Genomic DNA, 60948 nt, shown 5'->3' on the forward strand with positions numbered 1-60948 from the left:
GAGAGAGAGAGAGACAGACAGAGAGAGACAGAGAGAGAGGAAAGAGGGGAACAAGTCACAGAAATGTATTACCATCTGTATATTTCAGCAACCAAAATGTGATTTCTTTTGTGTGTGTGTGTGTGTGTGTGTGTGTGTGTGTGCATTTTTGTGTGTTTGTGTGTTCACTCTGCTGTATTTTTCTCCCACTCCTGCCTCCAGGCTCCTGTGGATACGCTTTCTTTTCAGCCATCCATTAGTGTTGTATAGACACTCATACACACGCACACACACGCACACACACACAGGAGGGGCAATTGAGGAGGATATCAAGGAAAATGGTGACCCATTTTTAGCACATTTTAATGGAAAATGCAAGGGTAAAAAGAAATGTTGACCTCTTGACCATTAGGTTAAACACACATGCTCATACATACACATGCACAGAAAGCCTACACAGACAAATATCACCACTCAAATGTGCTGTATGTAAATACACCATGACCACACACATACACTCACACACACACACACTCACACACACATCTTGCAGTGCATTTGAGGTGGAATGTGAGTGGCTCTGTCCATTGCCTTGGAAACGGCAGGCTGGCCAGTGGAGGTAGCAGCCCTGCAGAGTAATGATGTTATCACTGGACTGGGGTCAGTTCAGGACAGACCCCCACAGACCTACTGTACACACACACACACACACACACACACACATCGGTTCACATTAGCCAGTAATTGGCGTTTTTTTGGACGGCAAAAAGGATTTAAGTCAGAAAATGTAAATCCTCCCAGATAGAATGTCTGACAGAGGGCTGCAGCCTGAATTCCTCAGCATGCTGTAACTGATGGGATGTAGATTTAAGCAAGTCTGGTAATCTCCCTAATCTCATACCTATCTAAAGGCATATTTATAGACCTCCTGCGCATCACCAATTAGCAATTAGTCTGAAAAGTCTACACACACACGCACAGATTCAAACACAGAAATGTCTTCAGGCGTAGCGAGCAAATCCTCACATAGCTGCCCCAAAAATACATACTATAGTTGAGGTTGACATTCTCTATCACACTCAAAATAACAATGACACAAAAACGCACACACGCCCACACACCTTCACACACACACACACACTCACCCTACACATTCGTTTCACAACCCAGGTAAGAAAAAAACATTGTTTGTTTCACATCTTGGGCCGACTTTCTGTTTTTTCCAACCTGTCAACCTGAGTCTGTCGAAGTGGAGAGAGCGCGTCTATTTTCCGTCACCCCTATTATTACCCATGGTACATCTCCACCTCCACATTGTCTGCCATCAGTCTCTCGCCCACCCAGCACCCAACAACCCCCCCCACCCCCCACCCCCCACCTCACCCACCCAGTCCTCCAGTCCTCATATCTCATTTGCCCACAGGGGAGAAAACACATTGGTGCTTGTTGGGGCTGCGGTCGATTCACATTCGATTCACTCAATCCGGAATGTAAACTGAAACTGCTGTTTATTTGTCACTGATAGGGCATTCGCTTCCAATTACACTGCAACAAGCTGGATATGTGGCAAAGTTGTTGTTTTTTTTCCAGTGTGTGAATTTTTGAAGACGTCCACTGCTGAAAATGAATTGACCCCATCTCTTTCCTTTCTGCTCCTCCTTGACCCCTCTCTCCCCCCTTTCCTCCAACTCTACATCCTTCTACTCCTTTAACTGTATTTTTCTCCATCCCTTCAGTCACAGTGGTTGAGTCACACTAACCATAGCAGGCTCTGCTTAACCCAGCCACCCCTCTCTCCCTCTCTCTCCCTCCCTCCCTCCCTCCCTCCCTCTTCATGCTCCTTCCCTCTGGTAATGACCTTGGCCTCATTGTGGTGCAGTAGAATGGGAAGCGTGGAGGAAGTGTATATAAGAGAGTCCGGCCCTTTTACAAGGCAGCTAAGCGGACGGTTAATGGTCAGAGAATGGCCTCTCTCCCTTGTGTCATGATGAATTTTCATGAATGGCAATGTTCATACATGAGTACACAGTTACTTGGATACAGTGTAGAGCATAGAAAAGCACTCACACACACACACATGTGTCAACAAGCTATGCTGCCTTCCCTTCCCATGTTTTCATAAGGACATGAATCAATAAAGAAATTGTCGCCAGTTCGGCCCATGTGGCTTCCATTTGTTTTAAACTTTTATTCATACAAACATTCATCAGAGCGGGACATGGCTTGTAGGCAAAGGCAAATCATCGGCTGTTGCAGAAATCCTCCTCACATTTGATGATATGCAAAGTGAAATCATGCTAACTGGGAACACTGAGGGAAAAAAAAAAAAAACAGTTTGCAAATGTGTTCACAAGCTGGAGCTTTTCGCTTCGATGTCACTCAAAGGTTTATTTGAACACATTTTCAAAACTGCATGTTTTTTACCCATCCAGAGTCTCCCACTGAAATGCTTGTTCAACTTTAATCATATTAATGTAGGTATCCAGGGCACCAGAATAAAAAGGTATGACAACTGTGTAGATGGTGTGTGCATGCATATATAGTATGTGTGTGTTTTATGGCAGGAGAGGAACTGTTGCTGCAGTATATCACATGTTTATTTCAGGAGACTCACTAAGGAAAGGGATCTGTGTCCCAGCATAGCACACACACACACACGCAGAGGTTGTGAGTATTCTGAGTCCACCAGGTTGTGCTTACGGTAACTGCTCCTGCTTATTCCACATGTTGACAGTTATTAATATCTTGAAGGATGATGTCCTCGGTGTGTGTGTGTGTGTGTGTGTGTGTGTGTGTGTTGGAATGATAATGTTAATGAGCCCCGGGCATGTGTCTCTTAGTTATTTATAAAGTGTTTTGTGCTCAAGGGTACTTCCAACTCCCCCCTATCCTGTTACATTCTTGTCCCGACGAGGACACTGCAAACACTCCTGGTGCTTTCCAGGGTTGGCCTGTCTGTCGGGAGACCAGCAGCAGGCCAAACACACATCCAGACCATCATGATGAAGGCTTGTGTGACCCTCATTGTTTGCCTCAGTAAATGGACATTACATCAGCATTTGCATCAGTCTTTGTTACTGTAATCTTCAGTTTAGGTTCATTCATGTGTGTGAGCTAGAGAGTTGTGAATGAGCGATGCCACTACTGATTCTATCTCAGGGGTCACATCCTCTCTGCAGGCCCTCTGCTTCCTGTTGTGTTGCCATAGCGATGCTGCATACAATAAAAGGAGCTACTCTCCTCCAGAAAACCATAAACTGTGTATGTCTTATACGTCATTGTATGGAAACACGCACGCACACACACACAGAAACAGAGAAAGAGAGAACATACACGCATTTGCACTGCCTCTTTTCAGTTATAAATACTCGCGTACCAAAACAGCAGCACAAATTACATTATTACAACACAAGAGAGCATCCAGTTATGGGTTTATAGGATCAGTTAAGCCATGCTGGCACGCCAGCCGTGTTAACTTGCTAGAAAATAGGTCACTATATTGAGATATTCACCAATCACATCACCGTGGATTACCAGATGCAGCCACAGCCCATCAGGACATTAGATATTGAAAATTAACCAGAGGATTTGGTAACAATAAAAAATGGTCCTCATGATGTGTCTAATGTAACCGGATCAGAACAGCAGTGCTCCGTGCGTCAGTGTATAACGGTGTTCAGCAGCAAAATGTTGCCGTGATTTCAGTCTTTGTGAAGACAAAAAAGTTGTGACATTCGAGCGCTAGAATTCGCAAGCAATCTATCTGCCTCATTTATCAAGACTTTCAGTCTCGTAGTGTAAGTGTAAGATTGTACTGACAAGATAAAGCATCTCACTACAGAACAATGAATTCATTATGGTTCAGCAAATTTTTTTCAGTCATCCCAGCATGGCAGCGTACACAGAGGGCCAGTTAAAGGGCCTTGAAAGCTTCAATTATGATGATGTTTTTATTTGCCGCATTCACATAATCGCTCCAGCGGTGCTTATCAGTGGCCAGTGGTGTAAAACTGAGGTTGTAAAGGATGATTCATGCCAAAGCCAGACAGTTATCATTCATCGACAATCATTTCAGTAATATGACAAATCAAGCTCTACTAATATTTTTCTCATATTTTAAGTATTTATAATGTATTCAATCACTATTGTGTACAGTCTATGTGTATGGGGGAGGGTGGACTTTTGACTGGCTGTGCTGTGCTGTGATGGGTGTGCAGTTAAGCTGTCCCTTGTTACTGAAATGAAATGACCTGTAGGGGTAAGAAGCACTGGAGCTGTCTCTATGTGTGTGTGTGTGTGTTGTATTTTTAGTGCACATGTGACTTACTGAGTGGGTATACGCATGGATTCTGTATTAATATGCTCATTTACAACATGGGAATTGCTGTCATTTTCAATGCATAGAATCAGATGAAGATTTGGATCTAAACAAAATTGCCCCGTTCCCCTTTGCCCCCTCCTCTGCTGCCATGACGCTCCATTCATGTCTACCCATGATGCAGCGGCTGTTTAATCTAAGGAGGCATCAACCCAAGGGCGCCGCGGTGGACGATGCTGCCGATGATGATTCATCAATCACTGTCAGTAGTTAAACATCCAATCAGAGAGACCTTGCCAATGTCACGTCCAATCAGATTGATGGGTGAATTTTTCATCTTCCTGTTTCTTCAGATTGAGGACATCAAATATCTCTCCTTCCCAAATCTTTCATCTGTTCAGGATTTTTAGGATCCTGGGATTTTTACTCCCAGCATGAAAAAAGTCTAATTCTAAAAATGTGAGGATATTCCAAGCTTTGACGTTTTCTATTGTCATTATATCATCTACTTTTTCTTGAATAAATAGGCTCAGTCAGAACCAATGAACATCTCAGTGACGTATCCAAACAAGATGATTACTTTGTCCTACTTTATCCTACAAATGAACACAATAATTTAAAATGACCACTTAGATTAAATGTTTATGGAAAAAACACTGCATATTTGTGAACACTGTAGGCTTACTACTGATGATAGAGATTTTGCATATATTAATCTGCGAAGTAACCCACACTGTACAGCATGAAAAAGGAAATTAAAAATGACTAATCGCCTTAAAATGTCTGAGTCAACCCAACCGATGAATAAAATGTGGCTGCCCCAGTGGCTATAATTCAAATAAGCTTTCAAAATGACAAATGATTTCAGCAGACAGTAAACTTAATGCATTTGGGTATCTGCATAATTGTATTGTGTAACAGTGTTATGTTGTGGTTTTGTGATTCAGATGAACAGTATTCCTCCAGTGAGGCACTGTAGCTTTTTTGGCTCCTAATGTCTAGGCGGCTCATGATGGATGCAGCCACATTATGTGACATTCCAGACGTGGGAAATGGATTTCCAGAAATCATTTTCCTGACATGACACTGAATGTGCAATCTGAGGGTGTCAGTTGGAAGTGGGATTTTATGGCCAAGCGTTATCAGTGCAGCAGTAAAGATTGAATGGGACTGTTTATACTGTATAGGGAGGATGAAATCACAGATATACGCACTGACGCACAGGAGGCTGTGTACATTGGATTGCAAATACTGCATAACGTTGCCGCTAGTACTGTTTCATATTTATATTGTTTGTTGTGAGCTTCTTGAATATTCTTGGAGCGTGTCATGTGCACTAGAACCAGATTTGTTCATTAAGCACTTATGCATATTTCAAGAGAGAAAAGGGAGAAGCACTTTATCTATAATAAGCACGCTATATGAAGACTGCTATGAGCTGTGCATCTTCAAAGATCCTTTATGTTTTGAATGCAATTCTGCAAGAAGCCAACAGACAATAGAGATGTGGGAGTGGAAAAGCAGGGTGAGTTGTTTCCAGCTATGGTAGATAATGTTCTGGCTGCCAACTGCCAGGCTTGTATTTTGCCAAAATTACAACCCATGAACAAGATTCAGCATATACAACTAAACGCATGCAAACGTCATACATTTGCTTTGTCATGTTGGTGAACTACAATTTGAAGCTGTGAAGTCATTCTGGATGAGAGCATCAGCTAAGTGCCTGAAATGTATATACAGACACAATGTCATCGTCCTCCTCCACACCTTCCCCTGCTGAACATCAGAGGCTTTTTGTGAATGAGTATCCCATTGTTGCCGTTTGCTTTTTATCTACCGAGTCGTGAATGTACTGTATCTGTCTTGTTCTCTCTGTCTCTCCCTTATTCTCCCTCTCTCTCCTACTCACACTCACTCTGTACCGACACCTTCTTCCTCTCAGGCTGAGTCATGATTCGTATGCTCTATCATGCTGCCAGTTCATGATCGATTTGCTGGCAGCTTCGTGCCTACACACCCACAGCCCAAAGCGTTCCTCTATAATCACGCAAAGTATGTTGAAAAGCCCTTTTTACTTTTCACACCTAAAGGTTCTCCGGCTCCTGGCCCACTCGCCGGCCCCGATGACATCGCCTCCGCTTTCCGTGTCCCTGCAGCAATCGATGGACGGCCACTTAGAAGTGTGGGGGCTCTAATTAGATAAATGGAGCACAGCAGTTTCGGAGTTGCGGGAGAGAGGAGGAGAGGCTGATAAGAGAAGAGGAGTGAGAGGAGAAGAGTGCAGAGAGCAGTACAGTCTGTCTTTTTGGAATCCCACCCCCGGTGCGACCGTGAGTCAGTCAGACACACACACACACACACACACAACACCCTCTTCAACACCCTACCACTTGCCTGCATGCGGACACACACACACACACACACACACTCCATCAGGTGTGTGACTAAGCATGCCATTGCTAGTGTGACTGAGGATGAGCCTCACTAGCTCACTAGCCCCCTTACACACACACACACACACACACACACACATAGCCATCCCTGTTTCCCATCTGTCACCCTCCGCTCAGCAGACAGCAGTGTTGCCTGTCAAAAGTGCTGGTCATTGATTGCTACTGTAAGGTGGGCTGGGCCCCGCAGTGTTGAATTACGGATGACTGCAGCAGACTATGGAGCTGGTGTAGGCAGTGACAGCTGTTTGGGTACAGTGCTCCCTTTGTACGGGCCAGCTGACTCAAAGATCTCACCATGGACAGTTCATATTCAGCTGTAGGATCTGGGGCCGATTCATTCCACCCAATTCAAGCAATGAATAGTAAATTGGCTCAATTGAATGCTGCCTTTTATTTTATTCAATTTTTCCCTCAATTGGTTTTGTGGGCTAAATGAAATAAACCTCAGCAATGCCAGGCAGAATTTTAATTTAAAATGTCTCCCAAGTTGTATTATATTGCACTGGTAATAAATACGTAAGTATCAGATCATGAATTAATAAAGACAGTGGTACCAACATTAACTGTTTGAATGAAATATACTCATTAAGTCGTCATTAGCTCAACATTAGTCCAGTTAGGACAAGCCAGAACGTCGCCCTCTCCTTTCCTTATCACAGTGTTCCTCCATAAGTGTATCCCCAGCCAGCTTGTTTGTTTGCGCTCTAATATGGATTTATTTGAGTGCCCCCATGTTTGTTGTCGATGTGGCCGTGTCCGGGTGGGCATCATGTTCCGGTGTTTTCTGAGAAAGGCTTGTTGGCTGACGACAGGAGGAGGAGGAGGAAAAGGAGGCTAGGGCCGAAGCAAGTCTCCGTGTCCCACCGCATCCTCAGGTTACTCACCGACCTCATCCATTATTGCTGCCCCTCATCCATTATGAATGAGCAGGTACAATGCCACATGGCTCCGGAACCGACGCTCCCAACGCTCCCCCCCCCCCCCCCCCCCCCCCCGCCCCGCCCCGCTCCTCCACCTCCACCTCCACCGCCAGCACCACTGCCACCGCCGCCGCCCTGCCAGAAACCTCCACCGCCCCCAAGCTCCTTTATCTTCTCTCTGGGCTGTGACCTACATAAACACGGAGTAGAGACAAAGTCTCGGGGAGATAGAAGCGAGATGGGGTGATGAGACAGAAGACGAGAGGAAGGAGGAGGAAGACTGCAAGGACACAGCGGAGGGACAGACAGGGCGCAGTGATTCAACGGGGGAGGGGGGGGGGGGGGCGCAGCGGGACGTTGACGAGGAGGAAGAGTGTATGGTGATGATGAGGATGGCAAAAACATTCTAGAAAAAACACTTGAGACTTAAATACAAGACGTCGTGTTTATTTTAACGTTGGCTTAACGCTCCTATCCAATATCAACAGTAGACCGTCTCCATTTCACATCAGTGTACCACGGTTTATACCTTGAGCAAATTGTCTGTTTAATGATGGCACCTACTGAATTTGGCATTGTCAACTGCTTGCAGTATCATCCACCATTAAGCTCCAGATAATAACACTAATGATGACTCGCAGCCTCGAACCAGAGTCTCCTCCAAGACTCCTCACTGTCCTCTTTCCCTTTTATAGCAAGGAGTTCCTCGATGCTACCGCTCTGGGGAATATAGTTTAGTCACCGCTCGCCTGCGTTTGACAGTCAAGAGGCACTTGTTTGACATTGGGAAGTAAACTGGAAAGAACCAATGCTATGTTCCAGCCTGCAGCACATCAGAAGTCTTGCCTAATGTTTGTCAACCAGACCTCGGAAACAGCTCGGCTCGCCATTATGGAAAAGAACTTAATAATCCCATAAGAAATTTTGTAGGATACTATAAAAATATTATGGCAAAAGTTTGTCTAGGAATATTATAGTTGTACTGTAAAAGATAAATAAAAATACCATAAAGTATGATAAGGTCACCATAAATTCACCAGTGAGCACAACTGACACACTATAAGCCCTAGTAGGAATTTTACAGGATTTTTCTAGTGATTTTTTGATTTGGCCAAGCTATGGAAGGTTGGACTTAGAGGAAAAAGCCTATGACACATACTGTCATCTATTTTATTTTATAGTTATGAAAAAGATCCACTCAGCTGTTGAAAATTCTCACTATGCAGTGGAAGAGTGGGAAGAGAGACCATCCCGTCTGATCTCTTCAACAGCCATGAGTCCTGCCAAAGTGTCCTTGAGCAAAACACTGAGTCACTTACTGTAAGTCACTCCGGATAAGAGTGCCACCTAAATGGCAAAAAATGTAAATGTAATGCACCCCACCCCGGTCCTGGCTCCCTGTGACAACACTGCCCAGTCTTCCCTCATTATTTTCGGGCGAGGGTAGCTCCAGCGTTAGCTCAGAGTTGCCATTACTTATTTGGACTCTGTTCTCATGGAGAGACTGACTCTTCTGGGTCTTCCTGTAACTGGGCTATTGGAGCTGAAAGTAGGCTAGCCCTTAACTAGGCTATGTGCAGTCTGCTCCAACTAGGCTTCGTGTAGCCTGGCTGCTCTAATTAGGCTACGGTCTATTCCCCAAAAAGTGCATCTAACTGTCGGCGCGTCTAACTTGGTGACATGGAGACACTTCAGCTTCAGGTTAAATTTATCATCCGTTTCCATCAAGACAGCTGTGTTGTGAGTTGATGAAAGTGTATGATGAAAGTACCATCGACTTACTATGAATGTCTACTCTATCTACTCTGACAAACCACAAACAGGCTATCCATTTGGGTCGTAAATGATTAAGAATTGCAGGACAGGCCCCATACGGACAGAAACTGGTATTCACAACCTTACACCTCTCCTTCAACCCAAAGCATTACAATAAAATGTGATTCTGACTGGTACAAAGTGTCTGTTTCTGGTGCTGCCTGTTCAGAATGGGAAAAAGAGGGAGTTTATTTAAAAGAGGAGTTGATAAATTCTACCATGGAAAATCATCTTTGGACCTTTAAAATGTCACACCTTTTATTAATGTAAGTTTTCACCATTTTTTTTCTCCCTTTAACACCGAATGTGTGTGACGTGGACCAGGCATCTGCCGCAGCAGTATTTCTCAGTTCAGCTCACAGGACACTTTCCCCAGCTCAAGAAACAAAGGCCAGTCTGTTTCTATGGTTTCACACATACTGGAGATCTGAGTGGAATTTTACATAGACAAGGCTAATGGATAGACTGCACCAGTTGACATTTAACAAATACCAAAGAGAGGCACTATTATGGAGAGAGGAGCTTCGATGCTGTGGTACCAAATGTAAGCCAATCCGCAGATAACGTTTTTAGATATTACTTGTGCCATTGTATTGCTCATCAGTGAAATGAAGTGTAGTCATTACATCACAGGTGGCATGGTGGGGGAAAAAAAGCTTCCGAGAACACACGCCGGTGCCAGGCAGACCGCAAACACCTCCTCCCAAACAGAATACACACACACACACACACACACACACACACACACAAAAACCCCTGCCCTCCTGCAGGTCAAAACAGGAAACCCACCAAAAGAGGGTTGTCAAACACGCCCTCCTTTCTCTATGCATCGCACTAGAGACGGCTATTTCTCTGCGGGCGGAGGGTCGGAAAACTGCTGCCTTGCCCTTCATGTGACACAGGGAGGAAAGTTTCCATGAACCGGTGGAGAACCAACTGAAGATGGCAACTTCAGAAGGGAGGGAGGGCTGAAGGGCAAGAGAGAGGAGGAGATTTATAGAGTTTGCAAATTGTCATGCAAAGTGTTTTATTGATATTGCCGAGGGAAATTTAATAATGTGTGTGAAACAGACAGAGAGAGAAATAAAGAGAGAGAGAGAGAGAGAAAGAGAGACCTGTGCAATGTAACTGTATCTGAGAAGATGAAACACACACCAGTGACACGACGATGGTCTGAATTGCGAGGTGAAGTGAATGAAGCCAGAGCTCCGACTATCTCAAAGTAGCCAAAGGTAAACAAGCCTGGAGAGGATCAGTGAAAAAGACCTACCTCATGTCAACCAGATCGCCACACACGCTGTCGAAAAGGTCATCCGCATTGTCCAAATAAAACCTCACAGAGGTTGTAATTAAAGAACAGCAAATGGAAAATGGTAAAGGACAAAGTGTTTTCCTAAATAGCAATGATTGGTCATTATGTGTGTTATGAGTCAGAGGAATTGAACCTCAACAGGACACATGTTGTTCTTTTTAAACAAAAGTAAACCAAACTGCAGTGAGCCAGGTTAGCACCAGTGTATTCAGTTTACAACACAGCTGACCCTTTTGAATGACCAGAGGTATTTTCTTTTGCTGCTTTGTTTGGGCCTATCGAAATCCTCACCCAAGCCACAAAACTAAAACTCTCCAATTTCACGCAGTTGTGTCATTCAGCTGGCACTCGCACACAAAGCAACGTTGATGGACACAATTGGTTGTTGCAGGAATTAAACTTGAGATCCTCAGGTTACCGGACGGTCTCTCCAAACACTATAGGCCACCTTGTCCTTTTGGCAGCCAGAGTAGTAGGTCGTTCCTCATTTTAACCAAATGGTATAAACAATGTTTCGTTCTTTCTTTCTTTCACTGACAAAACTTCCCTCCCTCTCATCCCTCAAGCGGGAATGGAGAAATAAAGTTGTAACTGGCTCTGCCTGGATCCTGCCGTCCATACTGCTGCCTGTCATAGCAAAGTGACTGGGAGTTTTCCCCAGACGGAGTCAGGGTAATTGGAACAGTGGATTGAGGGGCGGACACACACACACACACACACACACACACACACACAGGTCATTACATTTACCACTAAGCATCTCAATAAGCCCGACCAGGCATATCTGACATATCCATCTGCTATGGTAGGATCATGCTGGATCTGCCTCTCTCTCTCTCTCTCTCTCTCTCCCTCTCTCTCTCTCTCTCTCTAAATCGGGGTAAGGGGTGTGCCAGTGGTAATGATGATGGGGACATGACATGTAATCATGGGGTTGGTCACAGCTTGGTAACCAAGCAGGGCTATGATTTACCCACATTTACATCTCGTCTGGAGCAGCATGTCATATCGGTCTGGTTTTGTGTGTCAAAATAAAAAGGACAGTTGAAATTCTTGAAATCCTTTAATCCTTTAAGGATGACTGGTATTTTATGGATTGTGTCTGCTGTTGCCCACACACTCCCTATCCCCCCTATCCTCCCTATCTTCTATGCCTCTCTGTCTCTGTTTACATCAGTTCAATTCCATTTCAATTCCAAAAGCTTCATAACGCTAATGCGCTCAGCAACAGCCACAACCACAATTACTAGAATAAAACACAAATAGCAACTGTCTGAAAATGAAACATAGATAAAACATAGAGGGATATTAGTCACGAGGCATCAGATGTGACCTATTCTAAGTGAGAGATGGTCGACTTTATCTCAGCCTCTGTCTCTGTCTCTCTCATGCTCACACACACACTGCCTCTCTCTCTCTGTAACACACATGCACACTCATTCTCTTTCCCCTCCTCTTTATTATACTGTATCCTATTTTCACGCCCGCTGTGTTTTCATATGTTCGGAGGGTCAAGGCCATTACCTGCTGGAGGGCAAGGGGTGTGTGTGTGTGTGTATGTGTGTGTGTGTGTGTGTGTGCGTGTATTCTCCAGGGTGCTTTTGCCCCAGGAAGCGGAGGGCCTTGTCTATTACCCTGCCTCTCTTCCCTCCTCATGCCTCCGTTCCCTCCCAGGGGAAAAGCCCCCATGCGAAAGGGAAGAAACGGGGTGTAAAGGGCACCTAGTTCCCACTGGATCCACTCCTCTGTGCCCCATCTGTGCCCAGTCTATGCCAGGCTGCGGCGGACATTGCAAAAGCCCTGCTCTGGCTCCAAGAAGAAGAAGAAGTCTCTTTTAATGTGCCCTGCTTTCCTGCTCTCTTGCTCCATGCTGTGGGTTAAGTAAACATCAGATTTTTGGCACTGTAATTAAGTTGCCGTTAATTATTTTTCATGGTCCCCGGTGGCACTCCTCAGAGTTTTAGGGGGGGTGGGGGGTGCAGTGTGAGGGAGTTGCAGGTTTATAGGGCCGAGGGGCTCCACGCCTAACTGAACAACTAAACACGGTGAAAACGATCTGTAATTACCGCCCGTTACCACTAATTTACCCAAAGTCACCTCTGCCAGCAAGCTAACCAGCCCTCGCTGTCTGGCTGCTCTTAAGCACACAAGCTCTTTCTCTTTGATGTTTCTCCCCATCTATCAATACATCACCTCAACCTGATGATACCTTTTCTTATTATTAACCTCATTTTCTAGCACACATACTCCTTGTGACTAAAACACACACATCCAAGGTTCGATTCTGCGATGTTTTTGTCTTGTCTATTTTGTTTTCCAGCTCCCTTCCCGCTGGATTCTAATGTTAGCGTTTTCCATGAGCGTCGCGCGCAGTCTAAATGTGGAATCTCAGGTGGTTTCTCTGCCTTGGCGGTAATTGAGTCAAGACTATTTATGTGCCCTACATTTTATGACATGTAAATGTTCACTGGCCTGAAAGAAATACACTTTCCAGCTCCACCGCTCGGAAGATATCGACGGAAAACAGACCATGGAAAACATGTCCTAGAGGGCAGCGGCAATACCCCCGACCCCACCAACACCCTGCTGCGGTTCCTCCACTTCTTCACACACACACACACACACACACATATGCACGAGTGTAGATGGTGTAGACATACTATACCCACACACAGTCTCTTTCTCTCACTCGCACACCCACACTTTGGGTTGGGTGGGTCGCCGAGAATGGGCACTTGAGGTGAATTATTGTTTGTGAGTGGAAACTTGGCCAGATAATCTCAGTGCTGCTGGCTCAGGGCTGAGTAAGACCACTGTCTCCCTCCCTGCACACACACACACACACACACACACCCAACACGCTCACACACAGCCTTTGTTTCGCCGTCTCTATTTCCAGTTCACACACTTTTGCTGACTCCTGGCCTTTTACAATAACTCCTTGTCTGTCTCCGCTCTCTCTCTCTCTCTCTCTCTCTCTCTCTTCACTACGACCTTTCCTTCTCTCCTCCCTCCCTCTATCTCTCTCTTTCTCTCTCTATTTCTATCACTCTCTTCCCAACAACTCTGGCCTTTATCCCGCAGGCCGTTCACCTCTCTGCGGCTGCCCTCGCCAGTGCCTGCAGTAAATTCCAGGGCTAGTTGGAAACACAAACATGCACAGGCCCAAGGCGGGCAGCCCAGTCATGACAGACCCCTCCCCACCTCCACCACTACATCTACCACCTCCTGCCTCTCTCTCTCTCTCTCTCTCTCTCTCTCTCTCTCTCTCTCTCTCTCTCTCTCTCTCTCTCTCTCTCTTTTACCTCTGTCCATTTTTTCCTCTGGCAGCTCTGCTTCACACAGCTCTGAGGGGTCTTTGTGTGATGTGTGATTGCCTCACAGGACAAGGTCCCTCTTGAGCATATGGGCTTGTGTGTGTGTGTGTGTGTGGTGTGCATGCCCTCATGTATGTACTGTACATGTGTATGTTTAACTCCTTGCATGTGGACATATAACTGCATCACAGGTGTCTTTCATGTCAGCAAAAACTAAAGTCTCCTCTCAGTGTCTCAGAGTGAGTCTTTATTTTTTTTTCTCAATTCTAGGAGTCCTGGATCTGTTAATATTACATATGTCCAATCTGTGAATAAAAGCAATTCAAAAGCCAGTTTACTCTTGAATCAGACAAAGAATATTATTTCTACCAGAAGAGTTCACATAGCCTCTGTATATGTGTCCATAAGTGTGTGTTGATAATACCTCCTTGTCTGTGTGTGTGTGTCTGTCTCTGGTTGTTTTGCCAGTCAGCAGTGTATGAATATGTGGATGTACAGTAATTGGGGAGTCATCCAGCACCCTAACCAATGTTTGCACTCTTGTGGATTTCAGGAAAAATGTGATTACAGTAATTGTGGCAGGCTAATGACATGTTAGATGGAATGAAGGTTTATCATTACAATCTGTGAGACCCATTGCTAATATAAACTTTGTCTGATTGATATAGCTACTGTCCGCCATGAATGATAGGTCTGAGCGGTCTCATGTTAATGCAGCCGTCTCACACTGAGGCCGGCATAATTAGATATCTCTCCAATATGAGAAATACGCTGGATCCAGGAATTGGTAGCCACCGGATTTTTGATGAATTTGTGATCTGAAATTTCTCACACATCATCAAGTAGGAACCACAACATCTGTGTCCTTCTCCAAAGTATGCAACACCATTTTTCCTCTTCCTCTTCAAAGGAGGAAGCCCCCCCCCCTCCACGTCCAACTCCCTGCCAATGTGCTGAGCCAGTGGAAAATCCGAAGTCCGTTGAAGAAACAAAGTGGCATAGAAAGATCGGTTGACCAGAGGAAGTAATATTAATACAGCGTGTCCTGGCTGATAGAGACCTGGCCCCTCTTGTGTAAGACGACTAATGAGCAATTTCCACGTTTGCACTTTCCACTTACTCACCGTGGCTGAAGGGTCACGTGACCTCCAAGTGTTCCATAGGCATTTGCACTGCAGTCATGTTTACTTAAGAAAAACAACCTTTGTATAGGAAATAATGTGATGATCTGTCTGTGGCTTGTGATTTGTTGTCATTTTTTCCACTCGCTCAGTTTTCCATTGTACATTGTTACTTGTGTAAATGGTCTAATCAGCTCGCAGCGCTGCGCTATCTCAAAACGTGATAAGATGTCAAGACTGCGGCTAAGTTCCTCTCTCGGTCGGAACAGCAGACACATTCACACATGCAGTGCCACTTGCTAGACACTCCTTGACTGAACCTGTAATTATTTGTCAAGCTATCTTGTTTCAGTGTGTCTAGAGATCTACCCCCGTAATTAAAGTTCTATGTTGGGATGAACATACACACACACACATACACACACACACACACACACACACACACACATACACACACATACACCAAACACACAGCCGCAGCTATCTTGTTTATTCTCATGTGACACTTAGCCCAACTTTTTGTTTTCTTTTGTGTTTTCTTTCAGATATTACTTTGTGAAACCATGTGCTGTCTTACAACTTCAATTAATGAAGTGATTCTGATTTGAGTGTGTTTTTAATGAAACACAGAAGTTACCCTGAAGGGAACTTCCCCTTTTGGTGGAGTTTTGGCGTGGCTCATCACTAATGCTTAGTCAGACAGCATAAACAACACATTAGCATGCACAAAGGCTAATGACACTTGACATTTACTGTAGTTCACAAGATGCTCCAGAGCATATGGCAAATTTCCACTGAGAAATTGAGTCAACAGCAAGACTCCGACAACAGCTGTGGGGAAAATGATTGGTTTCCCCAATTTAAAAACTCCCAACGAAACTGCTGGTTATGGCTCTCTGAATGTTAATACATATAATCTTGATTTTAGCAAAGACATAATTTCAAAATCTGTCAAAGTTTAATTTTAAATTAGGCCACAGGATGTCTTGAAATTCATTTTTCTGCAGTGATTCATTTACTGCTCTTTTCTCTCTTCAGTGCAGATATGTGTGGCTGTATCTGTATTTCAGAAAGAGGTAACACAAGAGACAAGCTTCACCAATACTCCCTTATCATAAAGTAAATAATTCATTGTCTCCATTAACAAGTCAAATGACCGGACAGCTTCCCGATTGTCATTGTGTGGATACAGCTAAAGGGCTCTTCTTCTTGTTCAATTTTGCATTCCCAAAGTATTTAACTGGATTGAACCGCAGATTAAGTAAGCTCAACTGAACAAACAGGCAATGGTAACACGAGGCAAAATTCCAATTTATCGTCTGTCATATTTAGATAAAGAACAGACACTACAAACATCGGTCTTTGTGCTTGTAATGGGAAGGGAAATCTTGTGATGGAAAGACACACAGAGCAGATGGATTCTGCATGATGAATTATGTTCTTATTTGATTTAGCCGACAACTTTTAATGAACTCCTCTAATGACTCTCACACAGTCCCAAGTGTGTTTCTGTGTGTGTGTGTGTGTATGTGTGTGCATGCTTTTGCTTTTTCTTTTTCTTTTTTTGACTTTTTTTATTATGTTGCTGTATATGTCATGTATCGTTGTCCACACATATAACACTTGTGAACAGTATGACTACACATAACACACACACACACACACACACACACACACAGCATATGGAAAATGTGTGCCTGTGTATGCAGGAAGAAATTCAAATAAAGTCTGCACTGGAGCATGAACATTTTTTGCATGTGTAGTAGTAGATTCATACATTTCCTGCTCTTCTAGTCTCTCTCCAGTGTCTTTACACATGAATCCTCCTACAACAGACTGGCTGAGGACAGAATGCCCAAAGAGGGCAAATGACTAGAGGGCTTATTGAGTATGAGTTCTATGAACCCACGGCCATCTAATTCATTTCTGAAAGGTAAATTTGATTCCAGATCAGCATTCCTGCTCTTGGATTATTGATAAGTGCAGCTCCTGGCCTCTGCAGTGGCTGAATGAGAAAGAGAGAGCGAGAGAGACACAAACTGATGGACAGACAGAGAGAGAGAGAGAGAGATGGAAGGCATCGGTGTCGTGATGGAGGGACATCTGCTCAGGGGTTGGCCAAACACGCCGCACTGCAGGCCTCCAATCAGAACGCCTCCAGAAGCACCGACACTGAACTGGAAAAATGGCACAAATAAAAATAGGATCTGGTCTCTCCTTCGGCACCGCGGGGTCTGAAGGCCCTCAGAGCAAAGCTTGTCTGCCAGCCCCAGTTCAGCTGAGGCCTACATGGAACTTTTAGATCTGCGAGAAAAACATCAGCGTTCAAGTGCTGCGGTGCCACGGCCCCGGTTTGAAGTTCAAGAGCGGCAGGTTGATTGGCGGCTTAAGATGTTTAGGAAGGGCGGGGGAGGATATCTGACACCCAGACCTGACCAATGGCATCACCTCACTGACGACTCTTTCCTGCAAACATCGACTTTCCAGATGCTTTCTTTGACAGCGTTGGATCGATAAACAGATTGGTAGAAATTCCACCAATGTTCTCACACTGTGCATACAATCTTATGTCTATCTATCTATCTATCTATCTATCTATCTATCTATTTATCTATCTATCTATCTATCTATCTGTCTGTCTGTCTATCTGTCTGCCTGCTTATGACCAAACTAACTCAGTCAAATCACAAACACAGACGTTAGACCAAATGATTGCACAAGTCAGCTTACATAAATCAAATTTTTTTCCCCTGCTCCTTCTCTTCCTCCTTCTTTCCATCTCTTTTTCTCCTTGACGTAGATCTGACTCAGAAGTTCTGAATCGACATTTTCCAACTTTTAAATTGCGCACAGGCACAAACATGTTGAACTTTTCCCCTGTTTACAAATCTCAAGAGGTAAATGCTCCTGTGCAGTTAGAGCTGTTGCGTTAATGATAAATCCCATTATGTCAAGACAGCAAGTGTATTACACTGCGGTTTAACCTCAAGTGGGGTTGTTTTCTGTTTATCATCTACTACCACTCATGTCTTTTTTTAACCTGGGGTCCACCATCTAGTCATAAAACTGAAGATAAAGTTGTCAAAAGACGATTTCTTTACCTGACTTGCTTGGTGCAAAGTCAAAATGCCTGATGCACTATTCACCTTGAATGGAAATCCTTTCACCACCATCATGCACATATTAAACATTTTATGCCACTTTATTTTTCTAATTTATTGCCTTGCTCAATTGCTGGAGCATTGCACCTCATACTGTTTATAGGTCTGTTAAAACCATAAAGGTGATAGTTCAGAGTTTATGTGCAAAATGTGCTCTTGTACACAGTAATTAATAGCTCAGGAACTGCTACTGTGTACTATGATGCCCTGTCCGTTAATGTTGTGCATATTTTCAGGAGGACCTGATATAGGTCTACAGTGAGCTATAGTACACAACACTGAACTTGTGTTCAGTCATACAGTGTATTTTATTTGTTTTATGTCAGAATCTACAATCTTCTTGGACTAGGTTGGACTTTCAGAGTAATCCCTCAATTCAGCAGGGAGAAGATTATTGCTGAAATTCTACTGTGCTATTTTTTATTGTTCAATCTTTATTGTGTAATTAGAAGGCCAAGAATAGAGGGAAGGAGAAAGGGAGAGACTATAAAGCGTTGCAATTCATTGCATCTGACAGACAGTGGAACACGGTAGTGGAGAGGCTGGTTGTTGAGTGTGTGAGTCCTTCTCAACAGGACTGCTGTAAGAATTACAAAGAATACAGGCATTGAGTGCAGAGAAGAAGAAAAAAACGCTACGTCATGGAAAGAATGACGTCAGGTTTGATTAGGCGCCGAGGGAAGAGCCTTATGTAGGTGGAGTTCAGACAACCAGACAGCAGAAGTGATGCAAAGGCACTGAGTTTTCGGAGCACACGCATTGCAGGCTGTATCATATGATGGGGAGAACTGATCTTTGAATAATCCCGTTATTATTAAGAGCGACAGGGGAGCAAAGAGGGAGTAGTAGGGGATCATGACGTAACCGTTTCCATAGGCGACTGATATGCTGGCTAAACCAATGGGGATCCACACCAACGGTCCATGCCCATCCTCCTCTTGACGTGCATCACATGTCCCCGGCGGTGTTGTGACAGAAAGTAACCAGGCGAAGCGAGAGGATGCACCTCCGCGTATTTCCGTCTTCGCTTAAATCAACGTTAGGCAAATTAGACCCCTTCTATTTGTGGCTGGGAGTCAATGAGAGTGTCTCACACGTGGTCCAATATCTGTTTATTTTGACAACAATTGTAATGCTTAGTCTTAGGGAGCTATTGACAACGTTGTGAGACACAGACATTTCTTTATATTAATAAAAACAAAAGTTTAGCAGGCACTCCTGTTTTGTACCTATAGTATGATGATATGTGATTTCAGTAATGGCTATCCATCAGTGTTCTTCCATAAATTAGCTGCTGTATGCATTAGCTAGCCACTCTGACTTTAATCATTACCGTTCTAATTTTAGACAGTAGTACGCATGTGCGATGCGATTTCCGGTCTAGCGGACAATGATTTCCATAGGCTCGAAAGGGATGGGAACTATCTTGCTAGTTAAGGCCAGTGACTTTGGTTGTGACAGCGCAGTGGGCGGGATTTTACCTCAGATCAGGGGAGCGAGTCTAGTCTTTGGTGAGACTGAGGGGGAGCGAAAGAGAGAAAGGGACCTGGGGTGTTCTTCAGAGAACGGAGTAAGTATTTTTTGGGTGTGTTTTCTGTGATAGCTGGATAAATTACCGCAAGCTAACGGTCGCTTCCAAGTGTTAGACATTGCACATAGAATCCTCAGGTTTTGGGTCCTCCTTTTTTGTGTGCAAGGATCAACGACGGCCAGACACTGGTGGGTTTTAGCTGCTTTGGGTGGTTAGCTCTATAGCAAGCTAACATCGTTAGCTAACGTTATATCTTGGATAGACTGACATTGGGCGTCTCGTTTTCCAACCAAGGTAATCAGTTGGGGTGCTGGCAGATGGTGTTGCTGTGGCTTAGTCAACTTACACATTTGCATTGCTCTTGGGCTAGCTAACGTTAAGTGTTTTGACTTGTCAATGTGTTGAAAGTGGCTTTTTGTATGTTATTTCCCCTCTTTACAAGCAGCATAGGCTAACGTCAGTAAGCTAGTTCGCTAACGTTCCAAGCTAGCCTGGGACATTATTTTGAACTGTCGGACCCCACGCGCTACCTTACAGTTGCTCGCGGACTGCAGCTGGAGATTGGACCTGGTAGAGGAAGCTTAACGTTATAGACTGGTTGTGAAAGCCACGTAAAGCCACAGACTGGGAAAAATAGCTGGAATTTTATATACGTTAAGTATCAGTAGGTAATTCTTACTGTAGCAAATGTCTGACCATATTTCAACGTTAGGCAAAGTTAACGTTTACTCCAAGACCAAATGCTGACAAATGTTAATCTTAAATATCCGTTGAGGGAATATCTTAAACAACTGCATCCTGGTGAGTAACGTTAACTTAGATAATGGTAACTTAAAGTAAACGTCAGTCAGTGTGCTCGTTCAGTAGCGTTAACGTTACCTGTGCAGAGACACTGCCAGGGCTCGTCGTGGACTTGACTAGCTTGTGTGTTAGCTTATGTCAACGCTAGCTTGCTTTTGGGTAAAGCCTTGCTGCAGGGCAATTAACTACTGATTTGTTCAGTCGTCGAGAAAACCAGTTGCGGTTCAGACAACAAACCCTGCTTTTTATCTCACTGTTACATCGTTGTCTACCTTATCAAATTGAACTCGCCGCAAAGCTTAGGCTATCTTTCATGCTAGGGAGCTGTCAGTTTCATCGGTGCAAGTTATAACGGTAATAAAAGGGAAACGTTAACTTGTGATTCTATGCTACAAGCTATGTCAATCACGGAAGCACACTATAGTTATCATTAGACATAATATATAATGTAGTTATAACTAAGCAGTTACTAGCCATGAGGTGTGATATAATATGAATGGCCAAGCAACTGCAACTGTAATTTGTCAGTAAACGTTAATGCACCGCACCGCTATACCATGGTCCATGCTGAGTAACGGTACGAATTATAACCTTAGCAATTTGTCCCACATACTTTATGCTTGAACATCCATTCAACTTTCATCTTGTAGTATATGCTGGGATCTGTGTTGCTTGTGTTCAAATTTTTGATATGACGTTTACTCTTTTAAATATTTAACCAGCTGTTTTCCAACAAACCCAACACACACTAATGGTGGTATGTTCAGAACAGAGCAGCTGATGTCATGTCACCAACTGACATGGAACTGTAGCGCAGGCAAGCTGCTCATACACACACACACACACACACACACACACACACACACACACACACACACACAGGCACACTGCTGCTACTACTGCTACTACTATTACTGCTGCTGCTACTACTGCTTCTTATCTTGTACCATACAGCTACCCCATACATTTTCTCCAGGAAATTTAGCCCTCTAGTTACCTGCAAAGCTTCCATGTTGGTGTGAGTGCAGTCACTGAGCACCTTTTGGTGTCTAGTAGAAGGGATCAGCCCTTATCCAATTAAATAGCGCCCGGCTTGTTGCAGTGCCAGCAACGTTTCCCTGTCTTTGTGTAATGACTTGTGATCTAGTGAATTAATACTGTCCTGTAATTTTATCAAAATACATTTAAAACAAAGAATTTTGGGGTGTGCTGCATTAAATATCAATTTGCATTTTTGTATACTCGATTTTCAATTGCACTGTGATTCTATGCTAAAAGCTATGTCAATCATGGAAGCACAGTATAGTTATCATTAGACATAATAGTTATAACTAAGCAGTTACTAGCCATGAGGAGTGATATAATATGAATGGCCAAGCATTATTGTAAAAATAGCATGCGGCTGAAATATGCCTGATGTAATAATAATTGTCATTATGAATGATTGTTGGAATTCAGTCTAGATTTTACTGTATTTGAATAACATTTTTGAGGTTTAGCAATTGTGGGTGATATTTCATTGAGACTATCTAGTTTGGCATATAGAGATTCAGACTTTAATGATTCACCTAAACCATCAGTAACACAATCTGTTTCTGTGTCTGAGGCCTTTGAACCCAAACTGTTGCTGTCACTCAAGAATGAATGAACCAAGTTAGTAGCTGACAGAAATATCCTTTCTTACACTTATGGTAAATGTTTGAGCTTTATGTCATGATAACTTGAGGACATCCATTAAATATTTTGCCAGTCTATGGAATGACTTTTTTTGTTGGCTGTTTTATTCTTTGTCAGTGTCCGTGTTTTCAGACTGTCTTACTAATGCTAGCCCTGACTAGTGAGGAATATGAGTCACTAGTAGTTATTCTTGTTTTGTAGTTTGTTTTGGAAAATGGTTACTTTTCAGAGGCAAGAATATTTGACCTACATGGTTGTGTGGTTCAGCTGGCTCGCATTTGTCCTAATTACATTTGTAGACCAACAACCCCCTCAAGAGCAGAGCTCTGGGCTTTCAGCCTTGGTGCAATGTATTTTAGGTTAATTAGACATGCTCAGAAGTGCCTCATTTCTATTAATCTGATATCATATCTTGCTCTTAACATCAGCACTTTGCTATTTGCCTCTCATGGCATGCCAACTTTTAGAAGTCACTGAACTGTAGTCAGTAAGAAGTAGGCTAATGCAGGTTCAGACCGTACTGAGTACAGTCTCTTCTAGGCAGTGAAGGCTCGTCAACTCCATCCTCGACTGGTCATGGATGAATCCCCTCACAGCTGCTTGATATGTCCACTCATTTCACTGTCATGCTCTGCTCTTCAATCAATTAAAGGAATAACCTAGTACCAGACATTTCCCATATCAAAATATTAAAAAATAATTAACATTTGTCCTCCAATCAGCCTATATATCCCTCAGTCAAAAATGTGTAATGGAGCTAGCTCCTTTGCATTGAAAGGATTGTTTATATAGAGAGCAAGCAATTGTGGGTCATTAATCTAAGGTGACATTGAGCTCCAAGTAAACTGTTGTGGAAAGCTAAATATAGTCTGCTGCTGTACTATTAAGTATATTGTAATGATGATGCTATTTACTCATGATCGAGTGTTGCTTATTTTTCTGTGTGGATTGTAAGGCCAAGGATATTCCAACCAAGGGTTTTAGAGCAAGTGGAGTCTCACTTATTCATTACTACTCATTTTGGCCCATCAAAGCAAAATTTGCCAACTAAGCTCAGAGTTGTGGCAAAGGTTAATTTGTCCTTTCAGAACATACTGGTTAATATTGCAGGTGCACACAAGAGCTAGGGGGCCATAATATAAAAAAAAGTTGACTTATGAATGCCCACTAAAATAATGCTAAGGCACTTGCAGCAGAATATCAAGAATAGTCATTAGGACAGCTAGCAAGTCTAACAGTGCTACCAGTCTTTATTAATGACAGTTTGCTGTCCCAAATCCCAAATGACTTAGCCTATTAGTCACATCTTGCGGTTATATGCTTTTTTAAGTTTTAATTATGTTGGTGTTGACATTTCTAAAAGACTGACAGGCACAAAAAGTAAAACACAAAATGCATGTTTTGGTCAGACATGCTACTGATCTAAAAATACGGTGGCTTCTATAAGCAGGGTACACATTTGGGCTTTCTCTCACTCAATGCGGCACTTATACGTATGTATCCATTATCTCCATAATAAATCTCTTTGTATCATTTTAAGAGTTAGCTGTCCACACTACTGTCTACAAAAACTTTTTTGAACCTCTAGATCAGTGGTTCTCAACCTTTTTGGTTCGTGACCCCCTAAAACGAAGTGATGCCCATTTGTGGCCCCCGTCACAGGCTGCATATGCGTGTTGAGCCAAAGAATTTCCCTTTTTCAGGTTGTTTGATTTGATTAATTATCAGAGGAGGCCTAGAGGCAGAAAACTATTCAGTATTTCATAGGGAAAAAGCAAAAATGAGAGAAAAATCAATAAAATAGACATGATAACAAATTTGTATAGTACAACTAGCCTATGTTTTTTTCCTATCCAATAAAACATCTCACAACACCCCCAAAATTATCTTGCGCCCCCCAGGGGGGTCCAGACCCCTGGGCTGAGAACCACTGCTCTAGATCGGTATGGTGTACATGCATGTTTGTCCTCGACTAAACCATGTTCCCTACCAGTGTAATAGGTCATGGTGAAGTGAGTTTAACGTTTGACGCTCAATACCAACGCGCCATGATGAAATTGGAATGGTGGGGACAGCAAGGTCATGCTGTGGCAGCAAATGGCAGGGCAGCAGGACCTCAGGCCACTGAGCCGCTCTGTAGAGTCACAGATAACAAAGAACACAGAGGGCTTCTCATCTTCAAAGTGGCTCGATCAAAGATGCGTCATTCTGGAATATTTTCCATAGTATGGACATGAAGGGCTCTGTAACCACTAAATAAAAGCATCCCTCCTAGTATTCTTGTCGCTTGAAAAAGGAAATAAATATCATTCCACAATTCATTTTTTCAGTCACTGCTTAGACACACAGTCACGTTGTTTAGACTCAACTAGGGATGCAATGGTATGAGATTTTGATTTAATTATAGTCTGAGGAAAAATCAGCTTCACGGCTGAAGATTATGTGGTAATTTATTTTAACAACACTAAGGACAGGACACATCAAATTAATATTTTATAATTAAATGTTTTATTGAATTTTTGTCCACAGTATGTATGCAGTTGCCTTTTTTAGAATTCACATTAGCTGCCTTTTGAAACAGAAATTGTAATACAGTAACTGCCCTTTGAAAACAAAAACTAATGTATTGGACCTAGTGTGATAGGGTAGTCTTACACCTAGCCTATACTTGCAAACCATTTAATCAATACAGATGGGAATGAGCAAACAGGAAGTAAATGATTGCACCAAACGACTTCTCACAACAGGCACAGACAGCTTCGCAACAATGACTAGATTACATGCCGATTTGGTGAGTTTTTTAAACTCAAAGTAATTGATGGATGTCCTCTCCTCTCTGTTAGCTAATGTAGCCCCCAACACACACAAACAAGGTGATTCACTCTTGTGAGAAGTTTTGACAGGCGCAATGTTGTGCGAACGCAAGGCTGCTTTCAAAGAGCATCGAACCGTAGACCAGGATACCATAGTTTCTACAATGTGTACAGCTAGAAAACTTAAAAATTTTAAAGTGTGATTAATAGTCCTGGTTAATTGCTGCATCCCTAGACACAGGTGAAACTCAAAAAGAATATTTATAGAATAAATATAGAATATATATAGAATAATATTGTTTATTTTCTTTATAGAGACCATTAGAGGTCCTTCCATAAATGAGATAAGAAGAGCTGGAGAGTGGAAGTGTGTTGAGGGTGACACCTCTGACAGTGTGTCCTTATGAATTGGCAGGGTGACAGTTTGAGAGCTATGTAGAGGTTCCCAGTCTCTGGTGTGAAGTAGCGCTCTCAGAGCTGCAAGCCATGCAGCACAAGGAGGGCAGGGTGTCTCTGCTTTGTACCCTCCACATTTACACGGCCTGACCCAGTTCAGCGACGGCCAGTGTTGGGGGGGAGGGGGCAGTCTGGGGGAAGCTAAAAATACCACCCCTCACATCAGGCAGCTCCATTGCAGAGGGATCCCTAGAATTGCTATCCTTGACTTCCATCGAGTTGTTGGCACGTAGAGGTGCACAAACTGCCAGAGGGTTTCCTTAGATTGGAAACAAAGACATAAGGATATTGCTAAGATGCCCACCACTGTTGTCCTTGTAACTTGTTTCTACTTGCCACAGCCTTCTGGGTGGAGGATTTCAGCTGTCTAACTCAAGTGTGGTAGCAGGCTTAAATAGCTTGGATAGAAAAGAAACTGGTGACTTACAAGTAGTCTGTGGTCCTTTGGTGAAACCCTCACATATTTGTCTTCTTACTGAGCTAGGGCGTTGCTGCTGTTGTGTGCAAAGGGTTAACCCTAGCCCCTGTCGTTCGACCATACCATGCCAGCTGTTGGCTTGGAGATCCAATCACAATGATTTTCCACTGTTGTGACATGTGACCTGCTCCGCAACCCGAAACTGTCGCAGCGCAGCAAATGTTGGCACTTCCTTCATCTTGGCGTTGTTGCCGCTCGCGGGGTGGAGGGGGCTCTCAGAGCATAAGATGTGAGGACAGAGAAATGGAGAAGGCACAGAATTGCTTTCATTACTTTAGGTTGAACATGTGCTTTGCCCGTGTAGTGCCCAGGGCAACTGAAATATGCCTACCATTTTTAGAGGAGCCATTCAGGAAAAACACATTTAAAAAGTCACACATCTCAGTGTGCAAGATGACATGGTAAGTCATCTGGACACATTGGAAATTCATTGTCTGAATTTGTTGGAAGTCGTGGAAACATGATGTTATTGTTAGGTGGAATCTAAGTCACAGAAGAGCCAGACGGTTTCAAACAGAACTGTGACCTGTCCCGACTTGTTTTGAGAAACTTAAAGTGGCACAAGTTTAATTTAGGTGTGAGTTTTTAGACATCTGATAACTATAAGAAAACACCAAGTGAAATGTCTTGGTGGAGACCTCAGCATGCATTAAAGACCTCACCCTAAACTTGTGGCCAGTACAAGAGGTACAAGAGTATTTCCTCTTCAAAATAGGGGTTTCTCCCACCTCTGCCACCTCAGAAATGCACCCAACCCTGCAATTATGCAGTGTAATGAATAATAAATCCTGTCCCTTTTTCCATGGCAGATGGCTCCAAATAGAATCTCAACATGTGACAGAATAGTTTCCAAGAATCTCAATGGAATAAGCTGCAAGCATTAATTTGTGTAGCTAGTGATAATAAAGGCTACTTTTCCCCTCATGCTGCATCTGTGTCCCAGTTAAAAGTTCTTTGACATATTTTGATTTTTGGGTGTTGTTTTGGAGGTGTGTGTTTGAAGTTGTGTTTGGTGTGGAAGACAGATGAATGGTGTTCTCTCGAGCATTTGTTTAGATCATTGTGTTCTAGCCAGACACATGCAGTGAGTAAAACTGACTCTCCAGCTGGTGGCCACAATGAGAGATAACCGCAGCATGTTTTTTTCTGGCAAGGAAATGCGCCCCTGCTTGTCTCCACTGGTGCCTTCCACTATGGATCTGATGGCTCAGTACAGGTTCCATTTTGCCCTTTACGCCAATGCAGATTATAATTTGACTTTGGCTTTTCAACGGAAAGTACAGTAATCTATGTGTTTTGTGTTCCACAAACTATTTTAGGCTGGAAATGAAACTCATCTCATCTTGTCGGATATCTGTCCAGTTTGATTGGCTCAATCCCCTGTTCTCCCATGCCGCAGTCCCTCATGATTCTAAGAAATTCATCAAATTAAATCCTCCTTAAAACAGGATGACAACTGCTGTGCTTTAGCCTGCACTTTTGAATGAATCAGTCTCATTGTGTTAGGCTGATTAAAGCTGAATGGACAGCAGTCTCTCATTAGAATGGACTCTCCCATGTAGAGCACTGTGGAGCTCCCTGATGCCACAGATAGTCTTAATTAGATTAAACAGAAGGCTTTTCCTGAGGTAATCAGTCAGTCGGCCCCGGCTCACCATGTATCACCACAAGTGAAACTGCAGGGAGGCTGGATATTTTTTTTTTTTTTTTTTTTTTTTTTTTTCTCTCTCAATGTCAGACCTGTGTTGTTTGCCATGCCAGAGTACTGTGATAACAGAGATTTGGAGACTGGATTTATGGGGATATGGAGCTCTTAAGATTAGATTGTACTGCTGCACTTAGCACCTGATCCTAATGTAAGAGGAAACTGCTGTACTTCATCTAGCAGGTTGGCCTAATACAGTATGATCTAGTCATAATGTTCCACTTGGTGTCTTATAGGTAAGATGTTTCAAAAGCAGTTCAGAACAGAAATAATGACATATGCACAACAATGGTTAATACATATAGTGCCAATGGTTATTATTAGAATTGTAGTTGTGTAATAGTTTGGTGCAAATACTAGGCTACATGCAGTGTTTTTAATTGCATTATGTTCTCGAGTCCTTTCCTATTTCTGGGAATGTGTAGGCCTATATTTCTGTTCCTTTGATCTGTAAGATGAAACAAGGGAATTTGCAGCAAGGTCATTCACACATTTTGTTTGGAGATTGGACCTGATGAGACATTGGTACAAGCTCATTTGGTTCCATCTGCCTGTTCCTGAGTTAAAGAATGGGCCATTTCCCAGACTACTGTTCAAATAAGGGGACACATTTTTGCCTGCAGTGACATAGCATATCATGTTGAGCCCTGGCCAGTGACCTGGGGTTCCTCTCTTCTGTTTTTAGAAAGGGATGCAACCTATAATCCATTAGTCCCTGCTTGTCCACCACTTCAAGATTATCACTGTGTTATGTTAACATTTAGTTTTGGACAGGGGGTGAGCTATATGCAAAATGTTCTTTATTCTTCTGTTCTATCAATTCAACTAATGATGGACCTGATGTTTTATGAAGTATTATCTTACTTACGACTCTTACCCTGCAAACTATAAGGTTAATTTGCTACTGCAACATTAGTTGACTATTATACTCCCATCTGATCATCACTAGTTTTGTGAAGCAACTATAACAAACAGCTAATTACAGCCATAGATTACCCCCTCAGCCTATTGTGTAGTCTACGTTTCAGACTTTTCCCAATTCAGTTAGTGTCAGCACTGCCAATGGCACTCGAGTGAGCACATACCAACATCATGTGCTGCATTAGGCGCAGTGAATTATGGTCGATGTAGTTTACTAACGTGCTTTCAGTGTTTGACAGCGTTAAGTCTTTATTTATTGAAAACTATGTTGACAAGAAATGCCAGGTTTGAACACCAGCTTAGTGCGTCACAGAACCTGAAATAAATGTAAAACAAACATTTTGTTGGTTGGGCTGCCAAATATACCTAATCAATCAATATCAATATAATACTAATCAATATATTGGAAACCTTGGTGTACATGAAATACCACTTTTTGGTGTCAGTATTTACAATTAAAAAAAAAAAAAAATGTTTCTGTTTCCCTTTCAGATCTGCATGTGTGGTGATCTCTGGCTCCGTGGATGATCCTCAGTCACCATGAAAGACTAGGAACTCAGCTCTCCGAGGGAAATGGCTTTTTTTGATCTATCCCTGTCCCACTACCTGGCATCTGACTCCAGCTGCCTCTGAAGGGCCTGTCAGCTGTTTATGGGAACTACCACTGTGTTCGCTCTCTTGAGGATTTAAGCTTTTCCAGGAGACCATTCCTTTCCCCCACCGTTAAGTCGAGGCAGCAACGCATCGCAGTAGAGGGGGAGGCGGTGAGACGATGGCGAACAACTCGTACAGTGGGGTGAAGAACTCCATGATGGAGGCAAACCACGATGGAGACTTTGGCTGCACACTCAAAGAGCTGCGCTCTCTCATGCAACTGCGGGGCGCAGAGGCACTAAGCACAATTGGGGAATCTTATGGGGATGTTCAAGGACTCTGCAACCGGTTGAAAACGTCACCTATAGATGGTAGAGTAAATCCTCCACAACATTCAACACGACGACTGTTTTTAATCGGATCAAATACAGGATGTTTTCCCAACACCTACAGTGCTGTAGGAATGCAAATGTGGTGCACACATAGTTTAGGAGGCGTGTCATTGGCCATGTCATCCACATTACCTTGACATCACTTCCTTGGAAAACTCATATGCCAGACAGGTGGCCAGGCAGGCTGGCACTGACCTGGGCCAGTCCTGCTCTATTTCTAGGCCTGTGGATATGTCCCTCACACCCCCCCTCTCTCCCTTTTCACCTCTGTGTCTCTGTGTGCGTGTCTCTGTATGTGTCTGTGTCTGTGAGTAGGCTTCAGACAGACCAGCTGTCTGCCTGGGCACAGGACCAGGCTGCAGGCAGGTCAATGTTCCACATGTGGCGGACAAAACGGGAGGGTGTAAGGCTGGCTAGTAACGACTTGAACATGGTTGGGAAGGAGTGAGCTCATCTTTTGAATAGTTCTTCTGTGTTATGCTTTCGCCACCAAAGCATACTTTGTTGCCCGTTGACTAAGCCCTGGAGACAAGGTTGAGAGCAGAGAACCTGTCGCCTGATGAACACTGCTGATGATCACACCTCCATTCTCCATATGGTGGTGCTGCTCCGTTTGGAATATTGAAAGCAACTATTACAAACTTGCATAACGTAGTGTGACAATGCTTGTTGACCATTGTAGATAAAACCACCTAATTTCCCTAGCTTCCCTTCCCTTTATACCTTTGCTGTGTATGTGTGGCGGCACTCTTCACCACTCAGATGTGACCAGGCCAAGAGTGAAAACTGAAGAGTTATACTAGGGCCTCATCTGGGCAGTGGTGCTTTACAGCACCTCTCTTTCTTCTTTCCTCTTTCTTTCTCCCACTCTCTCTCACAATCTCTGTCTCTGTCTCTCTATAGACAGTCTGCCTAATCGCCAGCGTGACCTTGATTGAACCCTTGGGGGAGGGGATTTTCAGTTTGATCCCAGATTAAAACGGCACCGCATATCCACTGTAGCAGCAACAGTCCTCTGTGTGCAGTGTCTCAGATCAAGTAAAATGCCTGGGCTCCGTCAAACTCAAAATGGAATGTGAAAAGAAAATCGTACAACAGCTCAAAGCATCTCTCATTCTAGCAAGAGTCATTAGCTCTCCATTTGATTCTTGACCTTTTGTTTATTGATGTATAGTAAGTGTACCAGGTACACAATTCAGTCTTTTTTGCTGCTTTCAGTATCTGAGTATAGGTCATTGTCTAAACTGTGTGGAGAAATTGTTGAATAAGACTTTGGCGGTTCACAGAGTGAATTGTCTAAACATGCATGTGTAAGTGTCTGTGTCGAGTGGGTGAAATTGCAGTCCTGTCATATTTGGAGCATGAATGACATTGGATGTTTGATATCTGTGAATGTACTTGTCCTCTCCTGCCCATTTTCCTAGCCTGTGCTGCAACAAAAGAATGTGGCTAGGCCAGGCCTGCTAGCTTGTCTGGATTATATCTCGTCAGTGATCCAGCATTAACATGGCTTTATTTTAGATATTTAATGAATATACAGACATTTGTTGTTATGAAGCACAAATAAGTCTTCAATTCATACAGCCCTTTATCAGCAGTCTGTATCAGTTGTTTTCATCCTGTGCATATCAAACACATCGGTGTTTTTCAAGACTCGTAGAGAATGCTGGATTTAAGATACCCAGAGGAAACGTTTCTTTTGATAAAATGACATGCCAAGTTGGAAGGAAAAGGCAGCTGCCTGAAACTTGCGTTTACCCAGTTTCAAGAAGTCATATTGCTTCCACTCCTGCAGTTATTAGCAAGCGCACTGTACAGATAAGCTCAAGTAGGTCCACATTTTGTTTCCCCCCTCAGCGGGTGCTGTTCCACTTGGTACGCGGCCACTGAGTTTTTGATACTTGCATTTTCAATCGGCTCATTCGTCATTGGCCTGGGAAATTAAGCCGTCATTTAAGATTACAGGAGCTTGACAATTGAAAAGGGATTTCTAATTAGTTGGTTGGTCATTTCTCTAACCTCTTAAGCCAATCCTTTGCTAATCCTCAACCACTTCCAAGTTTTTTTGTTTTTTTTTACTGCACTTTACTGGTGCAACTGTGCATCAACGTTGTACTGCTCTACTTTAAGTTGTTTTCTGAATCCATGACTCAAAACTATAGCTTGTTTGGATTAGACTAAATGTCACTCATATTGGCACTAACCTCAGTCATTTTCCATACAGCTACATTTCTTTTCCCCCCAAAAGCATCCTCTGTTTCCCCTGAATAATGAGGGACTTATAAAATGGGCAAGGCCACTTTGCATCAATATTATTGACAATCTTCTCCTATTTTCCCACTCACAGTTATTCCCTGTTGATTGCTGTTTTAGTGTAGTCAAATATTTGGGTTCTAGCCTATTGATCCAATCAATTGTGGGCTGAGAGGCTTCCGCAGTTGGACTGCAATTCACAAAGCTGACAGGCTCTCCGCATCCGTCATCCCAGCCGTCGCACCCCCTCATTCAATGGGAAGGTTCAGACTGTTAAATGATAGTTTTGTCCTTGTAATTCAGTGGGCTGGCTCAGCTTGTCTTCATGTCTGAATTCAAAATGATGAGGTTAGAAGGGCTTTTGCCAGTGAGTGGAGACAGCAGATGGCCAGGCCTTGCTTGTGTCAGGACTCTAGTGGAGCTGGTGCTGTATGTTGACTTACCTGTTATGATCTGTAGCTTTTAAGTCGTGATTTGGACTGTTGGTTTCTTGTATTTCCTTTTCCTTGAAACCAGACCCTCTTTCCAGACTAGTTGATTGGACTTTTTTCTTTGTTGCCCTCACTGTCTCTTGACATGCCATCTTTTGTTGTTTCATTAAGGCATAGTCTTCTCCACTTGACAGAGGAAAGACCTTTCAGACCTACTCCTGATACCACTGATACCTTGTATCAGTTGCTACCCAGTGGGTGCTTTTATATGCACTCTAATAATCTGATCTTTACCTGATAAAGGTAATACTCTGGCCTAGCAATAGTCATGTAAATCCCTTAATCTGATTATCTTAATCAGAGTAAGATGATAATTGGTGCAAGCATAGCCCTGTTAACACACCTAGATTTCTGCTCAAACTTACGATTTATTTGGCTGTGTAAACACCTTTTTCTGATTTCATTCAGTTTTTTAAATATGCGCATGTATCAAAAAGCTCACAGAGGAAGTTGACCCAGAAAGGCTGCGTGCTGCATGAGTCCATTACATCAGCATCTCCTGTTCTCAGCTGACACTCAGAATAATACCACTTCCATCAAGGTTTCTGTAAGTGCATCAGCATGAACAAATAATACAGAGAAAGTAAACTTACTTAACTCTCTGAGTAAACTAACCCGCTAATCAGATAAATCTACATAAACCAAGGTTCCGGTAGAAAATCACTTTACCTTGAATGATGTAAATGCTGGACTATTTATTTACAGTAATCAGGGTATTGAGTGCAGGGAAACGTCCCCTTTGTTTGGAAGTAAGGTTGTTGTGAAGTTGCTTGTCTAGTGAAGGGTTGCTTTCATTGTACCGGACAGTGTGTTGGCACTCTGGCCTCACAGAGTTGTGTGTAGGTAGTAAAAGGGTGTCTGTATATCATTTCACTGTGACCAGGTCTAGAGTGAAAGGCTTACCTTGACCCCCACTGGTGGTTGAAATGACAGTACTTTGAGGGGTCAGCTGGGGACAAGCATCCAAATTAAACGGTTAATGATTAGCTGCTTGACTTGAGACGGACTCATGGCGCTAAAATGATGTGAGGGGCCAGGGCCAACCTATTTTCTGTTTGCGTATCCAATGGCGGGAGGCCCGTGTTAATCGTCCTCTGTCACTTATATTTATTGCGCTAATGCAAAGGGAAAATGTGGTGGAAAATTGAATGGGGTATTAGCTGTCAGCATGTTTTCATTAGAGGCGTAGAGAATCAAAGCAGACGGTGAGAGACAGCCAGGGAGCAGCGAGAGGCAGCTACACAGGATAAACCCCATAGCCTTTTCATGGAGCTGTGCTGGTGAGTCATCATCACTCTGCTTACACCCCACCAGAAAAGTTTGTGTTAGTGCTGGCCCTTAATGCCACTTAACCGTGTACCACCTAGTGTTGGAGGAATTAGTTCTTTTTTATAAATTATTTTTATCTGCTTTATTATTACAGCGTGGAAAAGAGAAGTGACGTGTTGAATTGGATCTGAACCCATGGCGGTGCTAATAGTCTACGTAGTATACACCTTGATGTGCTTAATCACAATGATTCCTCATTTGAGGAATATGTTGAAGCAGTTTGTTCAAGGGTAAAGCGTAGTCCCATTATCTTTGACATGTAATTTAATTATTGCCATAATGTTAACTAACGGTGGGAATCAGCAGGGACTGTGCAGTTTGGATTGAATTTGATTCTTGGGAGCAGAGTGTTATCATGATTCTCAATGCACTGCTCTTCAATTCCACTGAATTTTTTAGACTACTGTTTACATTATCTTTCCAACTGCATTAAATGATTGAATACTTCTAAGAAATATTTTTTTATTATTACACTATTGTGAAAGTGTCTTGTATTGATTGTTGGAAAATGGTGACCAATGAAACCATCTTCACAGACAAAGGCCATGGCATTCCTATAGACGACAATAAGCTGGAAAAGACTGAGGTTTACGCCTGTCAAATGTGTTGTGGGAATAGGGGGGTTGATCTTTCCATTGATACCAAAATTGACTTGAGAATCAGTTTTTAAATGGTCCGTATGTGATCATGGCTTCAACATGGATAGATACTCCCACCTAAAGTCCCTCTGGAATTAAGCTTTCTTCCTGCTTGGTAATGTACAGACAGGCTCTGTATAGATAGGTGTTTGAGGATGGGAATTTCGATTAGTGTCACAGATGTTAAAATCAAAACTATTACATTGTTAACTTGACAATGCTTAAAATAGAAGGATGCAAAAATAGGTGTAACTTTGTTTAGGACATGACCAAATACCTGAAAGAAAGATTTGCCCAGCAACATAATGTCTAATGAAATTTCAGGTGTTTGAAATCAAATAGGCCTAACTTGCATGCAAAAGCATCCTGCAGAGTTTAACAATAAAACTTCTATTCAATAACTAATTTATTGGAAGCCTAAAGGGCAGTGTCCTGAAGCAACCCAATTGCAGCTCACCTGCTTGCTTTTATATCTGGTTGCCTTTTTAAAATCTTGTTTCCAGTTCTCAAAATCAGTTTTACAATTGTTACTGACATGAGCATTTAGTATTTGATCACTACTCATTTCGATGCACTCTGTGTACTAACGTAATGACAAGGGAGAAATTATGAATCAGGACAGTGATGAAATACAGAGATATTATCAATCTTGTATCAAGAGATGGCAGGAACACTAAATATATTACAGTTTTGTTTGGTAAATGGACAAATCCCACTAATAATTTCATTGTCAACAAGCAGTTCTTTTCACAACTGATGTAATCGTTCCCACTTAGTCTTGACATGTGCAAGCTCTCCCAGTCTCCTTCGCCTCAAATATACAATTGTTTCCTGCAGCCTCCACCACCAGTGGTGGATTTTGACAGGTTCTCTGCACAGAGGATAAGGCAGAGAACGGTCCCCTTGACACGTGAACGATGCACCTCTCTGCCCCTGTTTACGTCACTGTAAGACTCTGCAATACACACTTATTATCCACATGTGGTGTCATGATCATCATAGCACCTGCCAGCTGGAGGTAGTGTGTGTCTGTGTCTCTGTGTGTGTGTGTCTTCCCATATGTTGACCCTCCTGATCCTTTTCCCTGTTAAGACGATGCTATTCCCAGCGCAGCTTCCCTTCAGCCCTTAGTAGCTCCACTCTTCATTAGTCTCAGTCCCCTGCAACACTCCACAGGCCTTTCTCCCTCACTGACACCCCCCTTCTCCACCCATCTGCCTGTCAGCAGCAGTTTCACACAGTCACTCTCCCCTGGCCCCCATTTCTGCTCCACCTCCTCTCTGCCTCACACACACACACACACACACGTCCAGTTCCGTCCAGTCTGCACAGCCACCCACACACAGTCAGTCGGCATGAATAGGGCTGAAAAGCTGTCGCGCATCATCAAATGTGCGAAGGCCCTTTTGAATATATGACTCTGCCTTGAATGCGGAGGCATTTGAATGGGTGGCTGCAGAATGCTCTCTGTGCACATGGATGAATGGGTCCCAGGCCAGCCAGACGAGTAATGCGTGAATAAGATGAAGCTACAACAGGAGAGTATACAAAGGGATGTGTGAGGCTAAAATTGAGGCTGCTTCTCCAGTTAATTGGTCATTTCCTTCCATTGAAAAGACATTTCATGGGATTGTTTTTTGCCTCTATCCTCACATTTCTCTTGCATGCGTAATGCTGTAAGAGTTCAAAATGTTTGACATGCCTAAAGAATGTGTATTGTGGTTGTCTGGCATTGTTGCCTCCACATCGGCCTGTCAGAAATGCTGATGCCCTTTGGGGATTATGTTTTTTGGAAGCAGAGTGACAAGAGTACAGCTGACCTTTTTTGAGTTGGAGGCGATTTTATGAGACAAGCTCTCTTCCTCTGTACCAAATGTCTATATTACTGCATCCAACAGTGCTTATGTTGTAAGCACAGTAATTATGTGACAGAGTTTAGGACCTTGCTTAAATTGGATTTTTTATGAAGTGAGAGGATATAATTTGCTGTGTAACATTTAATCCCGAGATAGAGTTAAAATGAGAATCGATGCATGAGTGTTTTCTTATCTCCTCTGTCTTTCCCTCCCCAGGTCTAAGTGGACAGCCTACAGACATTGAGAAGCGGAAAACAACGTTTGGGCAAAATCTTATACCTCCAAAAAAGCCAAAAACTTTCCTACAGTTAGTGTGGGAAGCATTACAAGATGTAACACTGATTATCCTAGAGGTGGCAGCCATAGTGTCACTAGGCCTTTCATTTTATAGACCTCCAGATGCTGAAAGACAACGTAAGCAGCAACACTTTATTACTATAATCTTTCCTCCTCTTCTCATTGATTCATCTTCCCCTTAATGGATATTAGCATACAGTTTGGGTTGTTAACATATTTGTTATGCTCTGATAGTTCGGGCCTGTGCAAGATATTTTCTTTAAAAAAAGAAATACATTTGTCAATTGTTTGTACCTACCTCATTTATCCAGTCAATCTTGTTTCACAGTGAATTGGAATGGAATAACCTCTCCCCTTTACATTTTGCGTTGCATTTATTTGTCTCAATTTGTATATTTCACTCTTAGTGAACTTCTTAACATCTGTCAGGCAAATCCCTACAGTCATGCTATAATGCTCTGTGCCCCTGCAGACTGTGGAAAGGCAGCTGGGGGTGCGGAGGATGAGGGTGAGTCAGAAGCAGGCTGGATTGAGGGCGCCGCCATCCTTCTGTCCGTTATCTGTGTGGTGCTAGTGACAGCGTTCAACGACTGGAGTAAAGAGAAACAGTTTAGGGGCCTCCAGAGCCGCATTGAACAGGAACAGAAATTTACTGTTGTCCGCGGCGGACAAGTTATCCAAATTCCCGTGGCTGAAATCGTGGTTGGCGACATTGCACAAGTAAAATACGGTAAGATGTGATTGCCATCAATGTTATTCAATTAATGAAATGTTCGTCTCCAGGTTATGCACTTTCATGGACAACATGTAATACAGGCAGCATAAGGTCAAGGTTGAGATGAAAATCAGGTGATCAAGAAGTTACGAAAAAATCATGCAATAAATCAAATTTTTCCATGCAATGTTGCTCCTCCAAATTAAAGGCCTTTTTTGTCTGTGTGTGTTTCAGGAGACCTGTTGCCTACCGACGGTGTCCTCATCCAAGGCAACGATCTGAAGATCGATGAGAGCTCTCTCACAGGGGAGTCGGACCATGTCAAGAAAACACAAGAAAAAGATCCCATGCTGTTGTCAGGTAACTTCCAGCCCTAATTTTAAATTTCTCATAAGTCCTGCCCTACTTGGTTATTGTTAGAAGAAAGCAGACATTGAAAGTTCTATTGGTGTTTGTTCCCATAGAAACATGTTGCAGCCACGTTCCCTTCATTTCCTTCACTTGCTACTTAACATATGTTTTGATTGAACAAATAAAATTTGTACTTAATTTTTTTGAACTAGGAAACTGATTGACAAACATAAGTCAAAACTAGCACGTTATTATAATTACAAACCGCATTTTAAATAAACTACTCCAACTGAGTAAAATAACACATCAGTAATCATTTTCTGAATTTATTTTTGAAAGCAAATTTTTCTTGTTAAACAAGCTTAAAATTGTCTGTCAGAGAGATGCCGCTTGGTATCAACTTTGGTTTGGAACATTATTTGAAGAAGTAGAAGCTATGTAACTTCTCCCGTTGGTTTGTCATGGTTTGTTCTTGGTCAGATTCCTTGAGTTCAATTAAAAAGGGTCAATTCATCCATATTTAGTACCCCAGGAATTCTTGCGTAGACATACAGTGTAGTACACGACTTCTGTCCTGTTGATTAATTGGCCATGCTTTGAAAGTTGAATCTATGTATTTATGGAATAGATGTTGAATTGGATGGAAAATTGGATAAGAATTGAAAGCTGAAATGGTGTCACTAACCTGGCATCATACAATATAACCCATTACCACCACTCCAGCATTCCCCATATGCTCTAATACTCAAATAATATTCCCCACGGTCCTTTCCAGGTGTCCTTGTGAAAACTCCTCCAACCAAGGCCCCTTATGAACCCCGTGTTTCTGCGTTCTGAGAGGGGAAAGCTACTGCTTGTTTTGTCCCTAATCCCATTTTATGAAAGCAAGTTGATCCTTTGATCAAATGGCTTTCGTCTTCACTGCTCTCCTCAGTTCCCCAGAGGAACTGCGCAGGGATTTAGGAGAAGCGCTTCTTGTTTAGCTCCCCCAGCTTTCTATTGGCGCACCTCCAAGAGGGAGACATCTACTCTGTGTGTGTGTATGCCACCACTCCACCACTACTGCTGTATCATCTCCCTTAGCTCAGGCTATCCTCCTCCACTCTCATCCTAAGTCCCTCAAGAGTGGAAGGAAAGCATCCTCTAATTAACACAGGCATGGGGGAACTCTTCATAATGCTTTCTACATCTCTCTCTCTTTTCAGTCTCTCCCTGTTCTGTCTCTTGCTCAGTCTGTTGCTTATGTTTTCTCTTGTGTTCTTGGCTTTTTCTATTTCAGCTCTTTTTCTCCTGTTTTTTGAGAGAGGGCTGGAGAGACAGAGATATTAAACTCTGGAGAAAGCCTGTTGTAGCCTCACAGATTTCCATTAATTCACTGAGACTGACAATTGGCTTTTGATTAAAGGCTGTTGATTAAAGGTTTGGAGTATGTTTGCATCAAAGACAAGTGTTTCTGTCTCTTTTGACTTGCTAGCACGCTGTTCCTTTTGTATTTATTGACCACTTTGAAAGCCTTTATTTATTTTCTCCTCCTTATGTGTAGCTCAACATGCCACTTGAAAGCCTACTTCTTAAACCAGCTTCTCAGTAAGCAAAGGAATCTAGTTCAACATCCAGTGCACCAAAATGTTTTATAATAGGAAAAACCCAAAGCAATAAATAAGGTGGAAAAGCCAACATTTGGGTGAGGTTGAAACCTAGGTATAAAGGGAAACATGGTATAAGTAATCTTGGCAACATAGTGGAACATGTAGCATACCATTTATCCAGATTTCTACCCTTTCCCTACCTCCCTTATGACTTTTATTTTATCTCCTCCCTCTGTCTGAAGGCACCCATGTAATGGAGGGCTCAGGGAAAATGCTGGTCACTGCCGTGGGCGTCAACTCTCAAACTGGAATCATTTTCACCTTACTTGGGACTGCTGACGATGACGATGATGATGAAGAAGAGAAGAAAAAGGAAAAGGAAGAGAAGAAGAAGCAGAAGAAAAGTTGGTTTCCTTTCTTGTTAACCCTGCTATTTCAATTAGTATTGATTGATCCACACCAGAGGTAGACAAATTTGCACAGCCATTTCCTCTTTCTGCCATGAATTTTGCTCTCAATGAGCCTTTGTGTTTGTCGATGCTGGAAATGGAGAGGGCTGAGCCTATGCAGAAAAGTACTCCGAGTTGCACACCAAGGACACAGATTTGACTGAAGGGAGCTAAGCTTAGAAGTAAGGGAGGCTTCTGGAGGAGCGTAGCAGCAGGGTCATGGTTCAGGGCTGAGCTGTAGCCACTGCAGTTATTTGTGGACACAGAGGTAACCGATTGAATCCTCAGTTATTTTGGAGGAGCTTTGCATACATTAGTTTACCAGGGCTAGCCTGCGCCCAGTGCATGAATCAGCAGACAGTGTTGTCTTATACAAACACTGAAAATTTTGGAGCTAATTACTGGATGCTAAGCTTATATGCTCTGTTGTGTCTGTATCACAAAATACACAGGTCCCATGTATTCATGGTATGGGTCATAGCAAGAATAATTAAGTTTGACTGTGGTTGCACTCTAACCTGTGGTTTTATCTATGATACTACAGTTCTGCCTCTTTAGATTTGAAATCTGTTATGTCTACAGAAATACTGAGAAATGGTTGTGCGTCCTGTATATAGATCACCTTTGCATACCATAAAACCACTGCATTAATTTGGTTCTCATGTTTATTGCCTCAAGAGAATTTCAGGATCCTCTCTCTGCCTTTATCAAATCAAAGAGCAAATTTACATGATTGGAAAATATTTTACGATGGTGGTTAGGAGTACAGTCACTATATATTGCCCACCAATAAGTTGCTGACTACATTTATCTCCATGGTATTTTTTTTCCCATAGACAAGAAGCAGGATGGATCAGTGGAAAACCGCAAGAAAGGTTAGTTGCATGCCCACACACACATACATACATACATAAACACACACGCATACACACACACTCACACCCTCGATCAGGTTTAATTGCTTTACAGCTTAGTGCCTATTTTGACGTGTTAGCTTTCAGTGTTAATGGTATCTCCCTCCCCATTTAACAGCATTGGATGTTGGTTAAAGCCGCAGTCTGTTTTTAGAAATGGCTGGTGTGGTTAAAGCAAGTAATGAGAAGTTACATATTTATGCTTGTCCTCGTGTGACTACTGTATACTTTGTACTGGCCGTCGTTGTCTATCCATTGTACTGTCTGGTCCTCCCCTCTCTTCACGTCCTTCCCTGGCACATCGCGCTTTGAGCGGCAGGTGCTACTGAATCCAGTTATGGCGATTAGTGATGAGGAGATTAAAGCCATGCAACAATTCTGGGGCCAGAACATCTGCTTTCCCACCCTCTCCCTCTAACTCTCCCCCAAGCCCCTACTATTTAATTTCTATTCATGTCCCAGTCTGAACTACTCAGAGTCGACTATAAGACTCACAGTGATGATTCTCAGACTGACGACGATCATAATGAGGCTGTTTAGTGGTAGCTAGCCAGCCAGCTAGCCAGTCATGTATTTGAGTGTCCTGCTGGGACTCTATGATCAGTGGTGCTTGGGCCTCTGACCACAACCCTGGCGCTAGTCCCTGGTGCACAGATTCCCTCTGCCTGCCAGGAATGAACAGTAATCCTTTAGACTGAGATTACACAGGCCATGTAAGTGCAGAACAAGCCACGGCCCACGGCAGCCGCAATAGCCCAGTGTTAATGCCCCCTCTCTCTGCTACACACTAGCTATCATGCTAGAATCCATACCATAGTAAACAAAGCTCAAACGCTGGCAAGATGGACTGGGGCTGCCTATCCATGTAAAAACAGGGCTGTAAAAGTTAGACAAGACACCCACATAGTGCATGATGGTAACTCCAGCACAAATTCAGTGAGAGATTGGAAAGAGATGTGTTGTCAGATCTCCTGTAACAGCAGCAGCCTCCATGGCAGACAGGCAAGCCTCAGAGCTAATGATTTTATCATGGGGAGTGACACGACGGAGATCAGCCCCTGCTGTCCTCCCGGCTGGCTCTCCTCCTTCCTTTGCCATGAGAGGCTTTGCGTCTCCAAGGTTACCTGGTCAGATGAGAGTTTGGGATTGCTGTCAAGTCTACAAGTGAAGGAGGGGGGTCATAAGGGACGTTGTTGCAGAGAAGAGTTTTATGGGAATTTTAAATGGTGACTGCTCTGGTGACCGTTGAAGGAGAAACTTATTTCTCAGATCCCAAAGCTGCTAGCCAGTTAACCTGTTCTCTCAATCTCCAGGTGGGAATACAGTAATTACTTTTCCAAACCTTTCAGCTAATTACAACTTGGAGTGTAGTCAGAGCACTGCAATTATAATTACACTGACTTTTCCCCAAGTTCCATGTGATAAAAGGGAAATATAAAAATAAGGTGTGCTAAAAATATTATGTGGTGTGTCTCAAGTCTCCTTGGAAGTCACTTTTCATTCAATCAGTGAACTTATCTTTAAGTATAGTGTCCCATTATCATATACTTGAAATATTCCCTCAAGTCTTGGATTTTACTGATAGCGTTCTGAAGTGACTTGCTGTGACTTGTTTGCTAAATCAGCATGTAGAAATAACTTTGGGCTAAAATCCAATTGAACCTGTTCTTTAGCTACTGCTTGCTGTTAACACAAACGTAATGAGAAATATGCAAACAGTGTCTGTCTGCCTGAATGTTCAGGGTGAAATTACTCAATACGTGTTTTTTTTTGTTACTTGACCACTGAGAGATTATTCATTCACTCATATAACAACAAAGGTTTAGGATACAAAGCTTGGTCAGGTTTTGTAGATGTAAACATCTGAATGGGCTTTGCATGGTGCCTGGACTAAAAAATGCTAGCTGGTCACGTTTGTTGTGCTTTCTTTGGGTTATACTGGTTTGATTTGGAGTCAAAACCGCTTGGTTGATCCCAGCAGAAATAATCTTCATCCCAAGCCAGTGCTCATCCCATAATCCTGGGATCTTTTCCAATTGGAAGACCTTGAACACAATGTGGTTTTGTATAAATATCAAATTGTGTAAATTGTATCAAAGTGTGTACTTCACCTGACATCAGCACAGTGTAATTGTCAATACATCAGTGTAACAGCAACTTCCTCTCGTCCTCTTTACTGTAGCTAAAGCCCAGGATGGTGCAGCTATGGAAATGCAGCCTCTGAACAGTGATGAAGGAGCCGATTCAGAGGAGAAGAAGAAATCCAGCCTGCCAAAGAAAGAGAAGTCTGTTCTCCAGGGCAAGCTGACCAAACTAGCCGTACAGATTGGCAAAGCAGGTGGGTAGGAGAGACAGCAGTGGATATTAACACAGCTAAATACTTGGCTACATCCTAACTCTGGGTGCGCTCCTATTATTCTCTCTCATATATACTATCGCCTTCTTTCTCTACATCTCGTAACATAATTGTTTTTCTATTCAGAATTATTTCCTAAAGAAATAACTTGATGGCTAATGATAGTTGATACTGTTTTCCAGTTTGGACAGTCACATTTCTGGTTGTTGATCTTCCTTACTTTTCCTGCTTTTCTCCCTCTTCCCCTCATGCCATCCAGGGCTGGTAATGTCGGCCATCACTGTTATCATCCTGGTGGTGCGATTTGTGGTAGACACCTTCTGGATCCAGAACTTGCCCTGGGTCAAGGACTGCACACCCATTTACGTCCAGTTCTTTGTGAAATTCTTCATCATTGGCGTCACTGTTCTGGTGGTGGCTGTGCCCGAAGGCCTGCCACTCGCCGTAACAATCTCCCTGGCATACTCTGTAAAGGTACAGTCTCCTACTCGAGTGACCCGTGCCAGTGCCAACCGGCTTACACTTTAGCCTATTAAAGCTAGCAGGCCAGGCTATTAAGACACTAGAAGGAGACTTGGCTAACTGATACCCTAAAGCCAAGCCATGATCCCCTTTGCTGGAGCTGTTGGCCAACAGAGGGCTTTATCCAATTTATCCAATCAAGGAGCTAATGAGTTCAGTCTTGCAGCCTTTGAACACATTTCTTTGGCTTGATTTAAGTTTTCTATGAGTCTTCAGTACAGCAAATTAAGCATATATGATTGTTGTCTAGTTTCACATTTGTTGCTCATACTGAATGTCATTGCCTTTCATAATAGTATTGACTGCTCTTCTTCCTGCAGAAAATGATGAAAGACAACAACCTGGTGCGTCACCTGGATGCCTGTGAGACTATGGGCAATGCCACTGCCATTTGCTCTGACAAGACTGGTACGCTCACCATGAACCGCATGACTGTGGTGCAGGCCTACATTGCTGACAAGCACTACAGGAAGGTCCCTGAACCTGAGAGCATCCCCTCCTCCATTTTAGACATACTGATTCTGGGCATTGGAGTGAACTGTGCCTACACTACCAAGATCATGGTAAGCATGAGAAAAGCTCTCAGTGTGGCTCTATAATGTAGTCCTGCTCTAAATTGCATGAATATTGCCTTGTTATGAATTTAAAGAGGAGTTGGCTTCATAATGAATCATAAGCAGATGAGAGAAAATCCATGTGTTACATAGCATGCTACCCACTACACAGATGTGCATTGTCACAAGCCTCTGATTTTCAACAAATCCGTGTCAAGATCATCAAAATCAACTAGGGCTGCAGCTATCGATTATTTTAGTAATCGAGTATTCTACCGATTATTCCATCGATTAATCGAGTAATCGGATAAGAAATACTTTTGCTTTATTAAAGAGCAATAGTAAATATAGAAAAGAGAAAAGCTGTCCGCACGAAGCTGTCCATAGGACACTGTGATTTACTGAAAGCGAGGTGAAATAATAATTATTATTGATATTTATTACTAGGCCTAAATATCATACAAGTTCATAAGACTGGCTAATGTACATTTATTTGCTATGTTGAAGGGTTGCCCTACACCTGCTGACCCTACTCACTGCAATCAAACTAAACTGAATATACCTGCTGTATTGGACTGGTGCATTTTAGGCTCCAATTGCTACTTACACCACCTGATATTTTGCTTTCTGGGGTATTTTATGCATCACTGTGAGGGGAGTAGGTGTGTGTATGTGTTTGTGTGTGTGTATGTGTGTGTGACTATCATAATAATAACATGAATGAAGCTCAGGCTTTCACAAATTGACTGCAGCATTTTATTTTCTGTGGTTATTTTCTTGAGCAAAACTTAGCTAACTTAGGGGCATCATAACTAGCCACCATATTGATTTACGTTCTTAACTAGCCATTACATATAGCCATAATTAACGTGCATTCTTTACTAGCCTTCATCTCATCCCGTTTTAATATTAAGTGCTGACTCCGCCCACCTGGCCAGTTTCGGCGTACGCCGGTAGCAATTACAAGTGGACCCTATCCTACAGTCCCTGCTCTCAGCGGAGGGAGGGAGCTACGCTGTGTGTGGGAAGCGCTGTGACCGTCAGACCTCTCTGGATTAGACAAGCAAGTAGAGAAAACCAGCATCAGCCGAACCAATTTATTGCCAAATGCTTTGGGATTCAACACATTAACATTGCTTCCCATGGTCAGAAAAAGTCAGCAGATTTGTCGCTAGTCGCTTTTGAGAAATAAAGTCGCCAGGGGGGTCTGAAAAGTCGCTAAGTCTAGCGACAAAGTCGCCAAGTTGGCAACACTGGATCCGAAACTTTGGACACTTTCTGTCGTTTTCTCTGGCCTGTCTCTTCGCCCCTCGCTATTTTCTCTCTCTTTCTCCAGCGCGTTGTGCAACAGTAATAATCATCCGTGCGAAACACTGAGCGTGTATATAGTTATATGGATTAAACGAAGCTTCGATGCAAAGAATTTGCATCGATGATTTTTAGTAATCGAGTTACTCGAGTTTCTCGAGGAATCGTTTCAGCCCTAGAATCAACTGTTGCAATCAAACAACTTTACTTTTGAAACTGACGTGTGTAGTGATTTCCTTAGTTGCAGGTGCTTAACTGTCTCTCTTCCTCTGTCTCTCCGTCTCTCACTTTCTCCCTCAGTCCCCAGAGAAAGAAGGCGGCCTGCCACGGCAGGTGGGTAACAAGACCGAATGTGCCTTGCTTGGCTTTTCTAATGAATTGAAGCGTGACTACCAGGCTATTCGCAACGAGATCCCTGAAGAGAAGCTCTATAAGGTCTATACCTTCAACTCTGTCCGCAAGTCTATGAGCACCGTGCTGAAGAACGCCGATGGCAGCTACCGCATGTTCAGCAAAGGGGCCTCAGAGATCCTCCTCAAGAAGTAAGAAAACTTCAGATCTGTTAAGATTTTTTTCAGCTCTGGTGTTCATTCTGCTTGATGTTGAAGCTTTGTACAAGAGACAGTGCCGTACCACAGAGTTTTATATCGGTGTGTATCCACAATGTTTCTATTGGAATTTTATATTGAAAAGACACAAGGTACTGATGTATTAAATACATCCAATTCTGGGGATATGAGGATACATAAGCAGTAAATTATTCTACTCAGAGAGATAAGTTATCCCCTAGGTTTTGTAATTGTTCTGGTTGGCCAGGCTTTGCAGTAAATGATGTGTGTAACGGCTTAAGCAGCTAAGAAGTTCAAGTGCATCCCACCCAAGCCCCTTACTTTGCGTCTTAAAAACAGGCGCTGAGAAAATGAGCCGGTAACAACTCTGTAAGCCTCTTAACCAAGCAGGCTTCTTTTTAACCCACAGAGGGCCTATGCTGACTTCTTACTGTTGCGGCTCACCTGTCAGATGCTTTGTCTTCTCCTCTGCCCGTCTCCCTTTTCTAATCTATATTCTTTTTCTCCATTTACCATTCTCTTCCTATCTCCCTCTTCATCCATATCTCTCTACTCCATCTCTCTTATTATCTCTCTTACACTGCATATCGTTTCTCTCCCACTCACCCTTACTTTCTTTTACCGCCTCCTCTATACCTCTTTAAATATCCCTCTTCCCCCTCCCAGGTGCTATAAAATCCTGACGGGGAATGGCGAGCATAAGGTGTTTCGACCACGGGACAGAGATGACATGGTAAAGAAGGTGATTGAACCCATGGCCTCCGAAGGCCTGAGGACCATCTGTCTAGCATACAGGGATTTCCCTGCCTCAGAGGGTGAACCTGACTGGGACAACGAGAATGATATCCTCACTGGACTGACCTGCCTCTGTGTGGTGGGCATTGAAGACCCCGTGAGGACAGAGGTGAGTAGCTACGCAGTAGTTTGATGTGAGGGCGCACATGAGGTCTTATAACATTTGTTGTCTTAATTGAAACTGGGAGACAGAGATTGAAATCATGGTCAAAAGTGAGGGGTGTGTCTTGGGTGATAACCAGGGGAATGCGCCATAAGGGAAGATTAGAGGGAAGACTAAATTTGCTTGAGATCTGTTTGAGGTCAAGCTATAAGGCCTCTCTAAAATCATTATCATTGGCACCCAAGTGATATGCACAAACTACCTTGGCTGGAGGTTCACAATTCACAACACAGACCTTATATAATGTTTTAGCTGTGCATTAGCGCTGGAGACTGCTTTTCCTCCTACCTCCTGTTTCCTCTTTCCTTCAGGTCCCAGACGCTATCAGGAAGTGCCAGCGTGCTGGCATCACAGTGCGGATGGTCACTGGGGACAACATCAACACAGCACGAGCCATTGCCACCAAGTGTGGAATCCTACAGCCTGGAGATGACTTCCTCTGCCTGGAGGGCAAAGAGTTCAACCGACGGATACGCAACGAAAAAGGAGAGGTGTGCCTCAACAAAATACTTCAGACTGTTAACCAACATCTGATATCAGTAAATGTACTTGTGGGATTCTATTAGGGTTTTGTTTCATGTTTCTAGATTGAACAAGAACGCATAGACAAGATCTGGCCCAAACTACGAGTACTGGCTCGCTCTTCCCCCACAGACAAGCACACGTTAGTCAAAGGTATCATTATTTTTCTGTTTTATGGAAGAAATTTTATTATGAATGTCACTAATTTATCAATTGTTTTATCCATCATCCGTCTTAAAAATGTTTACTTTTCCAGGTATTATTGACAGCACAGTGATAGAACAGAGACAAGTTGTAGCAGTGACAGGAGATGGAACAAATGATGGACCTGCCTTGAAGAAAGCTGATGTTGGCTTTGCCATGGTGAGTTCTCTCTGTGTTTATTTTCTTCCATAAGACAACAGTCACTTGTATACCTATAGCACAGCATCCCAGTCATTTGCCACTAACTCATGAAAACTAGCTAGTCAGCTAGAAAGTAGCCAAAAAAATATTCGCTGTCATAGCTGTGCCATTTTGAGCAATAGTAGTTATGCAGAAACATGAATATGTTAGTTAACATATCGTGACCAGATGCAGACAGACCTTTGATTTTTCTCTTTGTTGTCTCCAGGGTATTGCTGGCACAGATGTGGCCAAAGAGGCATCTGACATCATCCTGACCGACGACAACTTCTCCAGTATTGTCAAGGCCGTCATGTGGGGACGTAATGTCTACGACAGCATCTCCAAGTTCCTCCAGTTCCAGCTAACTGTCAACGTGGTGGCTGTCATCGTAGCATTCACAGGAGCCTGCATCACACAGGTAGGCACCCACATAGCTTGATTCACCTGTGTGAAAAGGCACTGTCTGTTTTGTGTGTCTCTGAGTAGTACTTAAAGCTAAACTGCTGGCATGCTGAAAAATTCCTTTGAGATGTCATCCAATTCGGAAAATCACCGTGTATCCTGTTTGAACCACTGGTTGCTTGACAGTTACTGATATAACTATGTAAATGATTATTATTTTGCTTCAGGCATCATACAAATCTGCTAAAAGTTGTCTCCTTTTGAGTTGGATGTCCAGGCAAGGGTTTAGGTTTTTGTCTTAACTGTGGCATAGGTGGTTTGTTGACTTCAGATTCCATAGGTGCTTGTTTGTGCCAGTGAGTTGATGTAGCATGTGACAAACAAGACCAATGGATTGCTTACTGCTACAGTTGTTTTGTTTTAAATAGACCTACTTTTCTCCTCTTTTCTCCGTCCAGAAGTAGCAATCAGCTGCCTGTATCCGACCCCTTGGTCACTGTGACGGCTACTAAATTAGTGCTCATCCAGCCAAGAAATAATTTAAAATTGTGGCTTCACAGACAAGAACAAATGGCTATTTGCAGCTCCCTTCTGTTTATCAAATATTGCCATAATTATGGCATAATGGACAAGAGCAAAAGCATCGACTTGAGGTTATATGCTAGAATCTACTCTCATCTGATGTCTCTCATGCATATCTCTTTGATTTATAGAAGAAACAACTGGTCGAAATATAGTCAAATCACTAGACTAAATCCTGTAATTTTAAATCCTTGGGGAGAAAAAAGCAGATGGAATTGGAATGAAGTGTCCTCTCTCACTGCAATTAGATACCTAGTTTTTCTGCAATGTTGGGAGTTGCTTTTATAAACTAAAGGAACAATAAAGCAGTGAGTCAGCAGCTGCATTTGTGAACACTTAGGAGTACAATTAACAATTAATGATCAACAATGTTTCACATTCTGTATTTCAGGGCTAAATGGTAGGTTTGCTCTGATCTGGGTTTTTGGGGCCGATACTGATTGCTCATGCCATGTGAGCAGAACCTCACATGGTTTTAAAGATTTGTGAATCCACATTTCTGCATAGATTGGTATCAGTAGGTTCTGCTCACATGGCATGAGCAATGTACAATACAATTGTGTGAAGTGGTGCCGAAACTCTGGATTGTGCTCTACATAGGCAAGGCCCAAGGCAAAAGAATTAGGCTGTTAAAACTGATGACAAGAAGGTTTGCAGAATTAAATTGTTGCAATTTACATTTTGTAATCTCAACAATTTAGTAAAAAAAAAAAAAAGACTAACGACTGTAGTTGTATCTATTTACTACATGCTCTGTGGCTGGTGAAAACATCACTTTTTTCTCTGCCCCCAAGCCCTCTGCCAGATCCAGCACCACCTAGCATAATTAATTATCTTATTGGGCTATTTAGAATATAAGAAAAAATAGAAACCCTGGCCATTATAATAGCCTGTGTTATGCTATATTGGATGCAAAACGTGTCATAATTTGACCCTTGGCCTATCAAAGAGGCTTTAGCCTGCATAAAGCAACAGTGCTGCATTCTTTCCCACATTCTTGCTGTAACATTAACATTTGCCAACTACACTAAATTATAAACACGTTTTGATTTACCTACTAGCATTGATGAATAAAGAATTGCAACAAAGAATTCCCTTTGTCTATTTCCTTTTCTTTGCCTCACCCTGATTTCCCTGATGATGTTGCCAATGCATGATTCCCTCTAGTACCTGAGCAACAATGGCCAGTGGAAAGTTTGTTGCGCGGTTTCCATCAAAAACAAGTAGCGGCGTCCTTGTGCCATAACCCTCTGTCTTCTGACACCATGTAGATGCATGTAAAGAAACTTAGTGGCAATCAGTTCACTTTGCAGTAGTTCTAGCGACCTACTAACAGCCTCAGACCTCATGTCAAAACACATAGTCCTCACTACCCAGAATGCCACAGGGTATAAACTCTGTTATGAAGCAGCCAGTAAAAAAAATCTACTTTTTCTACATGCAGAGAAATTTGATCTGTGTCAACTGGAATATCCCTAATAGATGGTGTTGAATTTCCATGATATGTGAGATTCTCACAATGTGTCAGCTGTGCGACATTGTGTTGGTGTAATTCTTTCTTTCTGTCACTCTAACCCCTCCCCTCCGTCTAATCTCCTGTCTGCCTCTCTCTCTACCCCCCAGGACTCTCCGCTGAAAGCAGTCCAGATGTTATGGGTAAACCTGATCATGGACACCTTTGCTTCCCTAGCCCTGGCCACAGAGCCCCCCACCGAGGCCCTGCTGCTGAGGAAACCTTACGGCCGCAACAAACCTCTCATCTCCCGCACCATGATGAAGAACATCCTGGGCCAGGGGGTCTACCAGCTAATCATCATCTTCACACTGCTGTTTGCCGGTAAGAAGCTGTGCTGCATCTGTAGGGATAGGTCTCTCTGCACACAGAGGGGTAGATAAGTAGATTTTTGCATTGGTAGTTGCAGATTCTGTGTCAAGATTGTGTGTGGAAGTTTGGGTTTCCTGGATTAATTAATTTCTAGTCCATCTAAAACTTTAGTGTCCCCACCCTCCAGCGCATATTACTTTTCTCTGTGTCATTACAACTTTCACCTGGAAAACAAAGTGTTGATGTGGGGCACAGGTGCCAGCTACAAACACAATAAAAAGTGAGAATTAAGAGCCATGTATTGTAATTTATTCATATTCATGCTTGATTAAAGATTGTCAAAGCTTGACCACGCATTCCACTGTGATGACTGCTGCTGACATTTAATTATAATGAAATGGACTGAAGAAATATGACTTTAGCCAAAGCAGTCTAACAGCACTGCGAGTGCCAGTATTTCTAGTAGTGCACCAATTCATCTGCCACTCTGTTATTGACTTAAAGGGGATCAGCCAGTCAAAATTACCCATCCAGCAATGTGTTGTATTGTATCTGCCACTGGTGAAAAGGCTGACTAATATAATTTGTGAATGCAGAATAAGATTTTACTTATTCTCATGTCATTCAAAATTAAGTTAAGAAATTTGGTTCAGATGTGCTACAGCTTGCCTAGAAAGACCTCCGCCAATGGAAAATCAACTGGAAAGAATTCATAATCACTGTATATAAATATTTCTTTACATGGAGCGGTGTAACAGAAAACTTATAAAGAAATTGATACTTCCTATCAACATAAAATCCAGTCAGAGCATCTATGTGCAATTCTAGTGAGATTTTTACCAAGGAATGAACTTTAGAGATTTCACAGTTTAGTTGGTGCTCTAAAATACGAGAGAAATACAGACCATTTCAGACTGAGGAGTTGGTTTTTTTTTTAGAAGTGACAAAAACTACTACGTAAAACATTAACTCTATCTATGTCTCTGACTATCCTACAGGGGAGAAAATCTTTGATGTCGACAACGGCAGGGACGCACCTCTCCATGCCCCACCCTCTGAACACTACACCATTGTCTTCAACACCTTTGTCATGATGCAGCTCTTCAATGAGATCAATGCCCGCAAGATCCACGGCGAGAGGAACGTCTTTGAGGGCATCTTCAACAACGCCATCTTCTGTACTATCGTCTTTGGTACCTTCATTATCCAGGTAAAGTGGACACAATGGATAGTTTTATGGCTGACCCTTTTCTTTTGTCCCCCTTCGGAAGGAATTAACTCATAAATGCTTATGACTTGGCATTCTTCCCTTCACATGTTACAGAATGAAAGAGGAGATACAGATAAGTGCACATTTTGACAGTAACAACATTGCTCTGCAAACTTAGAAAAGCACCATCGCAGTGATAATAGGACTCATTCACAAGATAGTTAATGCACTTGATCTACACCCTACAAACTGAGTAGAGTTGTAAGTGTTCATCAGTGTTTGCTCATTACCCTAAAATCTATTCTCAAATTTCTTCCTTAAAGCAAAGAATGGCCAATTTGCCCCGTGAGCCACACATTGTGACCTTTCAGACCATAATGCCACGGCATAATGGCATCTCCTCACTGGAAACTCGTGTGAAAGTCCAACCCAAAGAATCTTTTTAAATCATACACTGCTGTGGTATTTTACAACAATTTTCTACACATCACCACAGAACAGGGCATCACATTTCACTAGCGAAGTATGAGCATGGCCAAAAGCAGAATGTGAATATGCTTGTTGTAGAATGCATGAAAAAGGATTTTCTGTCTCATGGGACTTCAGCCTTCACACCTTAAATCTAAATGTTTGCTCTCTAATTAACTGCCCCTATGTCTTCCTTCCCCTTTAGATCGTCATAGTGCAGTTTGGAGGAAAGCCGTTCAGCTGTGTGGCTCTGACCATCGACCAGTGGCTGTGGTGCACTTTCCTGGGCTTTGGCTGTCTACTATGGGGACAGGTATGATGTGACAAGATAGACGAGCTTCACCCGCGATTGGCCAATAACTAAAATATGGTGTAACACTGCCCCCATGTGTTGGATATGGCTTGGTGAATTTCTAACCATGGCAAGGCAACGCAGTGAGATGTTATTATGCCGCTGTAAATGTATACAGTCACTTGAAATATTTAGAGGCTGCATAGATGGTTCCCCAAAATTAAACTGAGAATGTTGCTAAATACTGAATTAAATTTAAAGTAATTTCATTTTACAGTTGCTGACAGAATGTATATAGCCAGCTGAATTTGTTGCTAGGTGCACGGGTAGGACCAGTTGTGCATTTCCACAGTAATGCTTAATGGCTACGTCTTTTTTGTTTTTGTGAACATGGCTCTAAAGGTTTTTATCAGTGGTCAACCACTAAAATTGGCCACTCTGGGGATCTTTAATCAGACTTGCTTTATTTTCATTGTGAACACCTTGTTTGAAAATGTTATTAATTTCACTTTGTTCAATCATCTGCATTAAAAACAAGATCTAGAAGATAAAAAAATACCTGTTTGTAATTATAGATATTGAGAGCTAGGGAAAAACTTCTGACCACTGGTGGTGACGGCAAATTAGTAGGGCAGCTAATTTTGAGGGTTGATGACTCCTGAACCTCTGTGGTGTTCCCTGAAGCATGATTCGTTCTACCACAGTGAATTGTCACTTTAAGGAGGGTGAGATTATTTCAAGTCAGTGCAGCTCATCTAAGCCCTTACGTTTTCCAGGTAATCTCCTCCATCCCCACCAGCCGTCTGAAGTTCCTGAAGACAGCGGGCCATGGCACCCAGAAGGAGGAGATCCCAGACGAGGAGCTGGAGGACATGGAGGACATGGAGGAGATCGACCACGCTGAACGTGAGCTCCGCCGTGGCCAGATCCTCTGGTTCCGAGGCCTCAATCGCATCCAGACTCAGGTAATGTTCTGTGGACCTTCCCACCGCCAGCAAGGGAATCGAAAGCCATAAACCCTTTAACTCTTTATTGCTCCTCCAGCTTAAAATCTGTTTTGTTCTCTCTCTGGGCATTCTTAAAGAATGGCATGTGCCCTAAAAAAAGCCTTTCCTCTAATTTTTTCTGTTTTGCTTTTGAGCTAAAGCAGGTTCCTATGCCTATTTCTGACTCAGTCTGAATCTATCTGCTAAAAACATGAACAGTTTGAAGGTACTGATGAGAAGCAAGCAAATTGGTTGGAAAGCACAATAGAGCAGCCAAATGTTCAAAGAATATTGGCATGGCTATAGTTGGAAGTATGGAAGGATTCTGCAGAAAAAAAGTGAAGTCCTTCCAATCAGTGCCTTCAAACCCAACCATCCCCTTTTCTCTCTCTTTTAACTACTATGCCTAAATCTAATCTCCAAGTGACGTTTTTCTATGATTATTGGTACCTATTCTTTATTTTTTCTCTTTTCTCTCTCCTCTGGCTGTGTTGTTTTTTTATTTCCTCTGGGCTTTCTCCTGTCACGCTGTCTGATTCTTTGCAGATGGATGTAGTGAGTGCGTTCCAGAGTGGAACTTCCTTTCAGGGGGCTCTAAGGCGGCAGGCCTCGAACTCCAGCCAACAACAGCACGATGTAACCAATGTTTCTAGCCCTACACATGTAGCCTTTTCTACTACTACCACTACTGCCACTGCCGCCAACACCGCTTCTGCCACTGTGGGGTGTGAGTGCGTGTTCTCCTCTAGTGCATGAGACTTTTATTTATTCTGTTCTTCTAACATCTTCCTCTTCCACTCTCTTCTGGCCTAATGTTGACACTTTTACTCTCTCATGCTTCTCCTAATGTCCCCCTGTTTTCTTCAAAAAAGACACCAAAAATATCACATCTTCCATATTGCTTTGATAACACTGCTGTATATCTATGTACCCTGTAACCAGGTCGCTATAGCGTCAAGGTGTTTTCTCTGTGTCATCTTGTTTTCTGTTCTGCTTCTGCTTTGGTCTGAGAAATGGAAAGGTTGTACTATTACCTTGGGGGGGATGATGTGTATTACTATTTTACAAAATTATATTTTGGGTTGACAGTCACCAGGTTTGTCTGCAGCTGCCTCAGTCTGCGCTGTGCCCCTATAGCGCTCATGGGTCTGTGTCGCAGCTCTCTAGTCCCTAGCCGGGTAAATGTTTTGAGTATATGCCCATGATCACGGTCCAAAACAATAGAATGATAAACCACATGGTCCTCTATGACACTAACCAAGCAAATGTCAGTGGATGTCTTGTACGCCGTTAGCAGTGCAATAATGACCTTTTCCTCTCCAGCTGTGGCTCTTTCTGTCTCCTGGGGGTTTGCCAGTGAAATGCTCTAGGAGCAGTGGAGAGGGGTGGGGGGGTCAAGCTGTGAAATCAAGCCTATTCTAGCCTGTATTAGCACCCTGTAATTGACAATCAGCTCCAGTTGATAGGGCACGGTGTGTTTGTGCATTTGGTTGTGAGGGTGTGCATAGTTTTTGGAAGGTCCGATGTCCTTGTGTGGGACATCACCATTGGAAATACCCCTATCAAATGAACCATATCCACCCTCGACCGGGGCCTGCCTCTTGACTTTACCCTTGCAAGGACTGTGCGTGTGTGTGAGACAATGAACTTTAACTATTCTCTCTTTCAGAGCTTCCCAGGCAGGCCATTTGACCAACCGTGGATTTTAAATGTGTAACAGATGTCTTGAAAGAGTTTAATGGAATAAATGACTGTACTCTTGAATGTAAACATTGTTGAACTTTCCCAGAGTGATACAGAATGACACATTAGCAGCAGATCCAAGATCATTTTAATTTGGCAAATTATCCAACCTCAGAATTGTGAAAATTATGCAGTGCTACAGTTATGTACCAGCCTTTTTCTAATAGGTGGGACTTCTTGAAATGTTTTGGAACCTGACGTTTATGGGGCAATAGATGTCTTCCTACTAAACTCTTAACTGTTTTCTTTCAGGTGCTCTTGAAAAGACCTCTTAATCAGGACTGGAGAGTGTCTGTTACAACTTTTCTTGAAGTATTTTTTTACGTGAATACTCGTTTGTTGCCAGAATGTGTCCACCAACAGTTGCCAAAATGACCAGAAAAGAGACGAATACCACTGACTCCCCACATATTCCTCCTTTAGATTCTGTGAAATGTGTCATGGGCTATACTCAAAGGTTTACTACTATTGAACACAAGGTAGCGCCACGCTCTGCATGGGTTCAAAGTCTCTAGTCTCGTTTGTGAGTTTTTTCTCTTTGTGCCGTTTTTGACATGTATACCAGCTTGTAGACATGCTTGGCTGCCGCAGCTTTTTGTTTTTCTCCACAAACATAATGTATGACTGACCACCCCCCTTCTCTCTCTGTCTGCCTCTGTCTCTTTTCTTTCTTTCTTTTCTTCTCTCTTTCTCTCTCTGTCTCTCTGTCTCTCTCTCTTTCTCTCTCTCCTTTCTTTCCTAAGCATGTCCAACAACAGTAACCTCTCTGTGTCCAGCCTCTGTCCTCCTCTCTTTGGATCTGTTCTCGTCTAAAGAACATCATTCTTCTCGTCTCTTGGCTCCCTTTTGCATTTTGATTAATTGGACACAGGCCTCTACCAAGTGTTTTGTGGAATACTACTACTGTACTTACATGAAACCATATATTGCATTGGATTTGTCAATGGTTTGTACCCTCCCCAAGACATTGGTTGAGTCTTGAATTTAGCGCCATGGTAAGACAAGTCAGGGTACATGCAGCTTTTTCAAGACTAGTTCCTCTACCAGCACTGAGTGCTTGGTCTCAAAGGAAGACTTTGATTAACAGCAAGCGTCAGGGTTGACTGGCAGTACAAACTGGGAATTTACTAATAGAAATCACTGCATACTTGCACGCCTTTCTGAGAGTTTTCCCCCTCACAAATGTTTTTTTTTGATGCCCCCAAAACTCACCCATTATTGACCCAGTGAAACCTACTCCCTCGATTTTTGTCTGTGGTGTTACTCGCTATCTAAAATGCAAAATGTGCATATATCATTGTTGAATGGAACTAACTTTGTGCCTGCCCCCCTTCCCTCCAGATCCGGGTGGTGAATGCATTCCGCAGCTCCATCTCCCTCTATGAGGGGCTGGAGAAGCCCGAGTCGCGAACATCCATCCACAACTTCATGACCCACCCGGAATTTCGGATAGAAGACTCCGAGCCCCACATCCCCCTCATCGATGACACCGACGCCGAGGATGACGCTCCCACCAAGCGCAACTCCGCCAGCCCCCGCAACGCCACGCCCACCCCGCCCTCGCCCGCCACCGCCGCCCCCACCACGCCCGTGTCTCCCTCTCCCAACCAGAACAATAACGCCGTGGAGAGCGGCAACCATCTCCTCCCGGAGGGCACCAAGTCAGGAACCCCCTCGGCCCCGGGGAGCCCCCTACACAGCCTGGAGACCTCCCTCTGATCTGACCCCGCTCCACACGTACCACCACTTTTCTACCCACCACCAAGGAGCTTGACGCAGACTAATGAACGAACACACTAAGGAGGAGAGGAGAGACGCAGGGCGAGGAGGAGAGTGGAGTCATCTGTGAGCTTCGCTTGGGCTGGACTAAAAGAACAGCAAACATTCAGAAGAATGTAGGGTTTGGTGTGGATGCTTTGGTCTTTTTTTTCTTTTTGTTTCTTCTTCTTCGTACCCCACTGCAACACAAGGACTCTTTGTCTCCTTGGTAACTTTTGTTTTTCTCAGTGAACAAGGGGTGATAATAAACTCAGATTGAAAGTGACCTGTTTTTATTATTCTATTATTATTATTATTATTATTATTTTAATTGAGAAGGGGGGGGTCCTCCTGGCTTGAAGATCGTCTGTAAGAATTTGAAAGAACCTTTAGCTTCTCTTTTATCTGAATGGTGTTGTATATTTATCTCTTTGTCCCTTGCTCATTCAAAAACTTATTTCTGCTCCATTGGCTGTTAATATTTTGAGTTATTTATGTTTTTGGAAAAAGCAGGTCTGTTTACAAAGTTTGTAGATACTTTTTTTCTGTTTGTAGGCAAAAGAGCTTCCTGACGTATGATGCAGAAAACTGGGGACAGAGTAACAATTGAATAAGAGGATTATTTCAGATACTGCTGTATTTTCAGGAAAAAGGGTGTTTCTATTGAAACTTAACTATTTTTGCCTGCAAGTTTTATTTGTTATATATTTGTAGATAAATATAGAACCTTCTAGCCAAACCGATAAACACTAAGGCTTGTATAGCAAAGAGGTCCATCGGGTGAGGCGTTTTCACAGGAGGGGACAGGCAAGACAAACAGGACCTCTATCCATTCACATTTCTATAAATATTTACTTCTTACATTTCTTTAACAGTTTTTCATGTCCACAAAACTCTCAGGAGTTCTGGATTCTCTTCATTCTTTCATTGTGTTCAAGGGTTTCCACATGTTGAAAGGTTCACTCATTAAAGGGAGTTTAGAATACATCTGTTCATCATATTGAAAATCAGTGCATTTTATTTCTGTTTTTTGTTTTTCTCAGCAAAACTTCAGTCCCTGCCAATGTACAATATTGACATTTGTTTACTCAGGCATAGAAAAGTATTTAATTGAAAAGGAATCTATTAATTAAGAAAGAACCTTTTAACTTCAAACTTTGTGTCTTTAGGTAGTGAAACATCGTCTTGGTCAAAAGCAAGTGGATTATTTTCATATTTCGTTCAATCTTTAAGATTTCTCTTTAGGAAAACTTAATTTTACCCCTCAGAGTTCTGGTTTGTTGACATTTCAAAAATCAAAAACCAAGAAAAAAAGTTTGTATTTTTCTTCATCCTTGTCCATAAGGCTCCTTTCACCATCATAAAATGTTGCTACATTTGATTTGTTTGTAGAATATTTTTGACACCTGATGTACTGGAAACACTAAAGGATTGGACACATGCATTTTTCAAGAATAAAGACTAGGCATACACTGGTATCTGCACAGGGTACTTTATTTCATAGTGTTCCTTGGGGAAAAATTTTGATACAAATCATAAAAATTGTACCTTTGTATTTTTATGACAATATAGATACCTTTCGTCCTACTAAACCAGTTTTGGAGGATTTGACACAAATTACATTATACAGGGAGGGGTTTGGGCATTATAAAAAGGGTTGTGATTGGTTCTGATAGGAATATTCTTCTCAGGGTGCAAATGGTGTGAAAGAGGAGAACAGACTTCTATAAGTTTGCGGTTGAAATACCGCATTTTATTAAATATTTGGGGAGTTCCTTTGTCGACCACCCAGGAGGATCTGGGCAGCAGGGTGCAGATTCTTCTTGCACCCTTCTGGCCTGCTCACCTGACGGGAAGTGGACAGGGGAAGGAAGCGGACACGTTCAATCATAATAATCTTTGGGGAAATAGGTTGTTTTCCTTGTTTTACAGATGAAAAAAAAGCAGCTTGAGATTGCATACAAACTGAGAAATTGGAAAGACAAGAGGAATCCATATAAGGAGTTTGTTCTGTAGCTTCTTCCTATAATGGGAATGAATGTTTATCCATCTGTTTTATGGATTATTATTTTTTTATCTTTTAACATTTGGAAATAAAAAAAGTACTTCATGTCTGTTTATCTTGAGCAATTTAAATGGTTATCGTGATTGGATTTACATTTGAAACTTGTCGAGTAATGTGTATGGTTTTTAAAAATAAAAAATGTATTTAGCCTAATTGCAGGGCCATGTTTTTCTTTGATCATACAGTGTCTATGGAATGTAGTCATGTAGTCATGTGTGGATGCTGCAGACCCTGAACTTATTACAGTAAAGACAAGCTTGCATCAAGTCTTGGACTTGGGACCCCATGTAAAGTCTGCTCATATAAGAATTACTAACCAAATTAAAATGACTAATTATATCAAGTTGTTTTGAAATGGGGCTCACAAGAAAACCTGCTTTCTGTGCTCTTGAAAAATGAAAAACTGCTTTTACATAACCAAACACACTTGGACAATATATTAACCATTAGATTATAGCCAAAGAATTCAACAAAACACAGTCAAATCAATGTCATATTTAGTGCAAATTGTCATGCTCAGTATACATTTACACATGTGAATATACTTTACATAATGTAGCTTAATATAATATTTTGTGTTCTGAATACATTAAGAGCTTTTGGTCAGATTCATGTCCAGAGTTTGGTAGAAAATGTCTTTTTTTTTTTTTTCTGACGACTTGTCTTTCATTTCATTACTGATTACTGAAAATGGAAGAGAACCATACTGATATTCTGATTACTTCCATTTGAACTAAGGGTCACTGCTCTACACTCACTTTTTTCCCTCTAAAACAGTTTTGAATAGTTTTGAAAATGTATTTATCAGGAAACACAAACACACAGAGGGCTGACTCCATTACTATCTTCCTTGTAATATCATACAACATTGTAAAACATATTGCATGGTAATAATAATATAAAGTACAATTCTTATGAAGTAAGAGACTGTTTAACGGCTCAACCTGTAGGCCTAATTGCAGCATGGCTCCGTGTTGAAACCCCGTGGCCCCACCACTGGCTTTGTTTACATACTGATTTATTGGATTAAAGACCAATGACAGATAAGCATGACTTTTACACAGTGCTTAATTTGTAAATGATGAGGTCCCGGAACACCAAGGGGTCGGTGTTACCGCGAGCCGGTCTGGAGGGAAAAGGTTCCGGAACATATCAAGACAACAAGCGCATTGGAGGCACGGTGGTCTCAGTGCAGCCATATAGCTTACTGTAGACCTAACAGCCTAAACATTACTAAATGACCGACTATATGACCTTAGAGCTCCGACTACTGCTGACCTATAACAATATTTGATTATTGCAGGCTACATAGTGCTCATTTTGTCCAAAACGATGGGTTTTTACAAACCTGCCCCTCAAGTAGTGGACTAAAGATATAACCGTGCTGTGCACAACATAAAATGCCCACATACTTGGCTGTGAGATATCCTAATCATACATAAACACATCAAGGAAACTGCAATAGCTTCAACCATTTACCAGACAAATTCTGGCTCGAGTAGTTACGCATCAATATTCAACACAAATACTTTCTCAAATATATTTTTATTCAAATTTCAAATTTGGCAAAATAGTCATCACAGTAGTTACACAATATTTCAAACATCAATTTCTTAATAGAGGTGATGGGCAAAGTGAACCCTGATTGTACACGTATGCATGAAATTCAACATATTACAAAACCCAACACAAATACTTTCATATCTATTTGAACGTAGGAAACAATGTCAGTGAATAATGAAATGACAGCAATAAAATGTGTCATGGTCATGCAGCTAGAAGTCGACCTAAATGT

The 60948-nt window shown here is 42.5% G+C and overlaps 1 protein-coding gene across 2 annotated transcripts; it reads left to right on the forward strand.

Annotated features, from left to right (window-relative positions):
• The first annotated feature begins 19867 nt into the window (after positions 1-19867).
• atp2b1a (ATPase plasma membrane Ca2+ transporting 1a) lies at positions 19868-59411 on the forward strand. Of its 2 annotated transcripts, XM_078281857.1 has the most exons (22): positions 19868-19966; positions 29271-29743; positions 36548-36745; positions 37101-37358; positions 37578-37703; positions 39526-39687; positions 40569-40607; positions 42829-42984; positions 43262-43476; positions 43845-44087; positions 45687-45928; positions 46622-46859; positions 47225-47404; positions 47501-47588; positions 47692-47798; positions 48049-48240; positions 50430-50643; positions 51630-51841; positions 52515-52622; positions 53378-53566; positions 54134-54250; positions 56672-59411. In XM_078281857.1, the coding sequence occupies exons 2-22, from the start codon at positions 29551-29553 to the stop codon at positions 57047-57049; spliced, it is 3855 nt and encodes a 1284-aa protein (XP_078137983.1). In that variant the 5' UTR covers positions 19868-19966; positions 29271-29550; the 3' UTR covers positions 57050-59411. The 2 variants fall into 2 exon arrangements, with proteins under 2 accessions (XP_078137983.1, XP_071761838.1); XM_071905737.2 differs by lacking the exon at positions 54134-54250 and having other exon boundaries at positions 56672-59408.
• The last annotated feature ends 1537 nt before the right edge of the window (positions 59412-60948 follow it).

The sequence above is a fragment of the Centroberyx gerrardi genome, chromosome 24 (assembly GCF_048128805.1).
Source record: "Centroberyx gerrardi isolate f3 chromosome 24, fCenGer3.hap1.cur.20231027, whole genome shotgun sequence".
Taxonomy (NCBI): domain Eukaryota; kingdom Metazoa; phylum Chordata; class Actinopteri; order Beryciformes; family Berycidae; genus Centroberyx; species Centroberyx gerrardi.

Coding starts and splice junctions, on each gene's coding strand:
- atp2b1a (XM_078281857.1), top strand. CDS start 29,551: ATGGCGAACAACTCGTACAGTGGGGTGAAGAACTCCATGATGGAGGCA. Junction 37,704..39,525: donor AGATCCCATGCTGTTGTCAG/GTAACTTCCAGC, acceptor CTCTGTCTGAAG/GCACCCATGTAATGGAGGGC. Junction 45,929..46,621: donor TCAGAGATCCTCCTCAAGAA/GTAAGAAAACTT, acceptor TCCCCCTCCCAG/GTGCTATAAAATCCTGACGG.